The sequence below is a fragment of the Hyperolius riggenbachi genome, chromosome 11 (assembly GCF_040937935.1).
Source record: "Hyperolius riggenbachi isolate aHypRig1 chromosome 11, aHypRig1.pri, whole genome shotgun sequence".
NCBI lineage: Eukaryota > Metazoa > Chordata > Amphibia > Anura > Hyperoliidae > Hyperolius > Hyperolius riggenbachi.
The window spans coordinates 180,466,881-180,538,969 of NC_090656.1; the positions used below are offsets into that span (position 1 = coordinate 180,466,881).

At 45.8% G+C, this 72,089-nt stretch overlaps 1 long non-coding RNA gene across 1 annotated transcript; it reads left to right on the top strand.

Annotated features, from left to right (window-relative positions):
• Positions 1-296: 296 nt before the first annotated feature.
• Positions 297-57,603, top strand: LOC137538837 (uncharacterized). Its single transcript, XR_011024894.1, has 3 exons — positions 297-375; positions 5,271-5,513; positions 57,481-57,603. It is a non-coding gene; the product is annotated as an uncharacterized lncRNA (long non-coding RNA).
• The last annotated feature ends 14,486 nt before the right edge of the window (positions 57,604-72,089 follow it).

Below are 72,089 nucleotides of genomic sequence, written 5' to 3' on the forward strand. Positions count from 1 at the left end.
ACAAAGTATACAAAGCAATGTGCAATGGCATCTTCAAGTATTAGACTATGAACCAGCAGATGGTGCTGTGCAGCATCTTATCACGTATATATCAGCAAGGATAATATCAGCTCCTGCAAGGTTCTGTGTGCAGCAATTCTTGAGCTGAAACAAATGTTTGTTGAATTAAGTACTGATTTCCTTCAGTCTCAAGACTGTTTTACAGGCTGAATTTTCAGACTGTTTGCATATGCCAAAGTGTACCCCAACCACATCCAAACCGTTAAACCCTCCTACACTTGCTGTTTAACTGTTTGCGTGTTTCTTAAAGATGTGTAGCACGCCTTTCCTTAGTTTGCTAAAATGCTAAAGAAGACACAGAAGGGCTGAAAAAATGTAAGTAACCTGGATCCTTGCTACTTTGCAACAATAAATAATTTAGAAAGAATTTTCACCGCCCGTTGCAAATATAAAAAAAAATCAAAGCTGAGTGAACACAGAAAACCAATAAAACTATCAACACTTTGGCTAAATAAACTGCTTCCATGATGTCTTATGCTGTCTGATCAGATGTAGCAGATTGCAAAGGGGAAATATAGCATTGCAAGAAGTTAATCAAGGCATTGTAAAGAATAGATTATATGCGTGCTGGACGGTAGGATTTTGTCCTGTGCAATGCTTGTTCAGAATTTAAGCTTTTACCTTTATTTTAGCACAACATACATTACTGCATATATAGTAGCTCAATTAAAATATGCATGTGCTTTGTGTCTTACTGTACTGCATTCAATATTTTCCTTGCTTCAAACAGAATGTATAGTCTGAAAAAATCTGGAGATGATTATGTGCCTTAAATGTTTCATTTATTTTTCTTTTATGATATATGCAGCTTAATTGCTATAATTAATTGTGCTACCATGCCGCACTAACCAATAAGCAGGTGAGTAATTGTGTTGCTTTGTTAAGCACTTTACTTTATACATTTGTTAAACCTTTTTTATGCAATCTATAAACATTTTAATAGGGCTAAATCAGAACACAATTTGTTTTTGTTTTCCTTTTGTTTCTTTTATTTTATGATGCAACAGTTTGCATACATTTAGATTTTTCTCACATCTTGAATTTTTTTCCCTTTACCTGCTTTTAATATTCTGTCAATGTAAAATGTAAATGCTTATAATACCTCATATATATGTTTTGTTTAAATAGGTGTGTTGTTAGTTCTCATTAGGCATTCTGGTGTTATGTGATGGATCTTAATTAAATGAGACAGACTCTTTTTACACAAAAGGGAAGACAGAGGAATTCTTTTCTTTCTCTCTCTCTCTCTCTGAAAGGACACAGGAAAACACTAGGTAACACATACTGCAAGGCTAAATAGAACATGTACAGTTTAGTCAGATGTGACACAAGTAGCAAATTCAACAATAGAAAAATACAGTTTAAAAATGTAAATTGAACTGCTAGAAGTTGTATTATTTATATGTATTTATTGGTAGACTCTCAGCCCAAGAAATATACTGTAGCTTGTAGAGTGAAAGATAGTGTTCAGCCTATGAGCAGTTATGGAAGCTAATAGAACAGACTGCAGAAATATTTATATAATAATATAATATTAATTAGAAATAAAAGAGAGATAATGACAGAAATAATTATAAGAATAATTGTAATAGCAGGGAATACATTGACATGGATCCTTTTAGTGTGTGTGTGTGTGGCTGTCTATGCGTGTGTGTGTGTGTGTGTGCGTGCGTGCGTGCGTGCGTGTGTGTGTGTGTGTGTGTGTGTGTGTGTGTGTGTGTGCGTGTGTGTGTGTTCGTGCCCGCGCGTGCGTGCGTGCGTGTGTGTGTGTGTGTGTGATTAGCAAAGATTTGCAGGATTAAACTTTTGTTTCCTAAATCACCTTTCTCCACTTTTCCATATGATATGTTCCTTTACTGAACTATTGGTCTTTGACACTGAAGACAAAATGGCTGCTTCATGGAATGGGGCAACGCTTTACACTTTATCTTGTCCTATGCCAATCTAAACTCTGTTCAAGCTGGACACCACCCTGAAGATTAGAGTTAGAGTGTTACATTAATTAATATTATTACTTTAGAGCCACTTCTAAGCACTTTGTGATATATTGTGTGACGTAGGTATAGTTTGTCCTATGTTATGCACAAAGATTAAAACACATCCGTAAAATGATCTCTCAAATAAAGTTGAATTCATAAGTATTAAGTCATATTTTTAGTATGACTAGTGGCTCTTTTCATGCAACGTTTTCCCTTGTCATCTGCAAATCTCCTCTCTGCACTTTCCAAGTTCTCAGTTTTTTTACATGACCATTTTCTAGGGAAACTGATCAAATGGCTTTAGAATTAACAAAGCTGCGCGCATATGCAAACTTACTCAAAGAAAAATATTTAAATTTGCATTCTTGCCTTGCTAGAGGCCTTCATGTGTCATTGAGTATGATGACTGCCATACAGTTTTGAAAGGTATCTATGGCCCAAACAGAATCAATGAGTTGTCCAGCACCTATAAAAGTGCAAGTGTCTTATTGAGTATAGTATATCGTAGGATGTTGGCTCATCCTTGATTCTGTCTGCACTGTAAATTGCAATGTAGATGATGTATAGGGATTTTACAACAGTTCCGAAAATATTTGTAGAAAGCTACAAATAGAAAGCTCATTACTGCCACTTTGGATAACCTTGTGCACCTAGTGACAAATGGCTACTAAATCCAGACTTATTCAAGCAATGCAGGGCCATCACATCTCTTGCTGGAGCAACTTTTACTGCATCTTCCAATATGCCTCATGTGTTTCAGGAAGAAAAGCTGCATAATAAAAAGGTACTGTATGCAAATTTACTGAATGATCTTAAAGGACGACTGAAGTGAGAAGAATATGGGGGCTGCCATTTTTTTATTTCCTTCTAAAAATAATACCAGTTGCCTGGCAGCCCTGCTGGTCTATGTGGCTGCAGTAGTGTCTGAATAACACCAGAAACAAGCATGCAGCTAATCCAGTCAGCTATGACCATAATGTCAGAAACACCTGATCTGCTGCATGCTTGTTCAGGATCTATGGCTAAAAGCCTTAGAGGCAGAGGATCAACAGGATAGCCAGGCAATGGGTATTGCTTAAAAGGAAATAAATATGGCAGCCTCTATATCTCCCTCACTTCAGTTGTCCTTTAAGGCACCAGGGTGCTAGATTATTTCATAAGCTGGCTGAAGGCTCTTTTAACTAAGCATTAATCTTCATTTTGTCTCTAAATATGGTAAGGTTATTTTGCACAGTATCCAAAGTTTGTGGGGTAGATCCAGAAATCCCCTTCGGTATCATTACACTTTGAATTAAAATAACACTTAATATAAAATACAAGATGGCTATTATTATTTATATAGTTTTGGGATCTTCCACAGTGCATTATAGAGTAGATTGTCATGTCACAAACTGTCTCTCGGAGGAGCTCACGATGTAATCCCTACCATAGTCATAGTCTAATGTGTCTATTATATTCTAGGGACAATTTAAGGGGGAGCCAATTAACTTTTTAGTATATTTATGAGATGTTAATGTAATTTTGGGGTGTAATGAGGGTCTTGTAAAGTGTTAATGGAAAAGAGCTTTAGGTAAATGTATGTACAAATACATTCATTTTTTAAAAATACATGGCTGAATATACCTGAACCGTCAATGAAACAGTAGTGGGTGACATATGTCAGTACACAACTGTCCTCCTGTCCATTTATATACATGGATAGCAGGCACTTTTAAGCTTCATTCATTTGTAATGAGCTCAATTGGTACAGCAATGCACATATAAACGTCATATGACATTATTATGATTATTATGTAATCATTATCTGCAGCTCTGTTGAGCAATGTAGCTGTTCACATATCTGCATGTGATTTTTGTGCATGACATGCACATGAGCTCATAACACAAGATGCTTACTAAATACATGTAGCAAATTTCATTTAAGTACAACTGTAATGAGAAGGTTATGGAGGCTGCCATATTTATTTCCTTTTAAACAATACCAGTTGCCTGGCAGCCCTGTGGGTCTATTTGGCTGAAATAGTGTCTGTATAACACCAGAAACAAGCATGCAGCTAATTTTTCCAGATCTGACAATAATGTCAGAAACACCTGATCTGCTGCATGCTTGTTTAGGCTCTATGGCTAAAAGTATTAGTGGCAGAGGATCAGCAGGATAGCCAGACAACTGGTTTTGCCTAAAAAGAAATAAATATGGCAGCCTCCATATCCCCCTCACTTCAGTTGTCCTTTAATCATGTGCATCAAGGCTATCTTGATGCTCCTCAACAGAATTTTCTCAAACATACCAATTCTGTTGGAATTTTTTTCCAGACTAAGTGAAAATTTACACTTTAAGGCATCACTATTTTTTTATTTAAGCAAAACAAGTTATTTAACTACTCTGCTGCATAATATAAAGGTTGCTCTCACCACATTGTGGAAATGACCAATTTCATCAACCATTTCCTTGCCAGAGAACAGCTGTCAGCTGATTCTCTCCCTAACTTTTAAACATGGAAGACAGCTTTATGTGTTCAGTGAGATTTGAATAACATGTTCTGTAGGCCTCTAATGTGAAACCGGCTTAGATCTAAAGAAATTACCAATTAATTTATTTATTGTATTTATAAAGTGCTAACAGATTATGCAGTGCAGACCAATAGCAATATGTTATAATAAAAGTATCTGAAAATGTTTTCAAACATTGTAATTGACCTGCCTGACATGCTGCTTAAATATAAGTTTTTATGCATTTCTTGCAGAGTGTTTACAGAGTGAAAAATGACAAAGGGTCTTAATTTTAGGGGAACAAATAGTTACCACATTGTAAAAATGCAAAGCAATGATTTATGCTGGTTACTGGCTACCTGCATACATGTGCGCGCGCGCACACACACACACACGCACGCACGCACGCACGCACGCACGCACGCACGCACGCACGCACGCACGCACACACACACACACACACACACACACACACACACTCACTCACTCTTTTGTTAGCTTCATATGTTTTGTGTACTTTTGTGTCCATCTTAAATATACATATGCGCATGTTAAAAAAAATATCTATCTATCTATCTATCTATCTATCTATCTATCTATCTATATATATATATATATATATATATATATATATATATATTTCAAATCCCATTTTGTATTATTATTATAGTGTTTTAAAACTTTTTTTTAGACTTAAATGTAACATGCAGCTCTATACATTTGTTTTACCTTTTGTTGTAGATAAAGCACAAAAGTATCCGGCTACTTCTCAGTAATTTTGTTGTGGTACGTGTCCACGCTTTCAAGGTTTGCGATTACAGGAAGTCAAGTAACATCTTGCAAATGGGGGACACAGACAACTATGAAAATCTGGCAGATCATCGAATCATTTCCCACTCTATATTTTACTATCTTTATTTCAGCTGAAGTTTGACTTCAAATAAACAGACCTCAGCAACAATGACCAAGGAAATACAAATGCAGGTAATTTTTATGTCGACAGAAATAAAAATTATTTTAAATGAGCTATTTTCATTTTACAGATGCGAGGGAAAAAATAGTTATTCATATATTGAAATAATAGTCACAAAGTACACATTTAGCTGTTAAATTCATTTATTTATTTAAAAGGTAAGGCATGTAATAGAATGTAATATCCATAATTAATAACAATAAATAGATAGTCCCGTCAACTAAGCATCACGTTGAGGCGATGGGAGAAGTAGAGGTTTTTTTCCGAGCATGACAAGCCACGCATTTAATAGGTAAAAGAGAAACTGCAGTGTAATTTTCACACCATCACGTAACTTGCTGGCACAGCTGTCTAGCCTACGTAACCTCCTTACATACGTCGCGTACACCTTCCAAATCATTCTGTCTATTTTTAATTTAAGTGGATTACTTTTCTCGTACGTCCCTTTCACAGTCCTCCCTTAGATGCTCTATATTATTAGGTACAATAAGTTCAGCTTCACAAATCTGTTAATACAGAATATAATCCTCTTATGTTTAAACCAGGTTAGAGGGAAGACATAAGATTTATATTTGATCATGCAGAAGTGCTCTTAATCAGATTTACTTATTTCTTCTGCGTTAGTGTTTTTGCAATTATCATAATTGTTGTTCTAAATATGTTTGTCTTAATGTCTGACTCCGGCTATAATCTTCTCTCTACAAGCTGTCTTCATGGCAGCGACTGGAATTCCTGTACAGAAGAGACCTAATTAATATTAACATGGCATCCGTAATGCTTTTACAAGCAGGGAACAGCTGAGCTGACTGTAACATTTTAAGCACACAGTACTGTAGTGATCAAGGAGCCTCTCTTACAGCCACGCAACTCAATAATCCCTTTCTCAGAAAGTCAAAATTCCCTGAGCGATAAGGAGAAAATCAAAGCTGTACATCACAAAGAAAATGACTAGTTCAGCCTCTCTATTAAAATGCAAAAGTTATGGATTTTTGTAAGGGTGATGGGAACCTTTGCTGTTTCATCGATTCCTTTTTATAGTTTGGCGATTTTACTAAGATCACCTTAAAAGCTTAAAGAAAAAAGTAATTTCATCAAAAGATATGTTAAGCCATATTAACAGATGCAGAGTAAGGCACATAATGCGTATCTATCTATTTATCTATTTATCTATCTATATATCAAAAACATGCATGGGTTAACACACTGAGTCACCTTTTAGTGGAATGATTTTAAAGTCTCAAAGTGTTATTCAGTGTATCCCAATTCCAAGCGATAAAACAATACATGTATAACATTGTATAACGACACATATACTGGCTAGTAGATAGAATTCAGGGTAAGAAAAGGATTAACATATATTCACCTAGGCAGATCTAAAGATTGAGAAGTATGAAGATGCTGTTATATGTTCTTAATCAAAGCAAAACAAAAAAATCTTTAAGGTCTAAAGGCTTTTTTGAAGTGGTATTATACTCCCAAAACTAAAATTTAAGTAACTACTCCAAATTACATAAAACAATATTTGAAAGGATTCCCAGGCTTTTCCTGTGTCGAAAAACATTTATTCTCGCTGTGATAGCTCAAGTATAAATTCTCACAAGATAGCTCAAGTATAAAAAAATATTATTTTCTTGAAAGTGAGAAAAAAAACTATTACCACATCTTAAGATCATGTGAGGTCTTTGCAAAAGGATTCTGGGCATGTTACATAACGAGTGTATTGAAAAGTAACATTGGCTTAAAAAGAAAAAAAAAAAACACAGGTGCAGCAGGTCCTCTGGCCTGCTTGTACAAAGCGCAAAGTGCAATAAGTGGCTGGATAGTGTACTGGTTAACCCTCCTGGCGGTTAATTTTTTTTGCCATATAGGCAAAAATCCTTTTTTTTTTTTGGTGGTGTTTCAGGTAAAGCTACCAGAGTGGTAGCTACATGAAACACCACTAGAGGGCGCATGTGTCCCTCTAGTGCGATCGTCGCCGGTATCAATAGCAAACAAGGGAACGCGTATATAATGCGCTCCCCTGTTTGGCTTCTCCTGTCGCCATGGCGACGATCGGAATGACATCATGGATGTCAGCCGATGTCCTGACGTCAGACGCCTCCGATCCAGCCCATAGCGCTGCCCGGAACTCATTGGTCCGGGCAGCACAGGGCTCTGGCGGGGGGGGGGGCCCTCTTGCGCAGCTGCGTGCTCGGCGGCGATCAAGCTGTACGCGCGGCTAGCAAAGTGCTAGCTGCGCGTACAGCATTTTAAATGGAGCAAATCGCCCCACCAGGGGCTGAGATATCTTCCTGCGTGGCATAGCCCGAGCTCAGCTCGGGCTTACCGCCAGGAAGGTTAAGGGCTCTGCCTCTGACACAGGTGACCTGGGTTCAAATCTCGGCTCTGCCTGGTCAGTAAGCCAGCACCTATTCAGTAGGAGACCTTAGGCAAGTCTCCCTAACACTGCTACTGCCTATAGAGGGCATCCTAGTGGCTGCAGCTCTGGCGCTTTGAGTCTGCCAGAAGAAAAGCCCAATAAAAATGTTTTTTGTTGGCAAAGTCTGTACTAGATCTAAATTATCTAAATTATGTATCCACTGCTCACACTTGCTGAATGGTTGCCCTGTGCAGGTTCTTATAGGCCCATTTGGGGCCTGGGGCATTGAATGTTCCCTCCCCAAAACTAACGCAATTTCCCCGTTTGTGACATCACGGTCTGCTGAGCCACTTGTCACATGCAAATTTCAAGGCTTTTCCTGTCACACCTCGCAGACGTCAATGCAATCCAGTGTTCGTTCAAAATCCAATTCCCACAGGCAGACGTCTACAGTTCGACAGGTTTAGTCCATACATCAAAAGATTGCATTTTGGTTACAGGTAGCAGTTTGCCTGTAATTGCCTGCAAACAGACACAGACAATCACATCCGAGATTGTCTGCTATTGTTCTCCCTCAAATGCAAATGTCCTACAGGAGATTCAATTAGCAGCATCCAACTTCCAGAGGAACTGATTACAAAAGCTCAAAGACCTTCATTGTCATACAGCAAACACAGTTTTCCCCAAAGCCAGAATGTAGCCGACATCACAGTCAGAAAAATGAAAGAAATATGTTCCTGTATTATCCTTAACATCATCAGCATCATAACTAGCTGCTATATCATCAGGGATTAACGCGGGTATCCGACCTTTTTCTGCTATCCGGGTCGGATCCGGATTCCAGATAGTTGTGCAGATATCCGGATAGCTATCTGCAGATAGTTTCACCACCGATTCGAATACCCGCGGATATCCGAATTACCTGGACTACCCGAATAATAACAACAAAAGAGTCTCTCTATAAGACTGGCTAAAGCTGGCCTAGCATGTATCAGACAGTAGGAGAGAGGTCACACCTACAACAGGAGTGCAATAAAAATGTATTTCCAATAAAAACTTCAATAAAAAGATTCTAATACAGTACTGTATTTCAGCCAGGTCACAAAAATCTTCAAAGTCTGTGGCTGGAGGCAACTTTTGGTGAACCCTTTCCCTTTTGAGAGAAGTCTGTTTTGTTGTGTTCTCATTGTAGTGGCTAAAACACTGGTTAAAAAGTGACTGGCCTTCAAAAAATCATTAACCAGCTTTAGCATGTAGTGTGGTTGATGGTCGAGGGGGTAAGACAGATACCTACTACACACTGAGGCCTGGGTTCAAATCCCAGCTATGGTATGTAAGCTGTTTTGAAAAACTGCAATTCCCTACAGGATGATATAAGAGGATGGATGGATGGATGGAGAGAGGAGAGAGAGATTTTTAGTCTCTAAAACGGGTTAAGGAGCCTTGAAAAGACTATTTATGATTTTCAATTCGGGTATCCGAATCCGGCCGGATACTACAGAAACTAGCGTCGGCTACCTGAATTCTGTTCGGGTAGTAAAATGTCAAATGCGGATATCCAAATCAGATCCGGATATCTAGGTACCCGGATCCGGGCGGGTAGTAAAAAGTACTACCCGAGCATCCATGTATATCATGACAGCCATGGCTAGGGGTGCCACTGTGGTGCTCAGTCACCGTGTTCTTCCACCTGGGACCCTTTTTAATAGTTTGAGCAACATTTGGGAAAATAGCAGGGGAACATACTACTTCCTGCACTAGATGTAGCACCCTTCTCCCTTCCTGTCCTGTGGACAATGTGTCTCTCGCTCTCTACACACAGCCTGCAGTGAGTAATTTGCAGAGCAGCAGGGTGAGTAGAGAGAATGATTGCTGTGCTGCAGCTGGGGCATTAGCAGGGAGAGTAGGCAGGATGTGTTTAGTGCTTCAGAAGTTGTCTGTCATTAGTAGTCATGTGCACTGGCTGCTGTAATACCAACCAGAGTGCCCTAGACTATTGATTATTTATCCTGATCAGAATAATTAATCAATAATGCAGGACAGTCTGCTGTTGCAGAAGCCAGGAATACAGGTGCTGACATCAGATTTCTGTAGTAAGCAGATCATCTTATCTCTTTTCTCCGCTCCCCCTCTCATACTGTTGTCATTCCCCATGACCTTTTCCTCTTTTCTGATTTTAGTGGGTTCTTTTAACAGCATGTCTTCATCCCCCTCTCCTATGCATCCACCTCTTTTGTATGTCCTCCTTTCCTGACTGTCCTCAGAGGATCTCACAATCTAATTGTGTCATAGTCTATTGTCCTGCTATATTATTATTGTGTATTTATATAGCACTGACATCTTCTGCAGCACTGTATAGAGTACAGAGTTTAATAATGGTTAGCACCATCCACATCCTGATGACTCCCCCCAAATCCCCCAAGATTTTAAGCCATACACTCCGCGCCTCAACCTGTCAACCCTCTCATAATTTTTTTAATTTTTTTTTTTTTTTGGGGGGGGGGGGTTTAAATAATTAGCACAGGGGTAAAATTCCCTAGGTACGCCACTGCCTTCTACTACATAGTTTTGGCAAGCTTGTACAATCCAGGTTGTTTTATTAATGGGCACCTTCACAAGACAAGAAAGAGATTTCCACTGAATGGAGGCAGCATTACAGAAGTCTTGTGGGAGGCGGTAAGTGAAAGGGTAAATAGTAGATCATTGAGGAAGCATATTGGAACTTCTTAGGTTGGATTTGTGTATGAGTTCAGACAGGATATAAGTCGTAACAACACAGCACAGGAGTTTGAGTTTTGTCCTCAAACTGTATGGAAGCAACAGAATTTTTATTTTCTTCTGAAATTTTCTGTGCTTGCCAAACATTAACAGAATTTTGTAAATTACATGTCCCTATTTGTTACGTCAAAAACCTCATCTGATTATAAAAAGGCACACCCTGCTATAATGTCCTTTCAATTGATCTTGAGAACATTCCCTTTTTTCAAGACATTTTAGATTAAATAGCTAGCTAAACTTCACTAGGGCCCTTATTCAATCCATTTTTTCTCTTAAGTTTCCTCCTTGGTGATATTTCCACATCTTATCAGTAAATTGCTCTTTAAGCCTCCAGCAAGCAAGAAAATACTCATAATAATTTTGACAGTACTTTTTCAACAACTGTTTGGCACTTTTTTTAGTGCCAAAAACATATGTGCCTCAAAGGCGATTAGAGTGTCATTGTGAAGGATTGAGGAATAGCCGCCGCGTGCTCTGACGGCGTAGCGGCTACTTCCGCGTCCAGTCCGGCGGTTTACGCGTGGCGACATGTGTCTGATGTGGTACAGCCTTCCTGTGCACATAGGCTGAGGAATACACGCGTGTGGAAAGACAGAAGCTTTATGGGGAAGCAGAGAGGGATCAGCTGACTCCCTTGGTCAGCTGATCTCAGGATGTATGCGGATTGGCTGGAGGGGACTGGGTGGCGCTGATCAGCGCTGCACTGTATAACCACTCGTCCCTCAGTCTCACGTTGTCTGCCATTGCAAATGCTTTACGTGTTGGCACACAGACCTCAGTCAGATCCCACAGTGTGTTAGAACCAGGAGGACCTGGGAATTCACACTGAGCTAGATTATTGTTGACACTAAGGACCTCACACCCAAGACTAGCACTGTGTACTTGTATTACCTTAGCCCGCCTCTAGGGTGTAGAGAGCTAGGATCTCACATCCAGTTAGGGCAAGACAAGTATGTTCATCTTAGCAGCAGGGCATCCTGCAACCAAGCCTAGGCCCCTCTCCTAGGGAGCCTTTAGCCTATAGGGATTCACCCACAGTCTGGGGTGAATTCCATTCTTCTTCTAACCTCCAGCTCCTATGGTGGTTCTCACTCAAAGTGCTACTGTTACACCAAACACTCATATCTCAGGTGTCCAGAGGCTAGACGTACTTGGATTATTGGTGATTCTGCAGATCATCCATAATCTGGTGTATATCTGCATTGCTGGTGATTCTGCAGATCACCAATAATAAGATTCTCTCTCTGCGTGTTGACACCAACCGTTACAGTCATATTGGTTGGACCATGCTTCATCAAGTAAAAATACCTCCGATGAATATTTAACCAAATGCTGCAGTTGTATAATAAATACAATAAAAGAAACCTACTTTTCTCTGATACTCCAGATCAGGTGGTTTTGTGGCTATTATGGGTTATGGGAATTAAGATCCTGATGGCCATACTTGTTTTATGAGCCTTGTAAGATGGCCCCCCAATTAGAGAGGGTCATAAAGAAGAGGCAAAGGAAGGGTTGTAAACATAAAGTGGCTCCAACTAAGTTTTTTTTTTTTGGGGGGGGGGGGGGGGTTGGCATGATTCGTAGTTACGCCCCTAGACCACTGTGATGTGTAGTACTAATATCGGATCCTCCTGCTTTTTAAATACAGTAGGTCCCCAAATTTCCTCAACATAAAACAGTTTATTACATATTGTATATTGCACATTATATTATTAATACATGGCAGGCCATGGAAATGGGGGTTGAGGAAAAAAATCTAAAAGGCAATTGATTCTTTAACTTAAAATATAATCAATAAATTTTATTTTTTGTTTTGCAAAAGTAGTCTAATATCTTCTATATCTAATGATGGTTAGAGAGCAGGACAATGAGGGAATCAATAAGGAAGATTTGTTGTACTACAATCAGAGACCAGATAAGGTCAATGCCATGCCAATAATGCTGCCTTACATTCAAATGTAATGCACATTGAATGCATCTTAGAAGTGTTTTTGATTGGTCCAATTCCAGGTTGCATACAGTTTACATTTCTTTTGCATGCCAGCCAGACTCATTTGCATCTCATTGACCATCTCTGTCAAGCACTTGCAGAAGCACTTACAGAAGTCAAAAACTGCTAGTCTGCATGAAAGTACTATGACCCTTTTGTATACAAACACTGCCCTCCACTGTGACTGTCCTAAAAATATCTGCAACAAATCTGCAAATCTGCGATAAATTATAATATAATTATATAAGCAGGGGTCTAGCACAGAGTTCATTTTGGTACATTGAGAAGTAATGCAGATAGTCCCCTACTTACAAGCGACTCGACAAAATGAAACAACAATGTTTTAGAGATACAAATAAAGTTGTCTTCATGTACAAAATATACAGTACTGTTTTTTTTTTTTTTATACCAACATCCAATCGCAAAGCAGAGAATAATGAGAGGACCTGCTGGGAAACAGGTATGTAAATCACCAGCAGTTAGCCCATTGAAATTTGAAAAACATCACACCCAAACAGGCCAATCAGCACTCACCAGCCAGAGAGCACCTGATGGGGAACTGCATCACAGTCTGCCTGCTCCTCCCAATCTCCCAGAGGGCAATGGGAGCAGCACAGCTTCAAAAAACAACAAAAATGCAGCTGCCGTTTTGTATCAGAATGATGTTCTGCAGATAAAGGGGGAGCAGTGGTGGTCATGGACACTAGCTATTATAAGGAGGAGATCCTGTCGCAACTTTATCAGACCGCAGTTTATAAAAAAACTCAATGTTGATACTATCCACAGGATTTGTTTGCGGATTAAGTATACCCTTGATGGTGCATATGGTAGGGGTATCATCGATGAGGAATTGAGGAAATATAAGTACTGAGACCACCCTGCGACCCCTAAATTCTATACCTTGCCTAGGATTCATAAGAACCTTCTAAGGCCACCGGGGAGATCTATTGTGGCCGGGGTGGGTTCGGTTTTAGTTCCGCTGGCTAAATTTTTGGACAAGCTTTTACAGCCTTTTGTTACATCCCTGGATTTGTATCTGAAAGATACAACTATGTTTTTGGAAAAGCTTAGGGGCCTTAAGATTTATTGCACGGACCTCTCACTGGTCACTCTCGATGTCTAGAGCCTCTACACCTCCATCCCACATGATGGGGGTGTAGAGGCGATTGACTGGTACCTCCTGACCCAGTCTGACCTTACTGTGGAGCAGAGGAACTTTGTTGTTTCAATACTCAAAATTATCTTGGAGGAAAACTATTCTGAGTTTGAGGGTGTGTTTTATCAGCAATTACAGGGGACGTCTATAGGCTCTACTGTGGCCCCCTCCTATGCAAACCTTTTTATGGGCCTCTATGAGGAGGCATTTGTATATACAAGTCTGTACCTCCGCTGACATGTGGTTTGTTGGTGGAGGTACATTGACAATGTGTTTTGTGTAAGGAGGGGGCCACAGTCCGCCTTTAACCACTTTACCATGCGTATATCTCCGTCCCTTTGCACAACCTTTAATTACCAGGGACGGAGATATATGCACCTCCCACTGCTACCGCCTCTATGCGCGCTCCTGCTCGCTCGTGCGTGCGCTCCCGCACTCGTGCATGCCGCCACCCACTCGCCGGAGATCAATGAACGGGAATAACCATTCCTGTGCGTTGATCTAAGCCCCCCAGCAATAACCGGCTGCTTCTATGAGAAGCAGCGTGATCATTGTGAAAAAAAAAGTTTCCCAGCCTCCCTAAACTTCCTGCAAGTGTACTTCCTACGCTTGCAGGACGCATTCACAAAAAGTGACTGTGGCCATCTTGTGGCAAAATAGTAAAACTACACCCAAAAGCATTTTTCATATACATATACATAGTTTTACATTATAAATTAACTCATTACCTCCCATACTCCCTAAAAAAATTTTTTGGTAAAAAAAAAAAAAAAAACTACAATAAAAAAAATACATAAATAGTTACCTTAGGGACTGAACACTTTAAATATTTATATCAAGAGGGTATAACACTGTTACTTTATAAACTATGGGCTTGTAATTAGGGATGAACTCAAAACTGAAAAAAATGCACCTTTATTTCCAAATAAAATGTTGGCACCAAACATTGTGATAGGGACTTAATTTAAATGGTGTAATAACCGGGACAAATGGGCAAATAAATTTCATGGGTTTTAATTACAGTAGCATGCATTATTTAAAAACTATAATGGCCAAAAACTGAAAAATAATGATTTTTTTCCCAAATGTTTTCCTATTTTCCCATTAAAACACATTTAGAATAAAATAATTCTTGGCACAATGTCCCACCTAAAGAAAGCCTAATTGGAGGCAAAAAAACAAGATATAGTTCATTTCATTGCGATAAGTAATAATAAAGTTATAGACGAATGAATGGAAGGAGCGCTGAAAGGTGAAAATTGCTCTAGTGCTCAAGGGGTAAAACCCCTCAGTGGTCAAGTGGTTAATATCTTTATTGAAGAACTTTTTGGTAAATGCCTTTCCATCAGGTTGACAGCACACTCTGACTCAAAATGTGTTTCATTCCTTGATACTCAGGTCCTCTTATGGCCTACGGGCTTCCAGACTGACTTACATGTCAAGCCCACTGACAGGTACTCTATTTTGGAGTTCTCTAGCTTCCACCCTAGGGCCACCAGGGAACATATTCCTGGAGGACAATTACAGCAGGTAACTAGGATTGTTTCAGATCCTGACCAATGCGAGGTCTGTGCTAATGAAATGAAGGGGAAGTTTAGACATAGGGGGTATCCGGAGTATACTTTGGGATCTGACAGGTCTACTACGAGGAAGTGTCATGGAGGGGTGAGACTCCCCTTTGTTTCCAAGTAAAATCCCTGCAGCAAGAAGCTGAGGTCCATTGTGCGGCAACATTGGGGCCTTTACAGAGTGCCTTTCCACAGGTTCCTGAGTTTAAATATCCACCTATGTTATCTTTCAAGCGAGCCCCCACTGTTAGGGACAAGATTCGGTCCTGTTCTTCATGCGTTGTGGGGCAGAGTGGCCGAAAGGGGACTTTTTCTTGTTTAGGATGTCATATCATGTGTAGTTTTATTTTGAAAGGGGATAAGTTCAGGCACCCGTCAAAGGGAACTGAATTTTGTATAGGCGGTTTGTATACGTGTGACTCTTCCTTTGTAGTGTATCTATTGAAATGCCTTTGCGGGCTGTTATATGTTGGAGAGACCACACAACGGCTGTGTGTACAGATCTCCTCACATAAATCTGCTATAAGGTCTAATAATATGTCGCAATCTGTCTCGACTGAATTTACCCAGTTCCGCCACTCTATTCCACAGCTTCGTGTTCAGGTCATTGATAGTGTGCCCGTTCACTTTAGGGGCGACTGAGAAAAGGAACTACTTAGCCGCGAGGTGGGTTGGATCAGGAAACTGGATACCCTGGGTGGGGGCGGTCTCAACCATGACTATGATCTGTCTTTCTGCATTTAATTAGATTTGAGTTATGTTCATGGCTAAGCCCCTGGGTGGTCATGTGCCACAAGTCATATCGGGTTGGTGATAGGATGCCTGCCTAATCCAGTTGTGTGTGTTTCCCTCTACGGGTTGCACTATTAGTACACTGGGGGTTGCTGTTTTGGTGATTTATTTTTCTTTATCATTTTTGTATTGTTGTAATACCAACTCCAACGCTGAATAATGTTTGGTTTTGAGCTGCATCACAGTGTTTTAATGGCCTGCCTCTTTGTGACAGGCCATGTCTTTTTCTGCCCCATAGCTTGTCGGTTTTGATCACTCGGTAGCTGAAGGGATGTTGTTCCCCGCCGGTAGTGTTGGGCGAACAGTGTTCGCCACTGTTCGGGTTCTGCAGAACATCACCCTGTTCGGGTGATGTTCGAGTTCGGCCGAACACCTGACGGTGCTCGGCCAAACCGTTCGGCCATATGGCCGAACTAAGAGCGCATGGCCGAACGTTCCCCGAACGTTCGGCTAGCGCTGTGATTGGCCGAACGGGTCACGTGGTTCGGACCCGAACGCGCTCTGATTGGCCGAACTGTCACGTGGTTCGGGTAAATAAATACCCGAACCACGTCATATCTCCGCCATTTGTCTGTGGGTTTAGCTTTGGGTAGGCAGGCAGGGTAGTTCGCGCTCCAGCCACGCTAGCCAGGGTCCCCCCCAGTCATTGTGTGTCGCTGCTGGGAATAGTAGTACACCGCTCGCTCAGCATTCTGTTTACTGCCACTCTGTGTACCTCGCTCAGCCACACTATATAGCATTCTGTTTACTGCCACTCTGTGTCTGCTGGGAATAGTAGTACACCGCTTGCACAGCCACACTATATAGCATTCTGTTTACTGCCACTCTGTGTACCTCGCTCAGCCACACTATATAGCATTCTGTTTACTGCCACTCTGTGTCTGCTGGGAATAGTGGTACACCGCTCGCTCAGCCACACTATATAGCATTCTGTTCACTGTTCTGTGTCTGCTTGGAATAGTGGTACACCGCTCGTTCAGCCACACTATATAGCATTCTGTGTACTGTTCTGTGTCTGCTGGGAACAGTAGTACACCGCTCGTTCAGCCACACTATATAGCATTCTGTGTACTGTTCTGTGTCTGCTGGGAACAGTAGTACACCGCTCGCTCAGCCACACTATATAGCATTCTGTTCACTGTTCTGTGTCTGCTGGGAATAGTGGTACACCGCTCGCTCAGCCACACTATATAGCATTCTGTTCACTGTTCTGTGTCTGCTGGGAATAGTGGTACACCGCTCGCTCAGCCACACTATATAGCATTCTGTTTACTGTTCTGTGTCTGCTGGGAATAGTGGTACACCGCTCGCTCATCCACACTATATAGCATTCTGTTCACTGTTCTGTGTCTGCTGGGAATAGTGGTACACCGCTCGCTCAGCCACACTATATAGCATTCTGTTCACTGTTCTGTGTCTGCTGGGAATAGTGGTACACCGCTCGCTCAGCCACACTATATAGCATTCTGTTCACTGTTCTGTGTCTGCTGGGAATAGTGGTACACCGCTCGCTCAGCCACACTATATAGCATTCTGTTCACTGTTCTGTGTCTGCTGGGAATAGTGGTACACCGCTCGCTCAGCCACACTATATAGCATTCTGTTCACTGTTCTGTGTCTGCTGGGAATAGTGGTACACCGCTCGCTCAGCCACACTATATAGCATTCTGTTTACTGTTCTGTGTCTGCTGGGAATAGTGGTACACCGCTCGCTCATCCACACTATATAGCATTCTGTTCACTGTTCTGTGTCTGCTGGGAATAGTGGTACACCGCTCGCTCAGCCACACTATATAGCATTCTGTTCACTGTTCTGTGTCTGCTGGGAATAGTGGTACACCGCTCGCTCAGCCACACTATATAGCATTCTGTTCACTGTTCTGTGTCTGCTGGGAACAGTAGTACACCGCTCGTTCAGCCACACTATATAGCATTCTGTGTACTGTTCTGTGTCTGCTGGGAACAGTAGTACACCGCTCGTTCAGCCACACTATATAGCATTCTGTGTACTGTTCTGTGTCTGCTGGGAACAGTAGTACACCGCTCGTTCAGCCACACTATATAGCATTCTGTTCACTGTTCTGTGTCTGCTGGGAATAGTGGTACACCGCTCGCTCAGCCACACTATATAGCATTCTGTTCACTGTTCTGTGTCTGCTGGGAACAGTAGTACACCGCTCGTTCAGCCACACTATATAGCATTCTGTGTACTGTTCTGTGTCTGCTGGGAACAGTAGTACACCGCTCGTTCAGCCACACTATATAGCATTCTGTTCACTGTTCTGTGTCTGCTGGGAATAGTGGTACACCGCTCGCTCAGCCACACTATATAGCATTCTGTGTACTGTTCTGTGTCTGCTGGGAACAGTAGTACACCGCTCGTTCAGCCACACTATATAGCATTCTGTTCACTGTTCTGTGTCTGCTGGGAATAGTGGTACACCGCTCGCTCAGCCACACTATATAGCATTCTGTTCACTGTTCTGTGTCTGCTGGGAATAGTGGTACACCGCTCACCCGTCACTGTATAGCATTGTGCTCTGTGTCGCTGCTGGGAATAGTGGTACTGTATAGCATTTCTGTACTGCCACTGTACTGCTGCCAGTCAGCGTGTACTGTAAGGATAAGTGAAATGAGGAAGAAATCCGGTGAAAGAGGGAGGGGCAAGGGAAGAGGTGTTTCCCCTGACGGTTCACGTACAGGCCACAGGGGAGCACCCAAGAAAACCCACTCAATACCACCCATGTTGTCCAGGACAACAACCCTCACAAATCCAAAAGAACAGGACCAGATAATTACTTGGATGACCTCTCAAGCGTCCAGCAGTGGGTTAAGCAGCACCAGCACATCACGCACGAGGTCCGAGTCCTCAGCCAGTTACAAGGAGCCAGTGGGCACAAAGCTGACACAACCGGCAGCGACACCACGCACACAACTGCCAGATAACCAGTCCGATGAATTACCTCAGGACACAATGGGGTATTCGCAGGAGCTATTCCCAGCCCAACAAACTTCCACCTTTCAAAGGTCAATGGAGGAACAGCCAGAAATGTTGTGCCTGGATTCACAACCGTTAACTGTGGGAAATGTACCGCGCACTGAAATACGAGGCGAGTCCGAAGAGGACTCGGAAACCCAAATCCCAGAGCAATTTGGGCAGGAGGGGTTGCAATTGCAGGAGGTCGGCCGACAAGATCTGGAAGACGACGTTGGAGTGTGCTGCGCAGAGGTTGTTGTGGGGAGCTCTACTCCACGGCGGTGGCCCACAATGACATATGACGAGTTTGAGGAGATGGAAGAGGAGGGTATGGACAATGTGGACAGAGACCCAGATTTTGTTTGTGAACGAGAACATCGCCGTCGTAGCAGCAGCACAGATGAGTCTGTTGAAGAACACACTGCTGCACGAGTTCGCCTTGTGCCACAAGGTAGGCGGCGCGCAATTTCAGGCACCACAAGCGTGGAAGTTCAAGTGAGAGGCAAAAGAGGAGCAAACAGAAATCGCCAGCAAGGAGGCAGGTGCTCCAAAGTCTGGGCTTTCTTTGAAGACTGCACTGAGGATGTTACCATGGCGATTTGCAAGGTGTGCAAGACCCGCCTGAGCAGGGGGAAAAATATTAACAACCTCTCCACCACCAGCATGAGCCGTCACATGCTATCCAAACATCCCACTCTTTGGGCAAACGCGTCAGGACAGGGTACCAGAAACAACACTGCCTCCCTTGGGTTCACCAGACCCGCCTCAGCAGCAGCAGTAGCCCAGCCATTGCGTGGTTCACAACATTCACAAACATCAGACGACGCTGACACTGTCACTTTCCGGAGTAGTGCTCTTGAGGTCTCCCAGTGTTCATCAAACACAACAACCAACAGCCCTTCCGTGTGCAGCGCTACGGTTCAGTTGTCTGTGTCGGAGATGTTTGAGCGCAAGAGGAAATTGCCAGCAAATGACCCCCGGGCCGTGGCAGTAACAGCCAGCATAGCCAAGCTTCTGGCCTGCGAAATGCTGCCATATCGATTGGTGGAGACAAACAGCTTCAAGGGCATGATGTCAGTGGCCATCCCACGTTACGTGGTTCCCAGCCGCTACCACTTTGCACGCTCTGCAGTGCCTGAGTTGCATGAGCACGTGGTCAGCAAAATAACCCGAAGCTTGAAGAATGCCGTTGCCTGCAAGGTTCACCTCACCACTGACACCTGGACGAGTGCGTTCGGCCAGGGTAGATACATCTCCCTTACCGCGCACTGGGTGAACCTTGTGGAGCCTGGCAGCGATTCCTCACCTGCTACGGCACGGGTGTTGCCCACGCCACAAACAGCTGCACCGCCGTCCCTCCCACTGGATAACAGCAGCACCTACCTCTCTGACTCCTTCTCCTCCAACGCATCTCAAAGCTGTACCTCATCCGGAAACGCTAACCCAGCAGCAGTAGGATCGTGGAAGCAGTGCAGCACAGCTGTTGGCATGCGTCAGCAAGCGTTGCTGAAGCTAATCTGCCTTGGGGATAAGCAGCACACAGGGGAGGAAATTTGGAGGGGAATAAAGGAACAGACGGATTTGTGGCTGGCACCGCTGGACCTGAAACCGGGCATGGTTGTGTGTGATAATGGGAGTAATCTCATTCGCGCTTTAAGGTTGGCTAAGCTGACACACATCCCTTGCCTGGCGCACGTGATGAACCTAGTAGTTCAGCGGTTCCTGAGGACATACCCAGGCGTGCCCGATCTGCTGTTGAAGGTGCGTCGAGTGTCCAAACATTGTAGAAATTCCAGTACTGCTTCGGGGGCACTCGCCAAGATGCAGGAGCGCTTCAATCTCCCCCACCATCGCTTGCTGTGTGATGTCCCTACGCGCTGGAATTCTACGCTGCACATGCTAGCCCGCTTTTGCGAGCAGAAGAGTGCAGTGGTCCAGTACATGACGGCGCAGTACCGAGGCGCATCCGGCCAGCTGCCAAGCTTCTGTGGATCCGATTGGGCCAACATGTTGGACCTCTGCCAAGTCCTCCAAAATTTTGAGCAATCCACGTTGCTTGTGAGCAGTGACAACTCTTCAGTCAGCATTACCATACCACTGCTGTGTTTACTGAAGAGGTCGATGTTAAAAATCAAGGAAACAGCTGTCATGATGCAACTGGGGGAATCTGAAGGAGAAAACGATCAGCGTGATGGTACCAACATCAGGCCATCCGCCTCAGGGAACGCTGGCCCCAGCAGCTATGACGAAGAAGAGGAGGAGGAACAGCTGGAGTTGGAGCAGGAATTTCATGCCACCACTGACGAGGGCCAGAGCGGTGCACGTTGGACTTCCACAATTCAACGCGAATGGTCAGCAGAAGCAGACCAGGAGGAAGGTGACGACTATGATGCATCACAACAACTATCACAACGCTCACAAGAGGATGATGAGGATTCTGGTAGGACTCTGGCACACATGGCTCAATTCATGCTAGACTGCATTGAACGTGACCCACGCATTGTGCGCATTCTGGACAACACCAATTACTGGGTTTATACCCTTCTGGATCCACGGTACAAACACAATGTTCCAAAACTGCTTGAAGAAAGAGTCAGACAGGTCAAAATGGAAGAATACCAGCAGGCCCTTGTGGAGACTTTAGAGAGGAGATTGACATCCTCCCCCTCCTCTAGCCAGTTGTACGCAGACAGACTGACTTCCGCAAACCCAGGACGACCAGGAGGGCAGCAAACAACGCAAGCCGCAGCTAGTACCCAAAAGGGAATGGTATCGGCAGTGTCCTTGGAGTGGGAAAATTTTCTGACACCCATGCAGCCGCAGCCCACTGAACAGCAAGCGTGCAGATCCACCTCCAACACCGATCGCCTGGAGAAGATGGTCAAGGACTACATGTCAGATGGCGTAGCTGTGTCGAACCATCCATCTGCACCCTTCAACTATTGGGTATCGAAGCTAGACACCTGGCACGAACTGGCAATGTACGCAATAGAGGTGCTGGCTTGCCCGGCAGCCAGCGTTATGTCGGAACGCTGTTTCAGTGCTGCCGGAGGCATCGTCACAGATCGGCGTATCCGCCTCTCTACAGACAATGCAGACCGTCTGACTCAAATTAAAATGAATCAATCCTGGATTGGAAATGACTACGCAACACTCCAGGACCCCAACCAAGTAACATGACCAATGAACATCTGGGATGGTGTTGCGTTTCCGGGCCCTGTTTATTGAACCTCTCATCTGTATTACATTTATGACTGCATGGCGGCAAAAAGCATTGCTGCTATATCCGCACGCTTTTTGTCCACATGCAAGGCCTGGGTTGTTGTGTCTCACAAAGCGTGGCCTTCTCCTCCTGCGCCTGCTCCTGTTCCATCACGTCTGCTGCTGCTGGGTTAGCGTTGCCGCGTGGTCCCTGTTTATTGAACCACTTATCTTTATTACATTTATGACTGCATGGCGGTACAAAGCATGCTATCCGCACGCTTCTTGCCCTCATGCAAGGCCTGGGTTGTTGTGTCTCACAAAGCGTGGCCTTCTCCTCCTGCGCCTCCTCCTGTTCCATCACGTCTGCTGCTGCTGGGTTAGCGTTGCCGCGTGGTCCCTGTTTATTGAACCACTTATCTTTATTACATTTATGACTGCATGGCCGTACAAAGCCTGCTATCCGCACGCTTCTTGCCCTCATGCAAGGCCTGGGTTGTTGTGTCTCACAAAGCGTGGCCTTCTCCTCCTGCGCCTGCTCCTGTTCCATCACGTCTGCTGCTGCTGGGTTAGCGTTGCCGCGTGGTCCCTGTTTATTGAACCACTTATCTTTATTACATTTATGACTGCATGGCGGTACAAAGCCTGCTATCCGCACGCTTCTTGCCCTCATGCAAGGCCGGGGTTGTTGTGTCTCACAAAGCGTGGCCTTCTTCTCCTCCTGCGCCACCCTCCTCCTGTTCCATCACGTGTGCTGCTGCTGGGTTAGCGTTACCGGTCCCTTTTCCTGGAACCTCTTATATGTATTACATTTATGACTGCATGCCGACAAAAAACATGTTACCTGTGCAAAGAAAACAGACATTTCCCGCATTTAAAAGACAGTTTTCCCTTTGAAACTTTAAAATCGATTTTCTCAAAAACTATAAGCTCTTTTTGCTAATTTTTTTTTCCTCTTGTACCCACTCCCAAGGTGCACATACCCTGCAAATTTGGGGTATGTAGCATGTAAGGAGGCTTTACAAACCACAAAAGTTCGGGTCCCCATTGACTTCCATTATGTTCGGAGTTCGGGTCGAACACCCGAACATCGCGGCCATGTTCGGCCTGTTCGGCCCGAACCCGAACATCTAGATGTTCGCCCAACACTCGGTGTACTCTGGTTTGGCTTTTTTCTGTTTTTTGCGGCTTTTCACATTGTTTTACATGTTGTCTCGACCACAGTCTGCATTGGCAAGGCATATTATAATTTGCCCTAGTATTTTCCACTTCTGCTTGGTGGATTCCTCTTGCAGATTTCACTTTTTGCAGATTTCAGAGTTTTATGCGGATTTCCTTGTTTTTTTTGCGGAAATCCGCATTGGCATGCGGAAATGCATCTGACGTCATGACATCATTCTGATACCGACATCGGCTGCGTTTCTGTTGTTTTTTGACGCTGTGCTGCTCCTATTGCCCTCTGGGAGATTGGGATGAGCAGGCAAACTGTGATGCAGTTTCCCATCAGGTCCTCTCTGGCTGGTGAGTGCTGATTGGACAGTTTGGGTGTGATGTTTTTCAAATTTCACTGGGCTAACGGCTGGTGATTTACATACCTGTTTCCCAGCAGGTCCTCTCATTATTCTTTGCTTTGCGATTGGATGTTGGTATCTATACTTGTTTGATTGGTCCATGTGACTTTATTGGGAGGGTATACAAATGTCTGTGTGTTTGTTTTTCCTTTTGAGTAAGCCTATACAGCTTGAGGAAGGAGTTCTCTCCGAAACAGCGTCTGTCACTGTCCCTGGGCTTCATCTCTTTTATGCAATAAAGAGCTTTAAATACGTGTACGTGGTGCTGCTGATCTCTGCTTTTGTTGATTGTAGTGCTGCTGAGCTATAGAGATGGCGCGAACCTCCGATTTTTGGTTCGCGAACCCCGTTCGTGAACCTTCGCGGAAGGTTCAGTTCGCACGAATTTTTGCAAACTGCAATAGACTTCAATGGGGAGGCGAACTTTGAAAAATAGAAAAAATTATGCTGGCCACAAAAGTGATGGAAAAGATGTTTCAAGGGGTCTAAAACCTGGAGGGGGCATGGCGGAGTGGGATACACGGCAAAAGTCCCGGGGAAAAATCTGGATTTGACGCAAAGCAGCGTTTTAAGGGCAGAAATCACATTGAATGCTAAATTGCAGGCCTAAAGTGCTTTAAAACATCTTGCATGTGTATACATCAGTCAGGGAGTGTAATTAGAGTACTGCTTCACACTGACACACCAAACTCACGGTGTAACGCACTCAGCAGAGCTCGAATATTCGAGTAGCTCGAATATTCGAGCTCTTTTTCAGCTATTCGAGCTCGGTATTCGAGCTCCGAATAGCTGCAGCTATTCGAATGGGCTATTCGCGTACACTCGAATAGCCCATTCACTATTCGAGCAAACGGCGCTATTCGAGCTAGGTACCGAGCTCGAATAGCGTCATAGCCCAGATTGATGTCCTTAGAGCCAATCAGAGGGCTCCCAGGCCCTCTGATGGCAGCCAATCACAGAGGGGGACCCTGGCCAGCCCCTACCCTATAAATAGCGGCCGCCATGTTACGTTTCTCCGTCCTTGCCTGAGACTTGCATAGAGAGAGAGTTGCTCCTTTGTGCTTTGGCTTAGCAAGAGCTTTATTGTGGTCATTTACCTAGCGTTTTTGCTCACATACACCTCCTATACACACCTATATTGTTGTTAGTTAGTTAGACATTGTATTTTAGTTAGTAGCTTTTGTGTTACATAGAGACAGGCCAGCTGCTGCAGGCTTACAGCTTTAGGCCTCAGGGCCTGCCTGTGTGGGCAGCTGTCCTCCTGTCCTCTGTTTATTTCTCTCTATTCTATACCAGTATTTCTGCTGTCCTTTACTACTGATTGTATTAGTATTGTAGTTATATACTGTAACTGTACTAGGACACTCACTGTCACTGTTCATAGGCTACTAGCTGCTCCTGCGTGTGTGCACTCACTGTCTGTGTACACACTACACACACTCTATTTCCAAGTTCTGATAACTGATTGATTATTGTAATTGAATATTGTAATTAGTTAGTTGTACTCACTGTTACTACTTACTGTACTAGGAGTCTCGGACACTCAGTCACTGTTCATAGGCTACTAGCTCCTGCGTGTGTGCACTCACTGTCTGTGTACACACTACACACACTCTATTTCCTTCTGATAACTGATTGATTATTGTAATTAGTTAGTTGTACTTACTGTTACTACTTACTGTACTAGGAGTCTAGGACACTCAGTCACTGTTCATAGGCTACTAGCTCCTGCGTGTGTGCACTCACTGTCTGTGTACACACTACACACACTCTATTTCCTTCTGATAACTGATTGATTATTGTAATTAGTTAGTTGTACTTACTGTTACTACTTACTGTACTAGGAGTCTAGGACACTCAGTCACTGTTCATAGGCTACTAGCTCCTGCGTTTGTGCACTCACTGTCTGTGTACACACTACACACACTCTATTTCCTTCTGATAACTGATTGATTATTGTAATTAGTTAGTTGTACTTACTGTTACTACTTACTGTACTAGGAGTCTAGGACACTCAGTCACTGTTCATAGGCTACTAGCTCCTGCGTGTGTGCACTCACTGTCTGTGTACACACTACACACACTCTATTTCCTTCTGATAACTGATTGATTATTGTAATTAGTTAGTTGTACTTACTGTTACTACTTACTGTACTAGGAGTCTAGGACACTCAGTCACTGTTCATAGGCTACTAGCTCCTGCGTGTGTGCACTCACTGTCTGTGTACACACTACACACACTCTATTTCCTTCTGATAACTGATTGATTATTGTAATTAGTTAGTTGTACTTACTGACTGTTACTACTTACTTACTTACTGTACTAGGGACACTCACTCAGTCACTGTTCATAGGCTAGCTCCTGCGCGTGTTTGCGCGTGCGTGCACTCACTGTCTGTAGTGTACACACACTAAATTTACTTGTGATTACTACTGATTATTGTAAGTTGTAACTGCTAGTTGTACTTCCTGACTGTTACTACTTACTTACTGTACTAGGGACACTCACTCAGTCACCTCACCCACCAACCCACTCCATTAAAGTACCCCACTTTTCACCCGCCCTTTTAAAAAACTTTTGTCTATACGCCCAAAACATCGAAGATGTCTGGAAGTGGCAGCCAGCGCGGTTTGGGCAAGGGGAAGGGCAGCAAGGGAATCAGGAGGAGAGGGAGCAGCATTGTGGCAAGCCGCGGGCGCGGGCGCGCCACCATGCACAGTTCCACAGCAGTAGCAGCAGCATCAGTGGCTAACATTCCTCCCATAGCCACTGGCCGTGGACGCCTTGGGCGCCGCCCAGCAGGAGCATCTGCAACTCACGCTGCAGAGACACAGCAGCAGCGTGTAGCACCTGCTCCGATTTTCCTCCAGCCGGGTCGGAAACGTCCCATTGAGGAAAAGCATGCAGACACTGTGGTGCAACTCATGACGGAGGATGAGCAGCCCGCCATCAGCTCTGCATCTGAGGCCTCCACCCTCACCACCACCACCACCACCCCTGTTCGCAGCAGCCGCCCAGCAGGGTCTGGGGAGGAGGCCAGTTCACCGTCACTCGCCGACCTGTCATTCAGCAGTCTTTTGACCCCAGGCATCATGAGTAAATTGTCTGCTGTTGTTGGCGATCTTGAGGAGGAGATGCTGATGGGCACTTTGGGGGATGAGGGATTGGACAGCAAGACTGTGGCGACAGTCAAGCAGCCCATCCATGCATCAGGAGAGGAGTTTGGGGGGTCCCCATCCCAGCAGGACATGTTTCAGGAGGGGGAGGATGTTGATGACCCGGTGACAGACAGAGACTGGGTGCCACCACCTCCAGGGGATGTCGTCCTCAGCAGCTCTGAGGAGGAGGAGGAGGATGCTCTTGTGGGCCTTGCAAGGAGGCGCATCATTGCAAGCATTGGCAGCAGCAGTAGGCAGGTCCCACAGCCTGCTGGTGTCTCAGGCTCAGCAGCAGCAGCAGCAGCATCTGCCAGTACCACCACCAGCCGCACCCAAGCCCACCAAGCCCCCCCCCCCAAACCACCACAGGGAGACAGGCAGCAGCGCTTCCATGCCGTAGGGGGATGTTTCTGTCACCAATCTGGCGCTTTTTCACCATGCCCACAGTGTACAGCAAGTACGCCACTTGCAACCACTGTCAGCGGAAGTTGAGCAGAGGTGCAGACCCCTTAAAGTTCTGCACCAGCTCGCTCATCAACCACCTCGCTGCGAAACATTTCCACCAGCATCAGGAGTTCCAGAGGCTGAAGGCATCTGGTGCTGGCAGTGCCACCACACCCATCACTGCACAGCCTTCAGCAGCAGCAGCAACAGCAGCCACCCGCCCTCCTGCTCCTCCAGCAGCACCAGCAGGAGTGCGGAAACGCACTGCTCCTCCCCCCTCTGCAACTCCTGCCGCCGACACTGAGGCCTGTTCTGGCAGCCAGTCCTCAGTGGCCTCCTCCGCTGTGTCTGCTGATTCCCGTGCCAGCAAAAGGCCACGCCAGAGCCTTTTGAGCGAGTCCTTCCAGGGGGTGGTTAGGGCTCTGCCTCCCAGCAGCCGTCGCGTGCGGCAGCTGAACGGCTTGCTGGCACGGGCCATGTGCTCCCAACTCCTGCCGTACACGCTCGTGCAGGAGGGGAGCGACATTCGTGCGCTGCTTGCTTGCGCAGCCCCAGACTGGCAGCTCCCCAGCAGACACTTTTTCTCCCGCAAGGCCATTCCTGCACTGCACCGCTTTGTGATGGCCAATGTGGAGCGAGGGCTGGAGCACGCAGTTGGTGAAAGGGTCCACGTCACCATGGACTCCTGGAGCAGCCGCTTCGGGACAGGCAGCTACCTGTCCTTCACTGTCCACTGGGTCAGCTTGGTGGAAGGGGGTGAGGATGGGAGAGCAGCAGCGGGCACAGCAGCAGCAGCAACACAGTGGGTGGTGCCACCCCGCAGGGTCAGGGGAACTGCAGCAGGTTCCTCCGATCCTCTGCCATCCTCCGGCACACCTGGCCAAACCCCCCGCCTCAGCAGCAGCGTGAAGGCCCGCCACTGCCAAGCGCTGCTGCACTTGGTCAGCCTTGGGAAGACCAAGCTGACGGCAACCCATGTGTTGGCCAAACTCCAGGAGCAGGAGAGGATTTGGCTGACCCCCAGAGGCCTCAGAGTCGGAGAGGTGGTGGCCGACAATGGGGCCAATCTGGTTGCCGCAATAGACAGGGGAAACCTGACCCACATCCCCTGTCTTGCCCACGTGCTGAACCTGGTGGTGCAGAAGTTCTTGCGCACCTACCAGGGGATGGGCGAACTGCTGGAAACGGCAAGGAACGTTGTGCGTCACTTCCGGCGCTCGGCTGCAGCCTGTGCGAGCCTGGAAGACGTGCAAAAGGAGCTGGATCTGCCACGCCATCGGCTGATCCTTGACGTTCCGACTCGCTGGAACTCCACCCTGGCGATGTTGGAGCGTCTGGTTGAACAGAAGCGCGCTGTCAAACAGTACCTTGCCCTGGCCACTGTTTCCGCCGCTCAGAGAAGGGACAAGACCAGCAACATCCCGTCCATCGTCCCCGATGATGACTGGAGGCACATGCAGCAGGTGTGCTTAGTGCTGGCTCCCTTTCTGCAGGCCACTAACATGGTGAGCAGGGACCATGCTATGGTCTGCGAGTGGGTGCCCCTGGTTTGTCTGCTGAACAGGGCCCTCGATGCTTTGCTGGAACAGGGAGCGGCAGCCTTGGACCAGCAGGAGCGGCAAGCAGCTGCACAGTCCACCTCTGAGGGGGAGGAGGAGGAGGACTTGGTGGAGGTCCCTGACCTTGCTGCTGATGAGGGGGATCAGCACAGTGCAGCTGAGTTGGTGCGGGGGTGGAGAGAGGATGAGGCTGACGAGGCAGAGGAGGAGGATGAGGACAGCAGCACTGCCGTCGATGTGCCAGCAGACGTGGCCCGCCTCTTCCCAATGGCAGCGCACATGCTGACGTGCCTGCGCAGAGACCCCAGGGTGATCCAGATGAAGCAGAGGGAGGACATCTGGATCAGCATGATGTTGGACCCACGCCTCAAGGGGAAGTTGAGCCAGTTCCTGCCGCCTGCAGGAGGAGACCCAGCGCAACAAATAAGGAGCTTGCAGCAGGCCCTTGTTGAGCGCTTGGAGGAAGCCTTCCCCCAGCCTTCCACCCCCACTGTCCAGCAGCCAGCACAGAGGCAGCAGCAGGTGCCTGCATCCAGCAGCAAGCGCCCCACAGACCTGCTGTCTCTCAGCCACGAGCTCTACAGGACTGTAGAGGCTCCGGCAGCAGTGACTAGAGAGGAGGTGCATGCAGCAGCATCCTCCACCGGTCACAGCCAGCGCCTGACCCGCATGGTGGCTGACTACATGGGGTCCTACAGCGGGCTTGACAGCGATGCCCCTGTTGATCCCATAGAGTATTGGGTCAAGCGCCTGGAGATCTGGAGCAAGCTGGCGCAGTACGCCCTGGAAGTGCTGTCCTGCCCCCCTTCTAGCGTGCTGTCCGAGCGCTGCTTCAGTGCAGCTGGTGGTGTGGTCACCGAGAAACGCTCACGTCTGTCTCACAAGTCTGTGGACAGACTGACGTTTCTCAAGATGAACCAGGCGTGGGTGGAAGGCGAGTTCCTGGCCCCTGTTGTCGGCGAGAGGGGGACATGAACTGGCTAAGAACCATCGTTAATGTGCCTTACCACCCTTTACCACCTCCTGGCTCCTGCTCACTAAGCCAGCCTGGTTCACTTTGACTATTACGTCGCCTGCAGCCACACATTTTACACCTACAGTGGGCTGCTGTGTACTGCCCTTCTGCTGTCTGTCTGTGTTTCCCACTGCCAGGGTACACAGATTTACCTTCTGCTGCCACTCTGCCACCAGCTATTACGTCAAACAATAGCTATATATCTGTGTAATTTGTTTTACAAACAAAACCAAAAAACCATTAAAAAAAAAAAAGGTTTAATTTTTCTGAGGTGCCCGGGTTGAAAACTGTGTTGTCCCAGTTGTGTATTGGACACGATGTGGGCTGCACGACCGCTGTCTGGGACCTCCTGTTGTGTTCATTTACGGCCTGGTATCACCGCTAGGTACCAGGGCTATTATGTCACGCTGCCTGCCTGCTGCCACACTCACACTACTCCTCCATTCCTCCTGCTGCTGCTGTCTGTCTGTGTTTCCCAACGCCAGGGTACACAGATTTACCTTCTGCTGCCACTCTGCCACCAGCTATTACGTCAAACAATAGCTGCTCACATTACTCCTCCATTCCTCCTGCTGCTGCTGTCTGTCTGTCTGTGTTTCCCAACGCCAGGGTACACAGATTTACCTTCTGCTGCCACTCTGCCACCAGCTATTACGTCAAAAAATAGCTATATCTGTGTAATTGGTTGTAAAACCAAAACTACAAAACCATAAAAAAAAAAAAAGGTTTAATTTTTCTGAGGTGCCCGGGTTGAAAACTGTGTTGTCCCAGTTGTGTATTGGACACAATGTGGGCTGCACGACCGCTGTCTGGGACCTCCTGCCTGCTGTGTTTATTTACAGCCCTGGTATCACCGCTAGGTACCAGGGCTATTATGTCACGCTGCCTGCCTGCTGCCACACTCACACTACTCCTCCATTCCTCCTGCTGATGCTGCTGTCTGTCTGTGTTTCCCAACGCCAGGGTACACAGATTTACCTTCTGCTGCCACTCTGCCACCAGCTATTACGTCAAACAATAGCTGCTCACATTACTCCTCCATTCCTCCTGCTGCTGCTGCTGTCTGTCTGTCTGTCTGTGTTTCCCAACGCCAGGGTACACAGATTTACCTTCTGCTGCCACTCTGCCACCAGCTATTACGTCAAAAAATAGCTATATCTGTGTAATTGGTTGTAAAACCAAAACTACAAAACCATAAAAAAAAAAAAAAAAAGGTTTAATTTTTCTGAGGTGCCCGGGTTGAAAACTGTGTTGTCCCAGTTGTGTATTGGACACAATGTGGGCTGCACGACCGCTGTCTGGGACCTCCTGCCTGCTGTGTTTATTTACAGCCCTGGTATCACCGCTAGGTACCAGGGCTATTATGTCACGCTGCCTGCCTGCTGCCACACTCACACTACTCCTCCATTCCTCCTGCTGATGCTGCTGTCTGTCTGTGTTTCCCAACGCCAGGGTACACAGATTTACCTTCTGCTGCCACTCTGCCACCAGCTATTACGTCAAACAATAGCTGCTCACATTACTCCTCCATTCCTCCTGCTGCTGCTGCTGCTGTCTGTCTGTCTGTGTTTCCCAACGCCAGGGTACACAGATTTACCTTCTGCTGCCACTCTGCCACCAGCTATTACGTCAAAAAATAGCTATATCTGTGTAATTGGTTGTAAAACCAAAACTACAAAACCATAAAAAAAAAAAAGGTTTAATTTTTCTGAGGTACCCGGGTTGAAAACTGTGTTGTCCCAGTTGTGTATTGGACACAATGTGGGCTGCACGACCGCTGTCTGGGACCTCCTGCCTGCTGTGTTTATTTACAGCCCTGGTATCACCGCTAGGTACCAGGGCTATTATGTCACGCTGCCTGCCTCATTGACTGCCTGCTGCCACACACTCATCCTCCTCCTCCTGCTGCTGAATTTACCTCCTGCTGTCTGTGTGTTTCCACTGCCAGGGAGCACATACAATGGCGCTTCCAACATGCGTGCGCCACCAGCTATTTGTTACGCTCAAAAATAGCTGCATTTCTTTAAAAAAAATTTTTTAAAAGAGAAATAAGTGAAGAAGAAGACGATATAGAAGAAGATGAAGAAGATGAAGAAGAAGAAGATGAAGAAGAAGAAGATGAAGAAGAAGAAGGAGAAGAAGATGAAGATGATGAAGAAGAAGAAGATGAAGAAGATGAAGATGAAGAAGATGAAGAAGAAGAAGATGAAGAAGAAGAAGATGAAGAAGAAGAAGATGAAGATGATGAAGAAGAAGAAGAAGATGAAGATGATGAAGAAGAAGAAGATGAAGAAGATGAAGAAGATGAAGATGAAGAAGATGAAGAAGAAGAAGATGATGAAGAAGAAGAAGAAGATGAAGAAGAAGATGAAGAAGATGAAGAAGAAGAAGAAGAAGATGAAGATGAAGAAGATGAAGAAGATGAAGAAGATGAAGAAGAAGAAGATGAAGATGATGAAGAAGAAGAAGATGAAGAAGAAGATGAAGATGAAGAAGATGAAGAAGATGAAGAAGATGAAGAAGATGAAGAAGAAGAAGAAGATGAAGAAGTTGAAGATGAAGTAGATGTAGAAGAAGAAGAAGATGAAGAAGATGAAGAAGATGAAGAAGAAGATGAAGAAGATGAAGAAGAAGATGAAGAAGATGAAGAAAAAGAAGATGAAGAAGAAGAAGATGATGATGAAGAAGATGAAGAAGAAGAAGAAGAAGACAATATAAAAGAAGAAGAAGATATAGAAGAAGATATAGAAGAAGAAGATATAGAAGAAGAAGATATAGAAGAAGAAGAAGAAGATATAGAAGATAAAGAAGAAGAAGAAGAAGTATATACAGTACTGAACAAATTTCTGGACACAACTTCTCTTTTCAACTTTTTTTTTTAAAGGAACATCCCCACATAATCACTTGCTGTTGTTACTTGGAAAAAAAGAGGTTTCTTGCATCATTCACCCTCAAAACAAGTGTTGGAAGCTATTTAAGGCCATTTCGAATAGTCAGCTCGAATAATGAGCTCGAATACCGACTCGAATAGTAAGCTCGAATTCCGAGGTCGAATCGAATAGTAAAAATTATTCGACTCGAATATTCGACTAATCTCGAATAATTTACTATTCGAATTCGACCTAACTCGAATTTTGAAAAGGGGTATTTGAGCACCACTACCGCAAACAGCTGTTTACGTAGTGACTGCCGTGCTGGACTGGTGTGCAACATGGCCAGTAGAGTTGGGCCGAACGGTTCGCCTGCGAACGGTTCCATGCGAACTTCCGTGGTTCGCGTTCGCGTCCCGCAGGCGAACTTTTGCGGAGGTTCGGTTCGCCCCATAATGCACCATGAGGGTCAACTTTGACCCTCCACATCACAGTCAGCAGGCCCAGTGTAGCCAATTAGGCTACACTAGCCCCTGGAGCCACTCCCCCCCCCCCTACTAAAAGGCAGGCAGCGGCGACCATTACGGTCACTCGTGTGCCTGCATTAGTGAGAGTAGGGCGAGCTGCTGCACACTCTCTCTCATAGGGAAAGATTAGTTAGGCTTCGCTTGTCCCTGGCTGCATACCTGTTCTGTGAACCCACCACTGCATACCTGTACTGTGAACCCACCACTGCATACCTGTTCTGTGAACGCACCACTGCATACCTGTTCTGTGAACCCACCACTGCATACCTGTACTGTGAACCCACCACTGCATACCTGTACTGTGAACCCACCACTGCATACCTGTTCTGTGAACCCACCACTGCATACCTGTTCTGTGAACCCACCACTGCATACCTGTTCTGTGAACCCACCACTGCATACCTGTTCTGTGAACCCACCACTGCATACCTGTTCTGTGAACCCACCACTGCATACCTGTTCTGTGAACCCACCACTGCATACCTGTTCTGTGAACCCACCACTGCATACCTGTTCTGTGAACCCACCACTGCATACCTGTTCAGTGAACCCACCACTGCATACCTGTTCAGTGAACCCACCACTGCATACCTGTTCAGTGAACCCACCACTGTATACCTGTTCTGTGAACCCACCACTGCATACCTGTACTGTGAACCCACCACTGCATACCTGTTCAGTGAACCTGCCACTGCATACCTGTACTGTTCAGTGAACTCGCCACTGCATACCTGTTCTGTTCAGTGAACCCGCCACTGTATACCTGTTCTGTTCAGTGAACCCGCCACTGCATACCTGTTCTGTTCAGTGAACCCGCCACTGTATACCTGTTCTGTTCAGTGAACTCGCCACTGCATACCTGTTCTGTTCAGTGAACCCGCCACTGTATACCTGTTCTGTTCAGTGAACCTGCCACTGCATACCTGTTCTGTTCAGTGAACCCGCCACTGTATACCTGTTCTGTTCAGTGAACCCGCCACTGTATACCTGTTCTGTTCAGTGAACAGTTTGGTGTGTCAGTGTGAAGCAGTACCTAATTACACTACCTGATTGATGTATACACATGCAAGATGTTTTAAAGCACTTTAGGCCTGTCATTTAGCATTCAATATGATTTCTGCCCTTAAAACGCTGCTTTGCGTCAAATCCAGATTTTTCCCGGGGACTTTTGGCGTGTATCCCACTCCGCCATGCCCCCCTCCAGGTGTTAGACTCCTTGAAACATCTTTTCCATCACTTTTGTGGCCAGCATAAAATCGGAGGTTCGGCCCAACTCTAATGGCCAGAGTGCAGGCCGTGGCTGTTTTCCAGCCCATATGGTCGCCGGGCTGTAGTAGCTCAATGATAGAACAACAGTGACTGTCCAGCTGATCAAATTTGGTCTGACCACAATGAAGCAACGACCTTATTATCTTTGGTGTGCCACCCCCACCCGAGACACTCATATAGCCAAAGGTCATTGCTTCATTGTGATACGCAAGTCCCTTCACCGAGGCAAGGTAGTGATCACGAAGGGGGATGGGCACATGTACATGCCTTTTGTTTTTTTGTTGCAGCTGCCCGCAGTGCAGCCAGAAAAATTAGGCAGGCATGTACACGCACCAAAAAGATTAGTAAAAATTCAGGAATCTGCCTAGGATCCTGGACCCTGTTGGTGGTGGCGGAGAAGGCAAGCGGCCTGCAGGCATTGATGCTGTGTGTGGGGACTTAGTAGTCTTCAGTCGGGCAGTAGCCCTCCGGGATCCATGCCTCATTTTGATAAAGGTGAGGTACTGAACACTTTTGTGACTTAAGCGACTTCTCTTCTCAGTGACAATGCCTCCAGCTGCACTGAAGGTCCTTTCTGACAGGACGCTTGCGGCAGGGTAAGAGAGAAGTTGGATGGCAAATTGGGACAGCTCTGGCCACAGGTCAAGCCTGCGCACCCAGTAGTTCAAGGGTTCATCGTCGCTGCTCGTAGTGTCTACATCCACACTTAAGGTCAGGTAGTCGGCTACCTGCCGGTCCAGGCGTTGGTGGAGGGTGGATCTGGAAGGGCTACGGCAAGGCATTGGACTAAAGAATGTCCGCATGTCCAACATCACCCTGAGATCGCTGGAGCGTCCTGTCCTTGCCTGCGTGGACTTGGGAGGAGGAGGATTACTGCCAGTGGTACCTTGATTGCGTTGTGCTGTCACATCACCCTTAAACGCATTGTAAAGCATCATTGCCAGCTTGTTCTGCAAGTGCTGCATCCTTTCCGCCTTCTGTTGAGTTGGTAACAGGTCCGCCACTTTGTGCCTGTACCGAGGGTCTTGTAGCGTGGCCACCCAGTATAGGTCATTCCCCTTGAGTTTTTTGATACGGGGGTCCCTCAATAGGCTGGACAACATGAAAGAGGCCATCTGCACAAAGTTGGATCCAGATGTACTCTCCATCTCCTCTTGCTCTTCCTGAGTCACGTCACGCAAGTCCTCTTCCTCCCCCCAGCCACAAACAATATCACGGGAATGTGGAGCAGCACAAGCCCTCTCTGACGGCTGCTGCGGTTGTTCTTCTGCTGCCGCCTCTTCCTCCTCCACAGAAACACCTTCCTCATCCTCATCTGAAACTGACTCCTTTCTTTCCCCACATGACTCCTCTTCTTCCTCCTCCTTCCCCCTCTGTGCTGCCGCAGGTGTCGAGGAAACATCTGGTTCGGATGAACATTGCTCCCACGACTCCTCCAGCCGTAACTGTTCTTCTTCACGCTCCTCCACAGCTTTATCCACCACTCTACGCATGGCACGCTCCAGGAAGTAAGCGTAGGGGATCAAGTCGCTGATAGTGCCTTCAGCATGACTCACCAGGTTGGTCACCTCCTCAAACGGCCGCATGATCCTGCATGCATTTCGCATCAGTGTCCAGTTGTTGGGCCACAACATCCCCATCTTCCCAGATTTTGTCCTTCTACTATAATTGTACAGGTACTGGGTGACGGCTTTCTCCTGGTCTAGCAGGTGAGAGAACATGAGCAAGGTGGAATTCCAGCGAGTCGGGCTATCGCAAATGAGGTGTCTCACCGGCAAGTTGTTTCTCCGCTGAATGTCGGCAAAGCGTGCCATGGCCGTGTAAGACCGCCTGAAATGTCCACACAACTTCCTGGCCTGCTTCAGGACGTCCTCTAAGCCTGGGTACTTTGACACAAATCTTTGCACGACCAGATTCAGCACATGTGCCATGCAGGGTACATGTGTCAGCTTTCCCAAATTCAAAGCAGGAAGGAGATTGCTGCTGTTGTCACACACCACGTTTGTTAAGAGCAGCCAGGAGAGCTGGTCCAGTGTGACTCTCCGCTTTGAGGCAAGACATGTCTAAAATGGCGTTACACCGTCGTACCTGGCATGCAGCGTAGGCTCTGGGGAGATGGGGCTGTGTAGCTGGAGAGGAGGAGATGGCAGCACCACTAGAGTTGAACTGCCACTTAGCCAAGGAGGAGGAGGAGGATGACAGCGAAGAGGATGTAGCAGGAGGAGAAGGAGAGAAGGTGGCAGGAGGCCTGCCTGCAAGACATGAAGGTGTCACAAGATGGTCTGCTGCGCAGCCACGTACTCCCTGCTTGCTATCGGTCACCAGGTTGACCCAGTGGGCTGTGTACGTAATGTAGCAGCCCTGCCCGTGCTTGGCAGACCAGGCATCCGTGGTCAGGTGGACCCTTGACGCAAGAGATGACACCACTTGCCTCTCAACTTCACGGTACAGTTTGGGTATGACCTTTTGTGAAAAATAATTGCACCTGGTATCTTCCACTGCGGTGTCCCAATGGCCACAAATTTACGGAAAGCCTCTGACTCCACCAGCTTGTATGGTAATAGCTGGCAAGCTAATAGTTCCGCCACGCCAGCTGTCAGACGCCGGGCAAGAGGGTGATTGACAGAAATTGGCTTCTTCCGCTCAAAGACTTCCTTCACAGACACCTGGCTACTGCTGTGGGCAGAGGAGCAGGAACCGCTCAAGGGCAGAGGTGGTGTGGAGGAGGGTGGCTGTGAAGGTGCAAGGGAGAAAGCGGCTGAAGATTATGCACCTGAAAGAGGAAGAGGAGAAGGAGGGTGGCTTGTCTTTTGGGTGCTGCTTTTCCTCAGGTGTTCTTCCCATTGCTGTTTGTGCCTTTTCTCCAGGTGCCTTCGTGAGGCACTTGTCCCTACGTGAGTGTTGGCCTTTCCACGGCTCAATTTTTGGAGGCAGAGAGAACAGATGGCTTTGCTCCCATCTGAGGTACACACGTCAGGGGCAAATCCAGGATTTCCAAGGGGGGGGTTCCTGAAAGCGGTGTGTGGGCGTGGCCAAAACATGGTGTGGGTGGAGCCAAATACTAGCAGTTTCTAGGCTAAATTGCACCCAGGGTGAGGGCGTAAAATGCGCCCCCAACGTTTAGACAGGTATAGGTGCCCGCAGTATAGGTAGCCAGCTATAGGTCCCCCCCCCCAGTATAGGTAGCCCATATAGTTGCCCCCAGTATAGGTTAGATAGGTATATGCCCCCAGTATAGGTTAGATAGGTATATGCCCCCCAGTATAGGTTAGATAGGTATATGCCCCCCAGTATAGGTTAGATAGGTATATGCCCCCCAGTATAGGTTAGATAGGTATATGCCCCCCAGTATAGGTTAGATAGGTATATGCCCCCCAGTATAGATTAGACAGGTAAATGCCCCCCAGTATAGATTAGATAGGTATATGCCCCCCAGTATAGGTTAGATAGGTATATGCCCCCCAGTATTGATTAGACAGGTATATGCCCCCCAGTATAGGTTAGATAGGTATATGCCCCCCAGTATAGGTTAGATAGGTATATGCCCCCCAGTATAGGTTAGACAGGTATATGCCCCCCAGTATAGATTAGACAGATATATGCCCCCCAGTATAGATTAGACAGGTATATGCCCCCCAGTATAGATTAGATAGGTAAATGCCCCCCAGTATAGATTAGATAGGTATATGCCCCCCAGTATAGATTAGATAGGTATATGCCCCCCAGTATAGGTTAGATAGGTATATGCCCCCCAGTATAGGTTAGATAGGTATATGCCCCCCAGTATAGGTTAGATAGGTATATGCCCCCCAGTATTGATTAGACAGGTATATGCCCCCCAGTATAGGTTAGATAGGTATATGCCCCCAGTATAGGTTAGATAGGTATATGCCCCCCAGTATAGGTTAGATAGGTATATGCCCCCCAGTATAGGTTAGACAGGTATATGCCCCCCAGTATAGATTAGACAGATATATGCCCCCCAGTATAGATTAGACAGGTATATGCCCCCCAGTATAGATTAGATAGGTAAATGCCCCCCAGTATAGATTAGATAGGTATATGCCCCCCAGTATAGATTAGATAGGTATATGCCCCCCAGTATAGGTTAGATAGGTATATGCCCCCCAGTATAGGTTAGATAGGTATATGCCCCCCAGTATAGGTTAGATAGGTATATGCCCCCCAGTATTGATTAGACAGGTATATGCCCCCCAGTATAGGTTAGATAGGTATATGCCCCCAGTATAGGTTAGATAGGTATATGCCCCCCAGTATAGGTTAGATAGGTATATGCCCCCCAGTATAGGTTAGACAGGTATATGCCCCCCAGTATAGATTAGACAGATATATGCCCCCCAGTATAGATTAGACAGGTATATGCCCCCCAGTATAGATTAGATAGGTAAATGCCCCCCAGTATAGATTAGATAGGTATATGCCCCCCAGTATAGATTAGATAGGTATATGCCCCCCAGTATAGGTTAGATAGGTATATGCCCCCAGTATAGACTAGATAGATGGAGGAAGGTGCCCCTGTGTGGGGAGAAGATTGCCCTGGGAAGAGAAGAGAGAAAAAAATTGTGGCGGCGCCAATAAGGGATGCGGGAGCCGGCTTTATTCCTCGCTCCCTCCCTCCCTCTGAATTCCCCTCACCTGCGGTGATTGTGTGCCCGGCTCCCCCATGAGTGTGTGCACAGCGGAGCGGTAGGTCCTCTTACCGCAGATCAGGCGCATCGGCAACTGGAGTCTCCTGCTTCCTGTTTACCATGACGTCACAGGAAGCATAGAGACTAGTTGCCGGTGCGCCTGATCTGCGGTAAGAGGACCTACCGCTCTGCTGCGCACACACTCATGGGGGAGCCGGGCACACAATCACCGCAGGTGAGGGGAATTCAGAGGGAGGGAGGGAGCGAGGAATAAAGCCGGCTCCCGCATCCCTGGGCCCCTCGCTCTAGTCAGAGTCCTTCTCGCCGCACACAGATATGAGCAGGCGGCAGCTGTGCATCTGTGGCTGCGGCTAATCAGAGTTAGAGGGAGACTTCCGGTCTTGGTGCAGGGGGGTGTTCTGTACACCCGGAACAACCCCTTCCGTGCGCTTCTGCACGTTAAAACATTTCCAAACCGCTGAGCTCCCCTGGGGTGATGGCACTATAGTGGCATCAGCAGCTGACGTTGAAGGGCATGTTGGCTGGCTGTCCATAGCTGGCGATACATGGCGCCGGACAATGCCCCCAGCTGTTTCTGAGGATGAGCTCCCTCTGCTTCTTTCATGGACTCGTCTCCTCCTACTCCTCTCTGGCTCCCCCTCTGAACTGCCCCCCTGGTCATCTCCTCTATTGGGAACATACGTGGCATTCGTATAATCGTCATCATAATCCTCCTGCCCAGCTTTGCTTTCCTCAGACACCTCCACAACTGCACCAACATCAGGTGCTTCATCATCCCCCTCCTCACATGTTACGTCCATACTATCGCCACCTAACTCAGACGTATGAGGTAGTGTAACTTGCTTAGCGCCTTCATCTTGTTGTAGCAGTATTGGCTGTGAATCAGTGATTTCCACACCAAATAACTCCTGCAAAGTGTCAAATGCAGTGGATGTGGTGCTTGTAGTAGCACTGGTGGCTGCAGGAGATGAGGTGTTCTGTGTTAAATAGTCAAGCACGTCCTGACAATCTTGGGAAGTGATGGCACGTACTTTGGGCCAGGGCTGCACGAAATCACATCAACACGACCTTGCACAGACCTGCCAGGTGGCCTTCCTCTGGGTCTGCCTGTGAGGTGGGTTCACTGAACACTAAAGGTAGTTAGATGCAGTGAGGTGGGTTCACTCAACACAACAGCTAGGTATATGCAGTGAGGTGGGTTCACTGAACACAAAGGTAGTTAGATGCAGTGAGGTGGGTTCACTCAACACAACAGCTAGGTATATGCAGTGAGGTGGGTTCACTGAACACTAAAGGTAGTTAGATGCAGTGAGGTGGGTTCACTGAACACTAAAGGTAGTTAGATGCAGTGAGGTGGGTTCACTCAACACAAAAGGTAGTTAGATGCAGTGAGGTGGGTTCACTGAACACAAAGGTAGGTATATGCATTGATGAGGTGGGTTAACTAAACACAACAGGTACTAGTAGGTATATGCAGTACTGGGTAGTACAATGTGCAGCTCCCTGTCACACACAGGTAGTCACTAAATGTGCTGGGCTGCTGGCAGTGGCACACACACAGTATGAAAAAAAAAATGATCACAAGAACAGGATTAGCTCTGAAAGAGCTGTTGAGGGGTGCTATTAAAGCAATAAGATTCACCCAGGAGCAAGCTAACAAGCCAAGAGCCTAACTAATCTTTCCCTAGGAGAAAAAATCTGCAGCAGCTCGCCCTAGCCTGTCTACTAGCAGGCACATGAGTGAGTGTAATGGCCGGTGAGCCTGCTTTATATAAGGGGGGGTGGGGCTCCAGGGCTGAGTGTAGCCGGATTGGCTACAATATGCCTGCTGACTGTGATGTAGAGGGTCAAAGTTGACCCTCATAGTGCATTATGGGGCGAATCGAACTTCTAAGAAAGTTCGCCGGCGAAGGCGAACCACCCGAAGTTCGCCCGGAACCGTTCACCGGCGAACCGTTCGGGACATCTCTACTGAGCTACAGCACCATACAGTGTTGCCAACTCATCCCTTTAATTACTGACACATCTAAGTTATACAGGTTCTGGGGCTATTTGCACATACTCAGTGCCTGAACTGCATCTATCTAGCCACAAAACCTGTATAATTCATATGTGTCAGTAATTAAAGGGATGAGTTGGCAACACTGGCACCATATCAGCTTAGCACACGTTTACCCTCATTGGAGTGCCTATCAACCTTGCTTAATAAGCAGTTTAAAACACTTGAGACTCTGTAGTAAAAATAACCCATGGATACTTACCCATGGATACTAACCACGGGAGAATGGACTTCCCCCATCCTCCTTAGCCTCAGGGATCCAGTGCTGACTCCCACAAAACCTTCTCCAGCTCCAGCGCAGGTGCAGTAGCACTTTTCGATCGGGGTCAGGCGGAAATAGTCAACCCCGATCAGGTCTGCTCTATTGCACAGAAGACTTGTGCCTGCGCAGTAGACAAGTCGTCTCTGCTCTATTGCACAGACGACTTGTCCCTACGCAGTAGAGCGTACCTGACTGGGCTCAGCTATTGTTGCCTGAGCCAGATCGGAAAGCCGCTACTGCTCCTGCGTTGGATTGTGGTAGGTAAACATTTACCACCCCGGTGTTTGAGTGCTTCTAACGCTGGATCCTAGAAGCTCAGGAGGACGGAGGAGGCTTCATTAGGATTCTGAGGATTTTCCCTCCAGAGGTAAGTATCCCTGGGTGGAGGAGTTTTCTTACAGATTTTCTTTAAAAGCACATTGAAAACAATTAAAGAAATATGTCCGAAAGTAAGTCATTTACACGTTTCACTATGTTTAACATGGGATTCCACTTCAAAACAAGTTTAACTTACAAACAATCTCCAGAAACCAAACCTGTTTGTATGAAGGGGACCTGTATATGAATCAAAATGAACAGCTACATAGAATCTGGCCTACACTCATTTTGTAGCTCAGATGTATTGATAGGACTAAAGTAGGAAACGTGTAGTTCGATTCGAACACATTTCTCAATTTCTCAGTCCACCCTAAACACTTGCATGGCTATGGCCCTTGAGGACTGGCATTTGACACCTGTGCTCTAGGACCAGATGCTTTTGCAACTGGTGTGACCTGTTCTTATGCTCATAGATTTATAATCATTAAGCAGATCAGATGTGGTTCTACTTTAATCTTAACCTCCCTGGCGTTATTATTCCCAGATTTAAGCTGTAAAAGCCATGCAATTTTTTACAAGCTTTTAGACCATAAAAACAAGAAAAAAAACATACCATAGAGAGATCTGCAGCAACTCACTCCGTATTACCACTCCGAGCTGTGAATTTCTGTCCCGAACCTGACGCGGGTTTCCCGCTAAGGAGGTTAAAGGAACCCAAGGACCCACAGACCTGTATGTGGTCCACTATACTATACCACTATACTGTAAAATTTACCTGGCTAACTGATTATATGTGACTGCTCATTCAGTTCATTAACCCTGGAAAATATGGTATATATATATATATATATATATATATATATATATATATATATATATATATATGATTGCCTAGGCTCAATCGGACACAATATCATATCACGCAGTTTTACCCCTTTTGAAATGTAAAAAGACTTCCTCAGTGTTCACATCTATTGAGCCCTGGCAACATTTAGCAATACAGGTAAAGACAAATAATGATCAACTTAAGTTTGTTGCTTCAATGTCTTCTTCAGTTTGTAATAAAACTGCACATAGTGTATGCAATTAAAAGACAATATACATAAAATGCTGAGATATCACAAAGTTCAATGCCAACAACCAATTGAAGGATCTCCAGCATTTTTGTCCTATATTGCCCCAATGGCAGTCATCGCAGAGGATTGGAGCAGGACAAAGCTTGGCTGTCCAACTTGTATACTGTGGTGTAGATATTCAGACAGAAAGCCTTTACAGCAGTATAAAATTCATCATTCATCGAGTACACAGCTGTTTATGGTCGACTACACAAATCCTCGCATTATATAAAAGCTGCAAGCACCATTTATGAACTTCTGAATGTGCAAGGATGCTGTTTGCATCTGGTGGCCCAGGGCTGCAGAAAGGAAAGTGTACAGAGCTGCTGGTATTGTTGAATAATTATATTATGCTGGCCACATCATGTGTCAAATTGATAGGTAATTTCTGGAAAATCTTACCAACTTGTAAGAGAAGGGTACTCCTAGTCCTAAGGAATCTATTAAAATTCTACAACCTCATACCACACATTGGGCTTGATTCAGTAAGTAGTGCTAACTGTTAGCACGCTTCTGAAAAGGCCATTATCACGCCTAAACTCAGTTTGGGCGCGTTAAACTCAGATCGCGCGCAAAGACACGGCACAGCGCGGTGCGCGTGAAGTGCCCGTTCACATGTATGCAACGTTTTGCGCGCACCGGACTTAACGCACGCAAACATTTGCGCGCGATCTGATTTTAGAAACGGTGCTAACCTACTTAGCACCCTGGTTAACACATCTAAAGTCTTTAGGCTTGCTAAGTAGGTTAGCACCGTTTACTGAATCAAGCCCATTATATGCTATGTTGTATAATGATGAAAACTATTGAAACCGTTTCTAGTCTTTCCAATCAATTTCATCTTATTAAAATGCTTTGTGATAGGAGGATGAAACACATCAAAAGCTATTGAAACGATTTCTTAGGAGTGTTCTTATATTACACAGATTATTATTATTATTATTAATTGGATTTATATAGTGCCAACATATTATGCATAGCTGAATAATAAATATGGTTACAGACAATGATAATAGGGTTGACAGACAACACAATAGAAGTAATGAGCAATATGATACACAGTGCAGAATCATGCTCTGGAGTAGTAGTCCAAGCAATACAAGAACTGCACAGTTGTACACAGGCGCCAGAAGAATAAAAATAGCTAAAACATTTAAAATGAAGGAGGCAGTGGTGGACTTACCCCCTTGAGGTAGACACAAGATGCTGTTGATTTTTTCAATACTAATCATTTATTTACATACTCCAGACAAGTGCAACACGTTTCGTGGGCATATCACACTTCATCAGGCTATAACAACCTGCGAAACATGTTGCACTTGCTTTTGTTGGAGTATACAAATAAATCCTTGTTGTTTTGAATGTATACAACAGTCTCTTTGTGTGTCTGCTTGGAGGAGGTAGATCCACCTCTGGACCTAGTGACAGCCTAGGTTCAGAAAAGTTAAAAATTAAGTGAACACTGCTAATTGGTGAAAATTACCAGGTAGATCCACCTCTGCCTCCTCTACTTTTAACATGTTTAGTAAATTGTATTCTTTTGGTGCCTCTGTCTGCATATACAGTTCGCGCCTCTGTCTGCATATACAGTTCCTGTGTACACCCTTGGTGGAGAGGTGTTGCCCTGTATTTCTTCAGAGAACAACGTCTTAATCCTGAGTGGGGACAGGTCTATTCTCCCCACCTACTGATATAGGGGCTACCTGGATGGTAACCCTTGTTTGTGAGTATATCTGCATACTTACCTCTACATATCCATTCTACCAATACATACTACTCTTTTTTGGGTGTCTCCATCTTAATATTCATTGGTTTGTGTGCAGTCAGATGGGATGGGACACACAGGAAAATTCGTAAGACGCAGTTGATACAGAAACAGATGTGAAAAAATGAATCAAAATGTGCTTTTTCAGATTGCCACATGTGTGGCTACCATTAGACCATTATTTGTCAGAGTGACAGCCTAGGTTCAGAAAAGTTAAAAATTAAGTGAACACTGCTAATTGGTGAAAATTACCATCTTTACTTTGTTAAAATTGTTGTGAAAATGAAAAATGTATTGAAGTCTATTGTAAAAACAAATATTGTAAAAACTTCCTCCAGCCCCCTCCAGGATGATCGCTCTTTCACCGTACTCCTCTGCCACGTGGACTGTCTATGGCGCATGCACAGACTGGGGGGCGCACGTGCTCCCCATCCCCTTTTAGTCGCCAGGAGCGTTCTGCGCCTTTGCAGTATTGTTGTGACTAGGGCATTCTGCGCAGCCGCGCCGTGCACCACAGAGTGCCCAAGACTTTTGGGACGAATAGCTGACAATCCACAGTGGAGGAGAACTGCAAGGGAGCAATCAGCCTGGAGTAGGCTGGAGGAAGCCCCAGGTATATATGTACCGGTATATACAGTATATATAAAGATTTCCTGTGAGAAAGGGGGTATCATTGGAATGAAGTTCAAACCTTGGTTAAAGAAAATCTGAGTCAGGGGGATTTAAATTATTCATTCCATTGATACCCCCTTTCTCAAAGGAAATCTTTACCTTTTCTCAAATAGATCATCAGGGGGCCTGTATGGCTGATATTGTGGTGACACCCCTCCCACAGTGTGATGTCATGTCCAAGATCCTGACAATTTGCTGCCTGTGAACCTCAATGCATTGTAGGAAATTACAGCAAATACCTCCCTCTGTGTGTAGAACTCTAAAAAACGAACATTCCACATGGATCACCTGACAGGACTAAAGAAGTTGCCAGCTGTGATACATTTCAGAATGTAAATCAGGGAGAGGAACGATTTTACAATGGGCAAACACTGGCTAAATAATCTATACATTAATATTGTAAGCAGTTTTATTTGTTATGTTATTTTTACAACAGTTCCTTTTTATGTTGTCTGTTACACAAGCAGTGTTTTTTTTTTACCAAAGCCCTTAACCAAGAAAACCTATGGATACTGCATTACTCTTTTTAAGTACATGAGAATATTTTTTTTTTCTAATTTTAGTAGATGTTTTGTACAGTAAGTCCTCCTATTTACATTTAATCTGAACTAATTTGTTCTCACATGAAGATTTGGTTGTAATTGAAAAATGTGGGCAGCAGATGCAGCAAGAAAGTTCTGGCTCCGCCATAGGTGCATATACTCATTGCGGCTATAAGGAGAAATTTGTGCAGCGAGGCAGCTGATAAAATGTACACCAGCAGATATGTGGCGAGGGGGGGCTATTAAAGTGGATCCGAGATGAACTTTCACACATTGCATAATTGGGTTCCTTTCCTATTTTTATAGGGCATTCCTCAAGTCAAATACTTTTTTGTTTTAATACTGTAATTCCCTATAAACTAATCAAGCCACGCCCACAGGTTTTCAGAGAGCCAAGGCACTTTCAGACAGTAGCAAGGGCTCATGGGAGCTCAGTCTGGGCAGGAGGAGGGGGGTGGGGTATTACTAGCCAGAGATTTCAGAGGCAGAGGGGAGGAGGAGGGGGGATTCGTTTTTTTTTTGCTCAAGATGCAGATAAGCCTGCCTCTGTGTAGTGTTTACAAACCACATGGTCATATTGTATTAAAGCTGTTTGCAGCTAGATTTGTTGTGTAAACTATCTAAACTTTAGATAAGATATATAGACAAGTTACTTGTTATAGTTAGTTTTTCATCTCGGATCCGCTTTCAGGATAGGCATGTGTGGGGGTTAGGTTAGGCATCCATGGGCGGGATGGGTTAGACATCAGATGTTAAGGGGTGGTTAGGATTAAGCATCAGTAGAAAGAGGGTTCATGTGAGTATAGGTTTAGGTTTAATGATAGTAAAATATCAGCAAAATTTACCAATATTTTACTATTGGAATTAGCAATGCCCAATAGTAGAATATTGGTAATCTTACCAGTATTCTACTAGCCGTTATATCTGGCACCCAAATTTTCCCAGCACCGATTGTGCATTAACGTGATTTGGTTCTTATTTTACTCACATGCTGCTGACATATTAAAAGGACACTTTGATGACACACAGCAGGTTGTACTAAATTACTCAGGGTCAGGCTGAGGCAGAGGCGAGAGAGGCGCCAGCTTCAGGGCGCAGTGTTGGAGGGGGCGCACAACTCACTCACCTATCATTCCTCTATTGTGTTTGAAGCAGAAAGAAATAAGAAAAGGGGATACATGGCAGTGACTACAAGCCATATAACTAGAGATTAAGGTGTTGAGGGGGTTGGAGGCCCTGGGGAGCCTCTTAGCCTAAAAGCAATCAGTGTGACAGCTGTGGTGGGAAGGGATGGAGGGGTGCACTTTGGTGTCTCAGCCTTTGGTGCTGGAGGACCTTGTCCCGGCTCTGCTCAGGATACCCAAATTGTTACTTAGTTAGTCTGGTTTCAACACTTGTTATATCTATATATAGAAGGATATTAGTATGTAGGCCAACCCTCTTCCTCCCCCCCCCCCCCCCCAGTGATTTTCTGTTACATCTTGGCAGTGATGTAATCAGGGCCGGCCCGCTCATGAGGCGGGGTGAAACATTTGCCTCAGGCGGCAAACTTCTAGGGGCGGCACCCGCCCTTCCGTGGGTGCGGGGGGACCGGCCGCCAAGCCGGAGGGGTAGCGGGCAGGTTGGGGGTATTGGGCCTAGCAGTGGGGAGGGGGGTCGGACCCCCCCTCCCTCGCCTGGGTCCCCCGATCTGCGCTCCCCTCCAGCTGTAATTAGGAAGCAGCCGCTGCCCGATAGTAAGAGGCACGGGCGGGGAGGACTCACCTTTTCCGCGTTCCAGCGTGCGTTCCACTAACGTCACTTCCTGCATCGCCGCCCACTGTATTGTAAGTGGACGGCGATGCAGGAAGTGACGTCAGTGGAGCGCATGCTGGAACGCGGAAAAGGTGAGTCCTCCCCGCCCGTGCCTCTTACTATGGGGCAGCGGCAGCTTCCTAATTACAGCTGGAGGGGAGCGCAGATCGGGAGACCCAAACGAGGGAGGGGGGGTCCGACCCCCCTCCCCACCGCTAGGCCCAATACCCCCAACCTGCCCACTACCCCTCCTGCTCGGCGGCCCCCCAAGGGGGGGGGAGGGGGGCGGCGGCGGCAGCAGCAATTTTCTCCTAAATTTGCCTCAGGCAGCAAAAAGTCTGGGGCCGGCCCTGGATGTAATTTGCAGTCATATACGTTGCCAACAGTAAAGATGACAGGGAAGATTTTACAAAGGGGCAACACTTCCTAAATAATTTAAAGATGAATGTAGAAAAAAAATTTGAAGATGAACATTGTTTAAAAAAAAGCTAGTTTTTAAAGTTAAGTTAATTAAATAAAGTATCCCTTTAGGAACCATATTAAATACGAAAAAATGTATTAGTTGCCCATAGCAATTAGAGTTTATCTTTAATTCTCAAAGCTATACTGAAATATGAAGCATTGACTAAGATAGGTTGCCATAGGCAACACCGACTCCTTTGCTCTAATTTCCTTTTCTTCGGCTTCCATTAATCAACCGCTTGACACAGATAATACGGCACAACAAAATGCTCTTGTTTTTTCCACCTTGCATTATTTCCTCTTTTTAGATTTAAGTAACTATGATTGTTTATTGCAATATCATAGGCAGTACATTATTTTCTTGGCTTTCCAGTAAAGCAGTTTAAAAACCCAACTATTTAAAGGGCCACGAAACTGAAAACATAAAGTATCAGACATGGCTATAAACATATACAAACAATTATTTATAGATTTGAATTACACTGCCCAATATAAAGAAGACCAAAATTGTGTCCAATTAACATACTGTATATTTTTAGTATATGTCCCAACATCCCATCTCAGATGTTAGTCTTATGTCCGGGCAGCTTGGGATTATTTGGGGGAGGTGGTTAAAGCGGACCCAAACCAAACATTTTTTAAATTCAAAATATTTAGTTGCACCACTCAAACACATACAAAGATAAATAAACACTCCTTCAAGCCTATGAGCATTTCAGTGCATGCTTTTCACCCTTCTCTTTTCATAACTAGAGTTATACAGGTGGCAGCCATTAGCAATTCCTCCTTTGCTGGACACCTCCTACTCCACCAGTTTCTGTCCCAGCAATATGAAAGGAAGGAAGGGGTTCCTCCAATAAATGTAAAATATTTTATATTTGTCATCATGCAGCTGAAAAAAGGCTGCTATTTATTATTATCATTTAGAAAATAGATTTTATTTCTGAAATCTTGTATTTTAAATTTGGGTCCACTTTAATTCCTAGTTTGAAAGAATCAGTAATTGCTGAATCAGGTTAGCTAATTTACAATAAAAAATATTTTTTATATATACAAAGAACAAACATTTAAAGTTGCACATACACAGAAAGAAGAATGGCACACATGGCCATCACAACATAACATTTAGATAATAGTTCTTCTTTTGGTTGTGAAACTAGTTATACTCCCTAATTCAAGCAGACAGCATAACAGCATATTCTCCCAAGCTGTGATCAACTGATTCTCTAAATCAGCTGTGCCCAACCTACGGCCCGCGGGCCATTTGTGGAATCAGCTATTTTTCACAAAAAAAATTCTCAAAATAGCATTTTCGATGTGAAAATGACTGTGGCAAACATTCGCAAGCAACACTGTCCAAAAATAAGTCTGACTCCAGAAAGTTTTGATCAGGAGTAATATTTGCTTCTATAGTGTAATTTAAACCACACTTTTACTAATAAACCTCCTAGTATTATCTCCATATTATATAGTTGCACAGTTATTGTTGAAAAGAGACATTTATTCATAAAGTTCAACCTCACAAAACATCTCACTGACTGGATTAAGGTATCATCCTCCTAATTCTAGCAATCATTTTACACACCTTCCCCTTTCTACATATAACAATACAAAATGTAATGCTAATCTACTTTAGGGGACCCAGCAGGAAACCTAACAGAACAGTTTTCCAATTACGTTTAAAACAAAGAAAAAAGGCGAGCATGCATAATGGTGCAATTAATATTGCTTATTGGCATATAGCAGAAGGGGGAAAAGGGTCATCGACCCAAACTCAATATAAATGCAAAGAAGAAGAAAAGGCTACCCCTCTAAATAAGTATATTGAAAGAGCATATGATTGGACCAGGACACCAGGGAAGTATCATATATTCCTTTTTATTGAAGCCAAAAACTATAAAATTAAAAACATTTAAAAACAAAAGCACGCCATATCCATGCCTGTAATGGGCCCCAATGGTAACAATAATATAGTGGCCTGGCAAATACTAAAAAAGCACAAAGATATATAAAATATAGGACACAATAATGGCCTAGTAGTGTGTTCCTCTCAACATGAGTGTGAAAAATATCAACTCAGTGTGACAAAAAAAGGGTCAAAAAATATATAAAAATGATATGAAAACACTGAGTCACACTGTACATGAGGAGGAACACACCTATATACATGTGAAGTTGATGCTGCTTACATAAAACCCCTGTAATGCTCAGAATTAGAAAAATAATGAATTATAAATTCAATCTGAACTCCAATATAACTGTACAGTACATGGAAAAGTCATAAAGTGCAAAAACGTGCATAACCAATGAGAGCAACTATATAATGCTCAAAAAAGTGCAAAGTGCTAACGATCATATGATTAAACAATGTGGAAATAAAAAAAAAAAAAAAACACATATATAATGCTGGTACTGAGGGAGAGAGGGAAAGGTGAAAGTGAGGATAAGAGGACTGTAAAAGCAATGGAGTAAATAGGGAGTAATGAAGCAATGTAATAAGAGTAGAAAGGGGTATGCAAGGCTCACCAAAATAAGAAGGTCAAACAGGCATGGGGATGGCTGCAAGGGCGCTCCAGCGCCCGTCGACTAGTTCCGCCGAAGCTGCTGAAGGGACCCTTCAGTAGAGTTGGGCCGAACCTCCGATTTTAGGTTCGCGAACCGGGTTCGCGAACTTTCGCGGAACGTTCGGTTCGCGTTAAAGTTCGCGAACCGCAATAGACTTCAATGGGGATGCGAACTTTGAAAAAAAAAATAATTATGCTGGCCACAAAAGTGATGGAAAAGATGTTTCAAGGGGTCTAACACCTGGAGGGGGGCATGGCGGAGTGGGATACACGCCAAAAGTCCCCGGGAAAAATCTGGATTTGACGCAAAGCAGCGTTTTAAGGGCAGAAATCACATTGAATGCTAAATGACAGGCCTAAAGTGCTTTAAAACATCTTGCATGCGTATACATCAATCAGGTAGTGTAATTAAGGTACTGCTTCACACTGACACACCAAACTCACCGTGTAACGCACCGCAAACAGCTGTTTGTACTAGTGACGGCCGTGCTGGACTGGTGCGCACCATGGCGAGAGTGCAGGTTTTGGTGGCTTTACAGCCCATATGGTTGGCCTGGCTGATGTAGCTGAATGACAGAACAGTGACTGTCCAGCTGATCAAATTTGGTCTGACCACAATGAAGCAACGACCTTATTATCTTTTGTGTGCCCCCCGAGACACTCATCTAGGCGCCGGTCATTGCTTCATTGTGATACGCAAGCCCCTTCACCACGGCAAGGTAATGATCACGAAGGGGAATGGGCGCATGTACATGCCTTTTCTTTTGTTGTTGCAGCTGCCCTCAGTGCAGCCAGAAAAATTAGGCAGTCATGTACACGCACCATAAAAATTATTACAGCGGCCGCTGCTAGCAGCGGCCTAAAAAATTCAGCAATCCGCCTGGAGTCCCGGACCCTGTTGATGGTGGCGGAGAAGGTAGTGAAGCGGCCTGCAGGCAGACATGCTGTGTGGAGGGACTGGAAGCGACTTAGTCTTTTTGGGGCAGGCCAGGCAGCCAGTCACACGGCGTGCAGGCAGAGATGCTGTGTGTGCGGGGACTGACTTAGTCTTGGGGCGGGCAGCAGCCCTCCGGGATCCATGCCTCATTCATTTTGATAAAGGTGAGGTACTTAACACTTTTGTGACTTAGGCGACTTCTCTTCTCTGTGACAATGCCTCCAGCTGCGCTGAAGGTCCTTTCTGAGAGGACGCTTGCGGCAGGGCAGGAGAGAAGTTGGATGGCAAATTGGGACAGCTCTGGCCACAGGTCAAGCCTGCGCACCCAGTAGTTCAAGGGTTCCTCATCGCTGTTCACAGCAGTGTCTACATCCACACTTAAGGCCAGGTAGTCGGCTACCTGCCGGTCGAGGCGTTGGTGGAGGGTGGATCCGGAAGGGCTACGGCGAGGCGTTGGACTAAAGAACGTCCGCATGTCCGACATCACCATGAGATCGCTGGAGCGTCCTGTCTTTGACTGCGTGGACACGGGAGGAGGATTAGTGACAGTGGTACCTTGCTGGCGTTGTGCTGTCACATCACCCTTAAAGGCATTGTAAAGCATAGTTGACAGCTGGTTCTGCATGTGCTGCATCCTTTCCACCTTCCGGTGAGTTGGTAACAGGTCCGCCACTTTGTGCCTGTACCGAGGGTCTAGTAGTGTGGCCACCCAGTACAGCTCATTCCCCTTGAGGTTTTTTATACGGGGGTCCCTCAACAGGCAGGACAGCATAAAAGACGACATCTGCACAAAGTCGGATCCAGTACCCTCCATGTCCTCTTGCTCTTCCTCAGTGACGTCAGGTAAGTCAACCTCCTCCCCCCAGCCGCGAACAATACCACGGGAAGGTTGAGCAGCACAAGCCCCCTGCGACGCCTGCTGCGGTTGTTCTCCTGCCGCTGTCCCCTCCTCCTCCTCCTCCCCCAAAGAAACACCTTGCTCATCATCCTCTGAGTCTGACTCGTCTTCTGCACACGACCTCTCTTCTTCCTCCTCCTCCCCCCTCTGTGCTGCCGCAGGTGTTGAGGAAACAGCTGGGTCTGATGAAAATTGGTCCCATGCCTGTTCCTGCCGTAACGGTTCCTGGTCACGCTCATTCGCAGCTTCATCCGCCACTCTACGCACAGCACGCTCCAAGAAGTACGCGTAGGGAATTAAGTCGCTGATGGTGCCCTCACTGCGGCTCACCAGGTTGGTCACCTCCTCAAACGGCCGCATGAGCCTGCATGCATTTTTCATCAGTGTCCAGTTGTCGGGCCAGAACATCCCCATCTTCCCAGACTGTTTCGTTCTACTCCAGTTGTAGAGGTACTGGGTGACGGCTTTCTTCTGTTCTAGCAGGCGGGAGAACATGAGCAGGGTCGAGTTTCAGCGAGTGGGGCTATCGCAAATGAGGCGTCTCACCGGCATGTTGTTTTTACGCTGAATTTCTGCAAATCGTGCCATGGCTGTGTAAGAGCGCCTCAAATGCCCACAGAACTTCCTGGCCTGCTTCAGGACATCCGCTAAGCCAGGGTACTTTGCCACAAATCTTTGAACCACTAGATTCATGACATGTGCCATGCAGGGTATGTGTGTCAGCTTCCCCATATGCAAAGCGGCAAGCAGATTGCTGCCGTTGTCGCACACCACGTTGCCTATCTCCAGGTGGTGCGGGGTCAGCCACTCATCCACCTGTTTCTTAAGAGCAGCCAGGAGAGCTGCTCCAGTGTGACTCTCCGCTTTGAGACAAGCCATGTCTAAGATGGCGTGACACCGTCGTACCTGGCATGCAGCATAGGCCCTGCGGAGCTGGGGCTGTGTAGCTGGAGAGGAGAACTGCCACTCAGCCAAGGAGGAGGAGGAGGACAGCGAAGAGCATGTAGCAGGAGGAGAGGAGGTGGCAGGAGGCCTGCCTGCAAGCCGTGGAGGTGTCACAATTTGGTCCGCCGCTTTCTGCTTGCCATCGTTCACCACCAGGTTCACCCAATGGGCTGTGTAGGTAATGTAGCGGCCCTGCCCGTGCTTGGCAGACCAGCCATCCGTGGTCAGGTGTACCCTTGACCCAACGCTCTTCGCAAGAGATGACACCACTTGCCTCTCAACTTCACGGTGCAGTTGGGGTATGGCCTTTCTCGAAAAATAAGTGCGGCCTGGCATCTTCCACTGCGGTGTTCCGATGGCCACAAATTTACGGAAGGCCTCAGAGTCCACCAGCCGGTATGGTAACAGCTGGCGAGCTAACAGTTCCGCCACGCCAGCTGTCAGACGCCGGGCAAGGGGGTGACTGGCCAAAAGTGGCTTCTTCCGCTCAAACATTTCCTTCACGGACACCTGACTGCTGCTGTGGGCAGAGGAGCAGGAACCGCTCAAGGGCAGAGGCGGAGTGGAGGAGGGTGCCTGTGAAGGTGCAAGGGAGAAAGCGGCAGAAGCAGATGATGCACCTGAAGGAGGAAGAGGAGAAGGAGGGTGACTTTTCTTTTGTGTGCTGCTGCTGCTTTTGCTCAGGTGGCCATCCCATTGCTGTTTGTGCCTTTTCTCCAGGTGCCTTCGTAAGGCACTTGTCCCTACGTGAGTGTTGGCCTTTCCACGGCTCAATTTTTGTTGGCAGAGCGAACAGATGGCTTTGGTCCGATCTGAGGCACACACATTAAAAAATGTCCACACCACTGAGCCACCCTGGGATGTGGGCACTATGGGGACCTCAGCAGCTGATGCTGAAGGGCAAGTTGGCTGGCTGTACATAGGTGGCTATACATGGTGCCGGACTCTGCCACCAGCTGTTTCTGACGAAGAGCTGCCCCAGCTTCTTTCAGCAACTTCTCTCCTCCTACTACTCTCTGACTCCCCCTCTGAACTGTCCCCCTCTTCATCTCCTCTATTGGGAACATACAGAGGATCCCTATTACCGTCATCATCGTAGTCATCCTGCCCAGCTTCGCTTGCCTCAGACAAATCCAAACTTGCACCATCAGTAGGTCCTTCATCCTCCTGACACGTTACATCCATAGTGTTGCCGCGTAACTCAGACATATTAGCTGGTGAAAATTCATCTGGCTGTAACAACAATGGCTGTGCATCAGTGATTTCAACACTAAATAATTCTTGCGAAGTGTCAAATGCAGCGGAAGTGGTGCTAGTAGTAGTGGTGGCTGAGCAAGATGAGGTGTTCTGTGTCGCTAAATACTCAACCACGTCCTGACAATCTTGGGAGGTGATGGGACGTGCCTTCTTCCGAGCACTGTACTGTGGGCCAGGTCCACACGAAATTACATTTACACGACCTCGCGCAGACCTGCCGGGTGGCCTTCCTCTGCCTCTGCCATTACCTCTTCCTCTTCCTCTACCTGTTTTGTCCATATTGGGTATGCACGGAGTGGTATATCACACTGCGTGCACTCACGTAGGTAGGTGGGTTCACTTAACTGCACAGGTATGCGCACTGATGCGGTGGGTTCACTGAACAGAACAGGTATACAGTGGCGGGTTCACAGAACAGGTATGCAGTGGCAGGATCACTGAACACAATAGGTATGCAGTGGCGTGTTCACTAAACAGGTATACAGTGGCGGGTCCACTGAACAGAACAGGTATACAGTGGCGGGTTCACAGAACAGGTATACAGTGGCGGGTCCACTGAACAGAACAGGTATACAGTGGCGGGTCCACTGAACAGAACAGGTATACAGTGGCGGGTCCACTGAACAGAACAGGTATACAGTGGCGGGTCCACTGAACAGAACAGGTATACAGTGGCGGGTTCACAGAACAGGTATACAGTGGCGGGTCCACTGAACAGAACAGGTATACAGTGGCAGGTTCACAGAACAGGTATGCAGTGGCAGGATCACTGAACACAATAGGTATGCAGTGGCGTGTTCACTAAACAGGTATACAGTGGCGGGTCCACTGAACAGAACAGGTATACAGTGGCGGGTTCACTGAACAGGTATACAGTGGCGGGTCCACTGAACAGAACAGGTATACAGTGGCGGGTTCACAGAACAGGTATACAGTGGCGGGTCCACTGAACAGAACAGGTATACAGTGGCGGGTTCACAGAACAGGTATGCAGTGGCAGGATCACTGAACACAATAGGTATGCAGTGGCGTGTTCACTAAACAGGTATACAGTGGCGGGTCCACTGAACAGAACAGGTATACAGTGGCGGGTCCACTGAACAGAACAGGTATACAGTGGCGGGTCCACTGAACAGAACAGGTATACAGTGGCGGGTCCACTGAACAGAACAGGTATACAGTGGCGGGTCCACTGAACAGAACAGGTATACAGTGGCGGGTTCACAGAACAGGTATACAGTGGCGGGTTCACAGAACAGGTATGCAGTGGCAGGATCACTAAACAGGTATGCAGTGGGCTGAGGGCTCACTGAACAGAACAGGTATGCAGCCAGGAAGAAGTTAAGCCTAACTAATCTTTCCCTATATGAGAGACTGCAGCAGCTCGCCCTACTCTCACTAATGCAGGCACACGAGTGGCCGTAATGGCCGCCGCTGCCTGCCTTATATAAGGGGGGGTGGGGCTCCAGGGGCTAGTGTAGCCTAATTGGCTACACTGGGCCTGCTGACTGTGATGTAGAGGGTCAAAGTTGACCCTCAGTGCATTATGGGGCGAACCGAACTTCTTCCGCAAAAGGTTCGCGTGCGGAACCATCTACGTTCGCGCGAACCACGTTCGCCGGCGAACCGTTCGGCCCAACTCTACCCTTCAGCAGCTTCGGCGGAACTAGTCGACGGGCGCTGGAGCGCCCTTGCAGCCATCCTCATGCCTGTTTGACCTTCTTATTTTGGTGAGCCTTGCATACCCCTTTCTACTCTTATTACATTGCTTCATTACTCCCTATTTACTCCATTGCTTTTACAGTCCTCTTATCCTCACTTTCACCTTTCCCTCTCTCCCTCAGTACCAGCATTATATATGTGGTTTTTTTTTTTCCCCCACATTGTTTAATCATATGATCGTTAGCACTTTGCACTTTTTTGAGCATTATATAGTTGCTCTCATTGGTTATGCACGTTTTTGCACTTTATGACTTTTCCATGTACTGTACAGTTATATTGGAGTTCAGATTGAATTTATAATTCATTATTTTTCTAATTCTGAGCATTACAGGGGTTTTATGTAAGCAGCATCAACTTCACATGTATATAGGTGTGTTCCTCCTCATGGTACAGTGTGACTCAGTGTTTTCATATCATTTTTATATATTTTTTGACCCTTTTTTTGTCACACTGAGTTGATATTTTTCACACTCATGTTGAGAGGAACACACTACTAGGCCATTATTGTGTCCTATATTTTATATATCTTTGTGCTTTTTTAGTATTTGCCAGGCCACTATATTATTGTTACCATTGGGGCCCATTACAGGCATGGATATGGCGTGCTTTTGTTTTTAAATGTTTTTAATTTTATAGTTTTTGGCTTCAATAAAAAGGAATATATGATACTTCCCTGGTGTCCTGGTCCAATCATATGCTCTTTCAATATACTTATTTAGAGGGGTAGCCTTTTCTTCTTCTTTGCAGTTTTCCAATTACAGCACCCTTTACAGCACAGCTGTCAAACACAAGGCCCGTGGGTTGAATCCATCCCCAACACCATTTTATGTGGCCCTCAAATGGCCTACATCTGCGTGATTGTATGCTGTAAAAGAAAGGAGAAAAGAAATTCATGCTGCATATTTTGGAGTTGGGAGGCTATTGCAGAGGTATGCACTTTTTTTTTTTACTTGTGCATATGTGTACCATTTTATCTTTTTTTCATACATTTTCTGGTAGAGTAACAATATATTTAAGTGACAATGCCCATCTTTATTTTTCCAGCTCCCAATTATGTGGATTTGGAACCTGTGAATGGCAGCAGAGAGCTGTGCAGCAGTGAAGCATGGAGGAAACCCGCATTTTCGGAGCAGGTAAATATTACACTGCACATTTTGTGCCAAGAAGGATGAGGGAAGGGCAAGGGTAAAAGGTGCTGACTTATAGGGAAATCCATAAAATACTTATATACATAAATATGGAGACACTGAGGACCCCCCCCCCCCCTCCAAGGTTTGTAATGAGAATAGGTTACATTTATAGCTACTTACCTATTTTCTAAAATAGTTAAAAGTCAAAGAAAAACACTCAATACCAAGAAAAATTACTTAACCCAAAAAAGAAAAAAAATCTTTCCTTCATGTCCCTCATTATTTTTTGCTTTTAACAGAGTGTTTGAATCGTAATTTTCTGGGTTCTATCATTTTTTTTAAAGCCCCCCACCATATCCATCTATATGCAATACTGAAAAGAAGCACCTACATTAGCATCTATTAATCTACTGCTTCAATCCCCCATTGATCTGTACCAGTGAGAATCATTCCTGATGATTCTTACTGGCCAGATCACAAAACCAATAGAAAGCCTTGGCAGCACATTCAAAATTGTCTTTTGCTGAAGCTCCCTTCAAGCAACACCTTATCATATCATTAAACTTACAGAGAAAATATCTCTTAATCTTCTGCTACAATTTCCTATTGGTTCATTATAGAAGAGAAGAAGAAGCCAACTTCTCTATTGGTTAATTATTAAGGAGGACGTCCCTGTACTAGTGTTGGGCGAACAGTGTTCACCACTGTTCGGGTTCTGCAGAACATCACCCTGTTCGGGTGATGTTCGAGTTCGGCCGAACACCTGATGGTGTTCGGCCACATGGCCGAACTAAGAGCGCATGGCCGAACGTTCCCCGAACGTTCAGCTAGCGCTGTGATTGGCCGAACGGGTCACGTGGTTCGGACCCGAACGCGCTCTGATTGGCCGAACTGTCACGTGGTTCGGGTAAATAAATACCCGAACCACGTCATATCTCCGCCATTTGTCTGTGGGTTTAGCTTTGGGTAGGCAGGCAGGGTAGTTCGCGCTCCAGCCACGCTAGCCAGGGTCCCCCCAGTCATTGTGTGTCGCTGCTGGGAACAGTAGTACACCGCTCGCTCAGCCACACTATATAGCATTGTGTTTACTGCCACTCTGTGTACCTCGCTCAGCCACACTATATAGCATTGTGTTTACTGCCACTTTGTGTCTACTAGGAACAGTAGTACACCGCTCGCTCAGCCACACTATATAGCATTGTGTTTACTGCCACTCTGTGTACCTCGCTCAGCCACACTATATAGCATTGTGTTTACTGCCACTCTGTGTCTGCTGGGAACAGTAGTACACCGCTCGCTCTGCCACACTATATAGCATTGTGTTTACTGCCACTCTGTGTACCTCGCTCAGCCACACTATATAACATTGTGTTTACTGCCACTCTGTGTCTGCTGGGAACAGTAGTACACCGCTCGCTCAGCCACACAATATAGCATTGTGTTTACTGCCACTCTGTGTACCTCGCTCAGCCACACTATATAGCATTGTGTTTACTGCCACTCTGTGTCTGCTGGGAACAGTAGTACACTGCTCGCTCAGCCACACTATATAGCATTGTGTTTACTGCCACTCTGTGTCTGCTGGGAACAGTAGTACACCGCTCGCTCAGCCACACTATATAGCATTGTGTTTACTGCCACTCTGTGTACCTCGCTCACCCAGCACTATATAGCATTGTGTTTACTGCCACTCTGTGTACCTCGCTCAGCCATACTATATAGCATTGTGTTTACTGCCACTCTGTGTCTGCTGGGAACAGTAGTACACCGCTCGCTCAGCCACACTATATAGCATTGTGTTTACTGCCACTCTGTGTACCTCGCTCACCCAGCACTATATAGCATTGTGTTTACTGCCACTCTGTGTCTGCTGGGAACAGTAGTACACCACTCGCTCAGCCACACTATATAGCATTGTGTTTACTGCCACTCTGTGTACCTCACTCAGCCACACTATATAGCATTGTGTTTACTGCCACTTTGTGTCTGCTGGGAACAGTAGTACACCGCTCGCTCAGCCACACTATATAGCATTGTGTTTACTGCCACTCTGTGTACCTCGCTCAGCCACACTATATAGCATTGTGTTTACTGCCACTCTGTGTCTGCTGGGAACAGTAGTACACCGCTCGCTCAGCCACACTATATAGCATTGTGTTTACTGCCACTCTGTGTACCTCGCTCAGCCACACTATATAGCATTCTGTTTACTGCCACTCTGTGTCTGCTGGGAACAGTAGTACACTGCTCGCTCACCCAGCACTATATAGCATTGTGTTTACTGCCACTCTGTGTACCTCGCTCAGCCACACTATATAGCATTGTGTTTACTGCCACTCTGTGTCTGCTGGGAACAGTAGTACACCGCTCGCTCAGCCACACTATATAGCATTGTGCTTACTGCCACTCTGTGTACCTCGCTCACCCAGCACTATATAGCATTGTGTTTACTGCCACTCTGTGTCTGCTGGGAACAGTAGTACACCACTCGCTCAGCCACACTATATAGCATTGTGATTACTGCCACTCTGTGTACCTCGCTCAGCCACACTATATAGCATTGTGTTTACTGCCACTTTGTGTCTGCTGGGAACAGTAGTACACCGCTCGCTCAGCCACACTATATAGCATTGTGTTTACTGCCACTCTGTGTACCTCGCTCAGCCACACTATATAGCATTGTGTTTACTGCCACTCTGTGTCTGCTGGGAACAGTAGTACACCGCTCGCTCAGCCACACTATATAGCATTGTGTTTACTGCCACTCTGTGTACCTCGCTCAACCACACTATATAACATTGTGTTTACTGCCACTCTGTGTCTGCTGGGAACAGTAGTACACCGCTCGCTCAGCCACACTATATAGCATTGTGTTTACTGCCACTCTGTGCACCTCGCTCAGCCACACTATATAGCATTGTGTTTACTGCCACTCTGTGTCTGCTGGGAACAGTAGTACACCGCTCGCTCAGCCACACTATATAGCATTGTGTTTACTGCCACTCTGTGTACCTCGCTCAGCCACACTATATAACATTGTGTTTACTGCCACTCTGTGTCTGCTGGGAACAGTAGTACACCGCTCGCTCAGCCACACTATATAGCATTGTGTTTACTGCCACTCTGTGTACACCGCTCACCCAGCACTATATAGCATTATTGTGTTTACTGCCACTCTGTGTCTGCTGGGAACAGTAGTACACCGCTCACCCGCCACTGTATAGCATTGTGCTCTGTGTCGCTGCTGGGAATAGTGGTACACCGCTCACCCACCACTGTATAGCATTGTGCTCTGTGTTGCTGCTGGGAATAGTGGTACACCGCTCACCCACCACTGTACTGCTGCCAGTCAGCGTGTACTTTAAGGATAAGTGAAATGAGGAAGAAATCCGGTGAAAGAGGGAGGGGCAAGGGAAGAGGTGTTTCCCCTGACGGTTCACGTACAGGCCACAGGGGAGCACCCAAGAAAACCCACTCAATACCACCCATGTTGTCCAGGACAACAACCCTCACAAATCCAAAAGAACAGGACCAGATAATTACTTGGATGACCTCTCAAGCGTCCAGCAGTGGGTTAAGCAGCACCAGCACATCACGCACGAGGTCCGAGTCCTCAGCCAGTTACAAGGAGCCAGTGGGCACAAAGCTGACACAACCGGCAGCGACACCACGCACACAACTGCCAGATAACCAGTCCGATGAATTATCTCAGGACACAATGGGGTATTCTCAGGAGCTATTCCCAGCCCAACAAACTTCCACCTTTGAAAGGTCAATGGAGGAACAGCCAGAAATGTTGTGCCCGGATTCACAACCATTAACTGTGGGAAATGCACCGCGCACTGAAATACAAGGCGAGTCCGAGGACTTTGAAACCCAAATCCCAGAGCAAGTTGGGCAGGAGGGGTTGCAATTGCAGGAGGTCGGCCGACAAGATCTGGAAGACGACGTTGGAGTGAGCTGCGCAGAGGTTGTTCTGGGGAGCTCTACTCCACGGCGGCGGCGGCCCCCCACAATGACATATGACGAGTTTGAGGAGATGGAAGAGGAGGGTATGGACAATGTGGACATAGACCCAGATTTTGTTTGTGAACGAGAACATCGCCGTCGTAGCAGCAGCACAGATGAGTCTGTTGAAGAACCCACTGCTGCACGAGTTCGCCTTGTGCCACAAGGTAGGCGGCGCGCAATTTCAGGCACCACAAGCGTGGAAGTTCAAGTGAGAGGCAAAAGAGGCGCAAACAGAAATCGCCAGCAAGGCAGGTGCTCCAAAGTCTGGGCTTTCTTTGAAGACGGCACTGACGATGGTACTATGGCGATTTGCAAGGTGTGCAAGACCCGCCTGAGCAGGGGGAAAAGTATTAACAACCTCTCCACCATCAGCATGAGCCGCCACATGCTATCCAAACATCCCACTCTGTGGGCAAACGCGGCAGGACAGGGTACCAGCAACACTGCCTCCCTTGGGGTCACCAGACTCACCACCAGACCCGCCTCAGCAGCAGCAGTAGCCCAGCCATTGCGTGGTTCACAACATTCACAAACATCAGACGATGCTGACACTGTCACTTTCCGGAGTAGTGCTCTTGAGGTCTCCCAGTGTTCATCAAACACAACAACCAACAGCCCTTCAGTGTGCAGCCCTACGGTTCAGTTGTCTGTCTCGGAGATGTTTGAGCGCAAGAGGAAATTGCCAGCAAATGACCCCCGGGCCGTGGCAGTAACAGCCAGCATAGCCAAGCTTCTGGCCTGCGAAATGCTGCCATATCGAGTGGTGGAGACAAACAGCTTCAAGGGCATGATGTCAGTGGCCATCCCACGTTACGTGGTTCCCAGCCGCTACCACTTTGCGCGCTCTGCAGTGCCTGAGTTGCATGAGCACGTGGTCAGCAAAATAACCTGAAGCTTGAAGAATGCCGTTGCCTGCAAGGTTCACCTCACCACTGACACCTGGACGAGTGCGTTCGGCCAGGGTCAATACATCTCCCTTACCGCGCACTGGGTGAACCTTGTGGAGCCTGGCAGCGATTCCTCACCTGCTACGGCGCGGGTGTTGCCCACGCCGCAAACAGCTGCACCGCCGTCCCTCCCACTGGATAACAACAGCAGCACCTACCTCTCTGACTCCTTCTCCTCCAACGCATCTCAAAGCTGTACCTCATCCAGAAACGCTAACCCAGCAGCAGTAGGATGGTGGAAGCAGTGCAGCACAGCTGTTGGCATGCGTCAGCAAGCGTTGCTGAAGCTGATCTGCCTTGGGGATAAGCAGCACACAGGGGAGGAAATTTGGAGGGGAATAAAGGAACAGACGGATTTGTGGCTGGCACCGCTGGACATGAAACCGGGCATGGTTGTGTGTGATAATGGGAGTAATCTCATTCGCGCTTTAAGGTTGGCTAAGCTGACACACATCCCTTGCCTGGCGCACGTGATGAACCTAGTAGTTCAGCGGTTCCTGAGGACATACCCAGGCGTGGCCGATCTTCTGTTGAAGGTGCGACGAGTGGCCAAACATTGTAGAAATTCCAGTACTGCTTCGGGGGCACTCGCCAAGATGCAGGAGCGCTTCAATCTCCCCCACCATCGCTTGCTGTGTGATGTCCCTACGCACTGGAATTCTACGCTGCACATGCTAGCCCGCTTTTGCGAGCAGAAAAGTGCAGTGGTCCAGTACATGACGGCGCAGTACCGAGGCGCATCCGGACAGCTGCCAAGCTTCTGTGGATCCGATTGGGCCAACATGTTGGACCTCTGCCAAGTCCTCCAAAATTTTGAGCAATCCACGTTGCTTGTGAGCAGTGACAACTCTTCAGTCAGCATTACCATACCACTGCTGTGTTTACTGAAGAGGTCAATGTTGAAAATCAAGGAAACAGCTGTCATGATGCATTTGGGGGAATCTGAAGGAGAAAACGATCAGCGTGATGGTACCAACATCAGGCCATCCGCCTCAGGAAACGCTGGCCCCAGCAGCTATGACGAAGAAGAGGAGGAGGAACAGCTGGAGTTGGAGTCGGAATTTCCTGCCACCACTGACGAGGGCCAGAGCGGTGCATGTTGGACTTCCACAATTCAGCGTGAATGGTCAGCAGAAGCAGACCAGGAAGAAGGTGACGACTATGATGCATCACAACAACTATCACAATGCTCACAAGAGGATGATGAGGATTCTGGCAGGACTCTGGCACACATGGCTCAATTCATACTAGACTGCATTGAACGCGACCCACGCATTGTGCGCATTCTGGACAACACCAATTACTGGGTTTATACCCTTCTGGATGCACGGTACAAACACAATGTTCCAAAACTGCTTGAAGAAAGAGTCAGACAGGTCAAAATGGAAGAATACCAGCAGGCCCTTGTGGAGACTTTAGAGAGGAGATTGACATCCTCCCCCTCCTCTAGCCAGTTGTACGCCGACAGACTGACTTCCGCAAACTCAGGACGACCAGGAGGGCAGCAAACAACACAAGCCGCAGCTAGTGCCCAAAAGGGAATGGTATCGGCAGTGTCCTTGGAGTGGGAAAATTTTCTGACACCCATGCAGCAGCAGCCCACAGAACAGCAAGCGTGCAGATCCACCTCCAACACCGATCGCCTGGAGAAGATGGTCAAGGACTACATGTCAGATGGCGTAGCTGTGTTGAACAATCCATCTGCACCCTTCAACTATTGGGTATCGAAGCTAGACACCTGGCACGAACTGGCAATGTACGCAATAGAGGTGCTGGCTTGCCCGGCAGCCAGCGTTATGTCGGAACGCTGTTTCAGTGCTGCCGGAGGCATCGTCACAGATCGGCGTATCCGCCTCTCCACAGAAAATGCAGACCATCTGACTCAAATTAAAATGAATCAATCCTGGATTGGAAACGACTATGCAACACTCCTGGACCCCAACCAAGTAACATGAACAATGACCATCTGTGATGGGTTAGCGTTGCCGGTCCCTGTTTATTGAACCTCTCATCTTTATTACATTTATGACTGCATGGCGGCAAAAAGCATTGCTATATCCGCACGCTTTTTGTCCTCATGCAAGGCCTGGGTTGCGTCTCAAAAAGCGTGGCCTTCTCCTCCTGCGCCTCCTCCTGTTCCATCACGTGTGCTGCTGCTGCTGCTGGGTTAGCGTTGCCGGTCCCTGTTTATTGAACCTCTCATCTTTATTACATTTATGACTGCATGGCGGCAAAAGCATTGCTATATCCGCACGCTATTTGTCCTCATGCAAGGCCTGGGATGTTGTGTCTCAAAAAGCGTGGCCTTCCCCTCCTGCGCCGCCTCCTGTTCCATCACGTGTGCTGCTGCTGCTGCTGCTGCTGGGTTAGCGTTGCCGGTCCCTGTTTATTGAACCTCTCATCTGTATTACATTTATGACTGCATGGCGGCAAAAAGCATTGCTATATCCGCACGCTTTTTGTCTTCATGCAAGCCCTGGGTTGCGTCTCAAAAAGCGTGGCCTTCTCCTCCTGCGCCTCCTCCTGTTCCATCACGTGTGCTGCTGCTGGGTTAGCGTTTTCAGTCCCTGTTTATTGAACCTCTCATCTGTATTACATTTATGACTGCATGGCGGCAAAAAGCATTGCTATATCCGCACGCTTTTTGTCCTCATGCAAGGCCTGGGTTGCGTCTCAAAAAGCGTGGCCTTCTCCTCCTGCGCCTAATCCTGTTCCATCACGTGTGCTGCTGCTGCTGCTGGCCTGGGTTAGCGTTTCCGGTCCGTGTTTATTGAACCTCTCATCTGTATTACATTTATGACTGCATGGCGGCAAAAAGCATTGCTATATCCGCATGCTATTTGTCCTCATGCAAGGCCTGGGATGTTGTGTCTCAAAAAGCGTGGCCTTCTACTCCTGCGCCTCCTCCTGTTCCATCACGTGTGCTGCTGCTGCTGCTGGCCTGGGTTAGCGTTTCCGGTCCCTGTTTATTGAACCTCTCATCTGTATTACATTTATGACTGCATGGCGGCAAAAAGCATTGCTATATCCGCACGCTTTTTGTCCTCATGCAAGCCCTGGGTTGCGTCTCAAAAAGCGTGGCCATCTCCTCCTGCGCCTCCTCCTGTTCCATCACGTGTGCTGCTGCTGGGTTAGCGTTTCCAGTCCCTGTTTATTGAACCTCTCATCTGTATTACATTTATGACTGCATGGCGGCAAAAATCATTGCTATATCCGCACGCTTTTTGTCCTCATGCAAGGCCTGGGTTGCGTCTCAAAAAGCGTGGCCTTCTCCTCCTGCGCCTCCTCCTGTTCCATCACGTGTGCTGCTGCTGCTGCTGGGTTAGCGTTGCCGGTCCCTGTTTATTGAACCTCTCATCTTTATTACATTTATGACTGCATGGCGGCAAAAAGCATTGCTATATCCGCACGCTATTTGTCCTCATGCAAGGCCTGGGATGTTGTGTCTCAAAAAGCGTGGCCTTCTCCTCCTGCGCCTCCTCCTGTTCCATCACGTGTGCTGCTGCTGGTGCTGGGTTAGCGTTACCGGTCCCTTTTCCTGGAACCTCTTCTCTGTATTACATTTATGACTGCATGGCGACAAAAAGCATGTTACCTGTGCAAAGAAACATGACATTTTCCACATTTAAAAGACAGTTTTTCCTTTGAAACTTTACAATCAATTTTCTCAAAAACTATAAGCTCTTTTTCAAATATTTTTGTTCCTCTTGTACCCACTCCCAAGGTGCACATACCCTGCAAATTTGGGGTATGTAGCATGTAAGGAAGCTTTACAAAGCACGAAAGTTCGGGTCCCCATTGACTTCCATTATGTTCGGAGTTCGGCGCGAACACCCGAACATCGCGGCGATGTTCGGCGAACGTTCGCGAACCCGAACATCTAGGTGTTCGCCCAACACTACCCTGTAGCAGCAAAAGTCTCCCTGAGGCCTATCTCCACAGGTGTGGAGATAGTTTATCCCACGTCTCACTTGCATTGGAAGCCAGGATAAGCTACCTGTTATTTATATAGGCAAGGGAGTTTATTAAGAGGAGATGGATTTCTGTCCCTCTCTTACAGTCTAGAATCATGTGGGCTGGCATTGTTCAGGTGGCAGAGAAGCACTGGAAGACTCTAATGTTCGGGCACTGGCAGGCTTCTGTCATCAGTGGCTTATTTTGCTGAGTGTGCAAGATGTGTTGGCCACAACACTGATTATATTAAAACGTAAACACCTCCTCAATTTGATTATGTAGACTTACGTTATTCCTGTCCTAAATGAGGATTTTCAGATGCCTCGTCCGATCATAGGGTATCAGCTGCTGCTGGACCACTGCTGCAGGCTTATTCACATTAGACCTTATCTTAGATTTATGTACCTCAGCATAAGGGACTAAATTCAATGTTTTGTATATTGCTTGCTTGTGCATTATTTGTTCTTCAATTTTAAAGTAATTCATGTTCAAATGATCATCATTAGTACCATTGATACAAATACCAGTAACAAACAAGAATCATCCAGTGCAGAGCAGTGAAGTGGATGAACTGGGTTGAAATATTCTAGTTACACTGGTCAAGTTTCCCTTGTTGATTCTTTTACTAAAGTCAATTTCAGACAACAATATAAACATCATGCATTAAAAGAAATGAAATTATATCCTATTGCTTTAATCGGTAGACACAACATTTATCTCTGTTGCTGTTCTTTATGTGTCAAGTTAGTGTGCTAGATCAGCTTACTCCTATGTATTAGTATTAAATTGGTACTGTATCTATGGAAAGTATTATGTATTACTGATTTTTAGATTAACAGCCTTTACATGAAAATTTAGCATAAAAAAAAGAAGGAAGAAAAGAAAAAAAGAGACGGAATGAAAGAAAGGAAGAAAGGGAAAAAAAGAAGAAGAAAAATAGTAAATAGTAAAAAAAAAAGACTAACAGCTCCTGACATTATGCCATACATTATTGTTGCTGTTGTTGTTATTATTATTATTATTATTCTGAATCCTATTTTATAGGGCTGGCCAAAGAAATATTCCATAGGCAAGTCAAGTGGAAAAACCAAACAAGGACAATAAGAATAAAAACACATTAGTACAGCACTTTTGCTATTTTAAAAACTCCTATATCGAAAATGAAAATGTATATACAAGCAAGCATATCATTTTGTCCAGTTTTATTCAATTAATTCAGTTGGAGTCCTATAGTTTTTGTTTTAATTGTCACCTTTCATAAGCAAAGCTAGCTTCTTAAATAAAACTTCACTTTTGTTGAGGAAAAAAAAAACAACTTTCACTCCAGGTCACTTTTTTCAGCCAATTGCAAAGAAAAAAAAATAGATGCTGATATGTTTATAGTGTGAAATATCACTCTTATTCCACATGTGCTCCCACAGCTGTTTTGGAACAGTTCAAAGAACGTCACAATTTGATTTTTTTTGTATTTGTAGATTAATAATGTCCTTTAGTGAGACAGGAAGCCAGCTGTGTGTAAGAAATAATCTTCCTTACAATTATAGATTTACCTCAAAATATGCTCAGTTCATCTGGTGGCTAAAAGTTTTGAGAAGGTGTATATAAATATTCATTCCTTTTCATAAAAGCTGCATTGCATGCTGTGTAAATTGGTCCTATGAGCATAACACATTGTTTTGCAATAGAGAATGTAACATACAGCTAAAACGTCTATTTTTAAGTAATCCACTTGCTGCAAGGTCTAGTCCTCCTTTTGCATCTCAGGCAGCCCAAAAAAAAAACCCCTCTTAAAGTGGACCTGAACGCAGAACTTCCTCTCGGCTCTAAAAGATAAGCAACAGCATAATAACCTTTAAAGGAAATATTTATTTGTTACAGGTGATACAAATCCTGCAATAAATCAGCTGTTTGTCTTCTTCCTGATTTCAAGGAAGCAGACATATTGTTAACATCCTGTGTTTACAAAACGAGATCTCTGCCCTGGCAGTTAGCTGACACAGCTGAGGGATCAAATTACAGTTGTGAAAAAATACATATATCTAGGCACATCGCCTCTAGTTAGGACATTAAATAAATTATTAAGGAAAGGGAGGTGCTGAAGGGGGTGTGGCTAGAAAACAGCAAAAATCTATTAACCCTTCGCACTCTCGCCTGCAAATGTTCAAACAAATGCATTCACAGATTCACTCATCCAGGCACAACTGTTATCCCTACAGCTAAGTTAAAAGCCGGGGTTTTAGTTCACAGAAGAATGCATTCTTATGCTTAGTCACCTATACTGCGCAGAAGTACCCAGGTAAACATAGGTGTCCTAACTCTGGCCCTGTAACATGCATAGTGTAGACATGCAAACACATTCATTGCATAAAACCTATCAATGGATTAGGAGCACACATCCTGACGTCCTCTCCTGGGACAGACAGTGCATCTTACCAATCGCACAAGGGAGCTAACGTTATGTGTCCATGTGCACCATGCACATACACCAGCATAAGCTGTGTGCATGCTGACAAACACATACAGGGGAAGGAGGGAGTGCACTGAATTAGACCCTAGCCACAGGGGTCAGTAACAAGAAAAAAATACATATATCCAGGCACATCGCCTCTTATTAAGGAAAGGGAGGTGCTGAAGGGGGTGTGGCTAGAAAACAGCAAAAATCTATTAACCCTTCGCACTCTCGCATGCAAATGTTCAAACAAATTACAGTTGTGATTAATCACAAATGAGGGGAAATTAGACGGGCTAAACTCTCTAAATACATAAAGGGTACATTTCTTTCTGTTTTCCTTCTGCCCTTTGCAAGAGTTCAGATCCAATTGAAACCTTTGCATACTTTGACAAGGAGCTACCATTGTCATTGAGGGTCAGGTAAAGCCATAACAAGATTTACATTCACATCCATGGCAGTAAGATAGCTAATGCATATATTTACCTAACTGATATACTTTTCAGTCTAATATTTCCATTAGAACAATGCAAGACAAAAAAAAAAACATAATTTTATGGTACTAGTATTTAATGATACTGGTATTAGTTTGTCAATGTTTTTTCTTAGAAAGTAAAATGCTAACCAAAAAAAAAAAAAAAATTGGTTAGACTCCAAGGTAGGAGTCAACATATAAAGGTGATTATAATACTGCACCAGACATATCTGTATTATGTGGGGATGTTTGAACTCTGTGAGAATCTCTCAATAGTAATTATTATGCCAAGAGCCCCATTGGTACAATTACAATAAACCCCTAATTAACATCCACGAGATTAGATTCCCCACATGTTAAATCTGTAGGAGCAAGGTTGAGTGAAGCATTTTAAACAGTTTCAAAACATTGTATTGTCTTCATTACAATCTTTATACTTCAGTAAAGATGGGTTTTGGATAAAATGCACTTAAAATAATCCAGCACTGTCACTAAATATAGGAGTGAGAAGGTAATTGCAGTGTCTTTGCGAGATGGCAACTCATGAAACCTTATTTTTATAAAGGTGACATTAGACACTAAACTTCACAAGACTGTACATTTGACTAATCCCTTATATAACATTTGTCCTTTCCAAAGTCAGTTTATAAAATGTATTTTTACACTTTTAGCTGCTAAAGCAATAGCACGCCTGAAACCTAATTTGGAATGAGTTCTAATAATCACAATTTTAGCATATGTTTTAGCTCACAGAATGATGGCTATTGCAGAATCATATCAAAGGATTTTAAAAATTGTAAATTATACAGAATACTGGCATTACTTTGCACAGTATGTTGGTCTAACAGGAATATAACTATTATTTTGTTGTTAGTAAAGACATCGCTATAACATGGCTGTCACAGTTGCCATTGGCATATAGACCTATATTCAATTCACTTTTTCTCTTAGTTTTCGCCTAGGTGATATTTTCATTCCTTATCAATAAAAGGCTTTTTAAAGCCTCCAGCAATCATGAAAAAAAAACACTTTTTGGTATTTTTTCAATGTTACAGTGTTGAAAAGTTATTTTAAACTAAAGATGAAAAATTATCTCCTAGGAGAAAACATTGGAGAAATAAAGAGAAATAAGGGCCATAATATAGTGTCTAAAGGTTATCTCCTATGACAGAGTTTCTCAAACCTTTCCTTGTGACTCCTCAATGGTGCATGCTTTGCAGGCAACCTCACCTATGCACCGTTGTTTTTAATTAGTGCCACAGCTAGGCAGATTCCATGTAGGTGAGACACTAATTACCCCACCTGTGCATAGTTGAGGTTGCCTGCAAAACTTGCACAGTTGGGGAGTCACGAGGACAGGTTTGAGAAACACTGTCCTGTGAGAATAAAACCCATTGTGAAGAAGTTTGTTTGGACTTCGATAATTTTGGACTACTTTTAAGGATGAAGCAACTTCAGAGTTTTTATTAGTTCTTCAGCTTCTTATAAAACTTTATAAATCCTGTTGTATGACAACATGATTTTGCTATTTTGAGCTCACACTTGGAAAACTCCAAAGTAGGTACTTTGCAGAATTAAAAGTTATGAGTTAGTCAGAAATGGGAGTGTTGGTTGTACTTCATTCTGAGCTTAAAGAGGAACTGTTGCGAAAATCTTAAAATTTAAAACACATACAAATAAGAAGTACATTTCTTCCAGAGTAAAATGAGCCATAAATTACTTTTCTCCTATGTTGCTGTCACTTACAGTAAGTAGTAGAAATCTGACTTTAACGGCAGATTTTGGACTAGCTTATCTTCTCATGGGGGGATTCTCAGGGTTTTCTTTATTTTTAAAAACACTTAGTGAATGGCAGTTGCTCCGTCCAACTGCCAAAATAGTGTGCAGTGAGCAGGGAGGCTGGCCACCATCTTTGTGTTAATCATTTTTAGGGAATGTCTTTTTAAAGAATAAAGGCCATGCTGAGAATCTCCCATGAAGAGATGGACTAGCCCAAAACCTGTCGGTAATGTCCGATTTCTACTACCAACTGCAAGTGACAGCAACATAGGAGAAAAGTAATTTTTGAATCATTTTACTCTGGAAGAAACATACTTCTTATTTGTATGTGTTTTAAATTTTAAGATTTTTGCGACAGTTCCTCTTTAAGTATTTTGTTCTGTCGTGAAGTCTTTAACACAGTAGTTATTTTCAAACAAATGTTTTAGGGTCTCTGATAGCCTCAGTAAAAACAGCCCACATCTCTTTTTTAATTAACTCTTCTTCCTAGAATATATTTTTTCATTTACAAAGTAATTTCTCAACTCCTGGCAACTGAAAAGTGCTATTAAAAAGTAGAAGAAATATAACTTATTGTGAGCATTTTACTGTTTGTTGGGGGCGTAAAACTACAATACGTTTTATT